The following is a 72,089-nucleotide window of genomic DNA, read 5'->3' on the forward strand; positions in this document are numbered from 1 at the left end:
AGCATACACGAGATTTTCGCACCGGGCTTACCGGCAACTGCACCACCTCCTTGAGGGTTCGGGTAGTAAATGATGGAACCGGGCATGGTACTCAGTCCAGGCTGTGCTCCTGCGAGAAGTACACGCGTTTATCTGGTTACACTTCCTCGTACATTCTTGAAGCCACTCAGCAGTGTCGTGAACTAAAAAGAATGACTGAAATCCTGTAACACCGACCGCAATATGAAACGCGGAAATCACCATCTAAAATACTTGACATACTATATGAAAACCAATATTAAATACCTTTTAATCATCCTATACAAATATTCTGCACATTTAAATAGTTCTATACTAATAGAAAATATACTTAAAACGTAAACCCTTTCAAAAAATTGCAGCACATAGTTCATTTAAATTTGACATGTTGGACCTGACATATTCTGTGTTTTACCAATTTTGATCCTTAATTTGCGTGTTTTGGTTATCCATGTACACAAAATTTCCAACTGGTATTTTGAGTGATACATAAAGGTCATCTATTCAAAAATTGTTTTAACGGCCTGCCTGGTGTGGCACGGTGTGTTATTCCATTTCGCAATTATTTACTTTGGCTTTTTTTTGTGAGCATAGTAAAAAAAACTGTACCGATCGATGCCGCTACAGCTGTAGGGTGGTATCCCAATCGACACAGTTCTTTGTATTTCGCAAAAAAACTGAAAAAATAAAGAAAAAAGAAGAAGGGAATGAAGCGTGGAAGAAAGAATGAAAGAGAGAAAGAAAGAAGGAAAGAAAGAAACGAAGAAAGAAAGGAGGAAAGAAGGAAAGAAAGAAAAAGGAAGAAAGAAGGAAAGGAAGAAGAAAAGAAGAAGGAAAAAAGGAAAGAAAGAAGGAAAGAAAGAAGGAAAGAAGAAGGAAGGATAGAAAGAAAGAAAGAAAGAAAGAAAGAAAGAAAGAAAGAAAAGAAAGAAGGAAAGAGAGAAGGACGGAAAGAAGGAAGGAAGGTAGGAAGGAAAGGAGGAAAGAAGGAAAGGAAAAAATGGCTCCAATCCACGCTGTGAAGGTGGTTGTAAAGCAAAGCTGTAAACGACACCCACGACAACTGCCCATGCGACGTCACTTGGATTCACACATGATGCTCTACAAAGAGGAGAACAAGAGATTCTGACAGCCGTTACCTAATATTCGCGGGGCCGGCGTAGCGAACGCTGCAGCATCGGCAACGCAGGGCTATAGCGGCGGATGCCGCCGCTGTAGCCCGGCCATGCGTCGGCGGAAACAAAATGGCGAGGAGCGTCTTTCGAAGGGTGAAGCAGTGGAAGCTAGCTATTCTGATGTGCTAGCTCGGGGCTGCACCACCACGCAACCGAACACCGAAACAATTCGGCAGGTGAGCTTAGTGATTCTCATTTATACAAATTTAAACTGGCTAGTTTAGCAAGTTGGAGAATTTATAAAAGGCTGAGAGAACTTTTATAATCGGTTTTTATCATACGCTCCTTTCGCTTTATGTAATACCTCTTAAAACATAACCGAATTGGTATGCGCCAGTTTAAAAAACGGAGTCCCATTGATGCAAACAGTGCGCAAAGGGTAGCGTTTCTCAAACGGCTAGATGCCTGTACGTGGTCTCTACATTTAGTGTTCCCGCCCTGGAAACCAATACTTAACGTATATTTGCCGTACTACCAGTTAATTCCATCGACTTCTGGTTACCCAGGGAGTGCTATCGAAGAAGTTAATCAAACCGCCTGAATGAATTGCGCAATGGACGCGAAGCTGCGCCGAAACAGCCCCAAAACAATCGTCGCTAAAGCAGACGGCAAAGCCGACGGAAGGGTCTCGTCGACGAGCCCACCGGGGGGAGCACGGGGAACGCTGGGTAATACCGCCCATTCGGCGCGCCATCTACATTGTCCTTCGTGAGTGAGAAGCGCTCTCGCCCTTCTCAGCCACGTTCGGAGTTTCTTGTCCCGCCCGCCACGAAGGAACCGTTGGCTGGTACGGTGGAAAGCTTTGCCTTCAAAAGAAAGAGAGGTAGAGACAGAAAGAGTGAGAAGAAAGGAAAGAAAGGTAGACAGGAGAGAGAAAGAGCAAGACAGAACGAAGAAGAAAAGAAGGAGAAGAAAGAAAGAAAGAAAGAAAGAAAAGAAGGGAAGTAAGGATGAAAAGATAGAAATTAAGAAGGAAAGAAGAAAGAAATAAAGAAGGTAAGGAACAAGACAGTAAGAATTCAAGGAAGAAGCACAGAGAAACACAGAAACAAAAGAAGAAAAAGAAAGAAAAGGAAGGAAGGAAGGAAGGAAGGAAGGAATAAAGAGAGAAGCGAAGAAAGAAAAGAAATATAAATAAATAAATAATGAAGGAAAGAAAGAAAGAAAGAAAGGAAGGAAGGAAGGAAGGAAGGTAGGAAGGAAAGAAGGAAGGAAGGACGAAAGAGAGGAGGAAAGATAGAAATAAAGCAGGAAAGAAAAACAAAGAAGGTAAGGAACAAGAGAGTAAGAATTCAAGGAAGAAACACAAACAAAGAAAGAAAGGAAACAAAGGAAGAAAGGAGGGAAGGAAGGAAGGAATAAACAGAGAAGCGTAGAAAGGAAGAAACATAAATAAATAAATAGAGAAAGAAAGATAGAAGGAAAGAAAGAAAGACAGAAAGAAATAAAGAAATAAAGGAAGGAAGGAGAACAAAAGAAAGAAGGAAAGGTAGAAATAAACAAGGAAAGAAAAAAAGAAGGTAAGGAACAAGAGAGTAAGATTTCAAGGAAGAAACACACAAACAAAGGAAGAAAAAGAAAGGAATGGATGGAAGGAAGGAAGGAAGCAAGGAAGGAAGAACTGAAGGAAGGAAGGAAGGAAGGAAGGAAGGAAGAAAGAAAGAAGGAAAGATAGAAATCAAGAAGGAAAGAGAGAAAGACAGAAGGCAAGAAATAAGAGAGTAAGAATTGAAGGAAGGAACACAGAAACAAAGGAAGAAAAAGAAAGGACACGAAGGAAGGAAGGAAGGAATAAAGAGACAAGCGAAGAAAGGAAGAAACGTAACAAAATAAATAAAAAAGAAACAAAGAAGGAAAGAAACAAGTAAGTAAGAATCCAAGGAATAAACACAGAAACAAAGGAAGAAAAGGAAAGGAAGGAAGGAATAAGGAGAGAAGCGAAGAAAGTAAGAAACAAAAAAGGAAGGAAGGAAGGACGGAAGGAGGGAGGAAGGGAGGGAAGGAAGGAAGAAAGAATGAAAGAAAGAAGGAAAGATAGAAATAAAGAAGGAAAGAAGGTAAGGAAGAAGACAGTAAGGTTTCAAGGAAGAAACACAGAAACAAAGGTAGAAAAAGATAGGAATGGAAGGAAGGAGGGAAGGAACGAAGAAAGAACGAAAGAAAGAACGAAAGAAAGAAGGAAAGATAGAAATAAAGACAGAAAGAAAGCAGGAAAGAAGGTAAAGAACAAAACAGTAAGAATTCAAGGAAGAAACACAGAAACAAAGGTAGGAAACGAAAGGAAAGGAAGGAAGGAAGGAAGGAAGGAAGGAAGGAAGGAAGGAATAAAGAGAGAAGCGAACAAAGAAAGAAACATAAATAACTAAATAAAAAAGAAAGAAAAAAGAAAGAAAGAAAGAAAGGAAAAAAGAAAGAAAGAAAGAAAGAAAGAAAGAAAGGAAGGAAGGAAGGAAGGAAGGAAGGAAGGAAAGAAGGAAGGAAGGAGGAAAGAACAAAAGGAAGAAGGAAAGATAGAAATAAAGGAGGAAAGAAAGAAGGAAATAAGGAAAGAAGGAAACAAGAGAGTAAAAATCCAAGGAAGAAACACAGAAAGAAAGGTAGAAAAAGAAAGGAAAGGAAGGAAGGAAGGAAGGAAGGATGGAAGGAAGGACGAAAGAAAGAAGGAAAGATAGAAATAAAGAAGGAAAGAAAGAAGGAAAGAAAGTAAGGAACAAGAGAGTAAGAATTCAAGGAAGAAAGACAGAAACAAATGTAAAAAAAGAAAGGAAAGCAACCAAGGTAGGAAGGAAGGAAAGAATAACGAGAGAAGCGAAGGAAGGAAGAAAAAAAATGAAAAACGGAACAAAGAATGAAAGAAACAAGAGAGTAAGAATTCAAGGAAGAAAAAGAAAGGAAAGGAAGGAAGGAATGAAAGAAGGATTAAAGAGACAAGCGAAGAAAGAAAGATGGAACGAAGAAAGAAAGGAAGGAAGAAGGTAAGGAGAGAAAGTAGTAAAGAAAGGAAAAACGAAGAGAAGAATGAAACACAAAAAAGAAAGAGAAAGAAACGAAGGAGAGAATATAAGGAAGAAAGAAAGCAAAAAGGGGAAGAGTAATAAAGTAAGAAAGAAATAACGCGGGAAAGAACGACGACTTAGGTCTGCTTAGTGGGCATGCTATCGTTATGCGAGTCATGATTGGAATGCATAATTCCTACGCACAAACATTTGTTGTTTTTTGTTTTTTCTTTAAGCTTTACACGCGTTGAGCACCGCTTCAAAATTACGTAAGAAATGAGAAGCCGGCGCGCCGGGTGGCGTATTTCCAAACGCTTCGCTGCACAGAGCACCCACGTGACATGTCGGTTCTCGCGATGTAAAACGGTAATTCAACGTGATCATTGGCTGCGCCCAAGCTTATAAAGCGACCTAAAACATACCAAATCACCATTATTAACAAAAACAAAGCGTAGATTGGAGATTTAAAAACAATTATATTTAGGAAAATATACGAAATTAAAAAAAAATAACCCACGAGATAGAGCTGCTGGGGCTCGAACCGAAGGCGTCAGCGCCAGCACTCAGTGCTCTGCGTCAAGGCTACCGAGCCAGAACGGTGGGTTTGTTTTAGCAGGAGCCTAAAAGAAAAGCGCGCGCAGTGACATCACACATGTCACGTGCGTGCTCTGTGCAGCGAAGCGTTTGGAAACACGCCGCCGGGTGTTACCTGATTGATCCTACATACCGAAACTATGACCCCACACTGATCCCTTTATAGGATCGCGTTTTCTAAATAACTTATTAGTGCGTTAGACGTCCATACTTCAAGGCTTTGAATACAATCCAAAGTTCGTAGCAGAGTGATCTCTTCAAAGTATGCTTTGGCGTCATTGCAGTTTGTGAAGAATTGCTTGGCTTTGAACATCGGTATATCCTTCATTTGAAACAGCCGCCTCCGACTGGAAAATTCCGCTAATCTGCTCAGATATTACTAGGAGCACATAGGTGTGGTTACTGCAAGCTTTCGAGGCAGTAATTTCGATTCAGTTGTGCGGCATGCGACTGACGATGGGATTCGAACACGACTTTTGACTGTTATTGATAAGGTTCTAGTCGTCGCGAAGCGCGAACGTGCAACGGACCGGTCACAGCCTACCACGTTCTGAAAGGCCGACGGAGAATTTTTGAAACTGCGCGCGATCAGCGAGGGTTCCTTGCTACATGATGATTTGCTGAATGTATTATGCAGCTCAACGGGCCATCCACCATCGCAGAACGCAATGTCCCCTGTTTTTTAAAGACGACAGTCTTTCTCGGGCTACCTGAACGAAGACATTTTGGCCTGTCTGTCTGTCTGTCTGTCTGTCTGTCTGTTCGTCCGTCCGTTCGTCCGTCCGTCCGTCCGTCCGTCCATCCGTCTGTCTGTCTGTCTGTCTGTCTGTCTGTCTGTCTGTCTGTCTGTCTGTCTGTCTGTCTGTCTGTCTGCCTGTCCGTCCGTCCGTCCGTCCGTCCGTCCGTCCGTCCGTCCGTCCGTCTGTCTGTCTGTCTGTCTGTCTGTCTGTCTGTCTGTCTGTCTGTCTGTCTGTCTGTCTGTCTGTCCGTCCGTCCGTCCGTCCGTCCGTCTGTCTGTCTGTCTGTCTGTCTGTCTGTCTGTGACTATTCAGCCACTCGGCCAGAAAGAAACTGAATCGGCGCTATATTCTCGTGCACCTACAGCCGAATCTAAATGTCAAAGTCAGGTTGCGATCTCCATACGTGTGAGCATTTTTGAACAACAACAAAACATTACGCAAATGTGAGGCAGGAAATCAATACATCAATGATTATTTCAGTGTCCCTTTATTAAGTATTCATGGATGCTTGGTTGTTACGATATCAAATGAAATACTACATCACCTGCAGAAAATAGTCGTCTACTGTTGCCCGAGCTACTACAGCTCATGGCAAAATTTCAATAAATCAAACGGCAACAGTGACGAAAGGTTCCAGTAGATAGGTTTCACGTTCCGCTAGAAGTGCACCATGAGCAGGCCAACGGGTTCTATAAATATTGTAGTAAATGTGCCTCGAATCAGGTGCGTCTCCGCCGTATGGCCGCGCTGGCATCGACGCACCCTGCCTGGAGCAGAGAACATGGTAAACTTAAATTGATTTGAGCGAACCTGCAGAGTATTATCTTGGGAGGAACGACACGGGAAAGGAACAGCATGAAAGGTGAGCGGGAAAATGAAGGGAGGCGTGTAAATCCCTGGGGCGCCAGTCGACTATCGTGTTTCGTCGACATTTGCAACGAAAGGAGTGGATACGTGACCATTTATGTGTACGTACCCACTTTGGTGATGCATTCTTTACCGGAGGCAATGGGTCAACAAACAAAAATAAATAAATAAATAAATAAATAAATAAATAAAATAAAAAGCATGCATGGCTTTGTGCGCGGAGGGAAGTCTGAGAACCAGGAAACGACTTCTTGAGCCGCACTATCCACGATGCATTCCTTGCGTACCTACGACACACGGATGGCAACAACTCTCCGTGTTGGTAGGATGCGGAAACCTAGGGTCAGTTTTTAAAGACAAGAGTTATTGTCGTCACTGATGCCGTTCTACGACAATTAACTCCGCAGTAATGTCAACTTTCAATGACGATGATGAATGATCGTGGGTAAAGTGAAAAGAAAGGAACGCCTTCCGTGGCTGGAATCGGACCAAGGTCCCTCGCGTTATGCAGCCCGCGTCTATCCGATTGCTCCATTTCGACCTAGTCTGAGAGATCTGGACAATTTAGACGACAACCAAAGAATCCGTCCCGAGAAGAATGACGTTGCTCTGCGTGACGGAAGGCTGGTAGCCTTAAGACATTAAAGGAGCCATAAAGACAAAATACAAGTTGAGTTTATTAGAAAGACTACTTAGTCCCGATAACAATGATACCAATATCATCGCAATCTTTGAACAAATAACGGAGATATTAAAGAAAACGTGCATGTGAAGCAGTCGCAACCCCCTAGCCAATTTCCCGCAAATTTTCTATGACGTCACGGAACCTTCTTTGTGCGATTGGCGGCCGCCTAACTCACCTTTCACGACTGGACGTTGGTAATGGGCCCTCTAGTTCCATTTGACCGCATCACGTGAATGCTAACGTGCAGTTAACGCACTGAAAATTATGTTTTATTTTTGGCTCGTATGACGTCCTTCTTGCTCATAACACGTCACTGTGGCGCAAAATTTGAACGTTTTTAAGTACTTCTTGCTTTTTTTTATTAAAAAACATATTTTGGGGCTTTAATAGAGCTGAGTGAGATACTGAATCCTCGTTCTTTCAAATTACAGAAAGTTGTATTTTCTCTTCATGGCGCCTTTAACCGTAACTTCTCATATTGCGGTTTATGACGGTAGGCCTAATGTCCCATCTTCGGTTAGTCCTAACATCGCATCCACTCAAAACATTGCTCACTGAGCAGCAGACACCGGATTCGGCGTCAGCCAAAACCGTAGCTCATGCTCGCAGTTTGGGATTGGCCAACCAAAGAATCCATCACGAGGAAGCTTCGCGTTCAAACATCGTCGTCGTCAAACGGAGGGGTGCAATATTTGTTTCTGTTTTGCTCATACGTTGGATAACAGGCGTAGACACCCGCGCGCTTTTTCTAAGACCTGTTTATGTTTACCTCAAGTTCGCGCGTCGGAGGGTGGAAGTGCTATTTGCAGTAACTTAGTGAAGACTCCATAGAGTTTTTAATCAGTTGTTATAGTGCAAACTAGCAGAATGAATAAGCTTTCTTGAATAGGTTAGGCCGGTGGTTGTCAACCGTGAGTATGTCATGACATTTCTCGGCCTGGCAAGAGTGATGGGGAAAGCCATGATAAGCGATGATAATTTGTATTAAAGTGTCCAACAATTTGAACTCTCGGCTGAACGCGACAACATCCTTGCTCAATGCATGACTTTTGTGTCTGGATTTTGTACTGGTGTGCTTCTTGTCGTAAGAGTCACCAAGCATAAATGCAGCTTTTTGTGTGTCTTCCTTTTCTGCATAGCTTGCGTTTGGTGCAAAAAGCCATCCTTGACACATGTGCTACGCGGAGATGTAAACGTACAAGTCCGGCCCCCAACACCCAGATGTAAGAACATTCTTACACCGTGCCTCAAGACATCCGTCATTTCCGCCAAGGATTGGGAAAAAGCAGAAACGATGGGTGGGGAGGCGGGGAGAGTTTTGGAGGGATACTTGTGGACCCCTGATATTCCCTCGTGGATCCCGTGCGGTCTGTCTGTTCCAGGCCGCCATGATCGACACGAGGCTCTTGTAGCGTACTTACCGGGAGGGGCCGCAGCTCCATAGTAGTCTCCGTAGTCGTACATCGAGGCTTGACCGCTCTGAGCTACAGATGAGAATCCTGCGTCAACAACGTGTTTTCGGTGTGCTTACATTTTGTCGTCCGTTCCCTAAGACAATAAACAGAGTAGGGAACGATCACAACTTACTACGTTGAAAAAGAACAATGATGAAATTCTATGATTTGTCTACTAATGCGTAAGTATGCTACCGTCGTTTGTCTTCATTCTGAGTTTGTAACAGGCAGATTTGGCTCTGAGTGGCCAAATACGTTTGCTTCCTATTCTGTGTTTTTTAGTTTTCCTTTTTGTATTTAACAATAATGCACGTTTAATAAATGCTTTAGCTTTTTCGCCATTTACTGATGATAAAGTACACAGTAGTCTATCGCGTGTGATTCTTTTGCTGTCTTTTAGTTTTCGTTCGTTCTTTGCGAGTGATGCCCGTTTATTCTGTTATAGGGATGACACTTTTACCGCCACAAACTGCTAATTGGGCAGTTTTGCGCGGATTCCAGACATGGTATGTGGTTCGTGCTTTCTCCCAATTTTAAAGCGAAAAATTTAGATATCCGTGTTCCAAAGTGGCACGTTGTGAGGCACGGAAAATTGGTGGTACGAAAACATTTGAAATGTAGTCGGAGTGAACGCGGGGCGGTTAACGCAAGACGGGGATCGCGCGCAAAGAAAGGAAAACTGGCCGTATGAGGGTAGAGCCACCGCCGTGCGTGCAAGGCGATCTGCCGGCACACAGAAAGCAATGTTACAATGGGCCCAGGGGGCTTCACCTGACGCGCTTTGGCTCTCCTCTCTCCCTCTTCCGAACGCACTCCAAGGAAAGCCATCGTCAGCATCATCATCATCATCATCATCACCAGCCTATCTACGCCCACTCCAGGGTAAAGGCCTCTCTCATTAATCTCCAATTATCCCGGTCCTGTACTAAATGCGACTAATTTATCCCCGCAAACTTTTTGATCTCATCTGCCCATATAACTTTCTGCCGGCCCCTGCAACGCTTGCCTTCTCGGGGGATCCACTCTGTTACCCTTCATGACCAACGGTTATCTTGCCGTCGCGTTACATACCCTGCCACGTCCAATTCTTCCTAATTTCTACTATGTCCTTAACACGCATTTGTTCCCTCACCCACTCCACTCTGTTCTTGTCCATTATTGTTGCCCCTATCATCGTCCGTTCCGTTTCTCGCTGAGTCGTCCTCAATTCAAGTTGAACCCTCTGAGTGAGCCTCTAAGTTTCTGCCTCCTAGGCGAGTACCCGTAAGATGCAGCTGTCATACACTGTCTTCTTTAGGGACCATGGTAAGCTGCCATTCATTATCTGAGAATGCCTGCCAAATGCACTCCACCCTATTCTTATCCTTCGAATTATCTCTGCCTTATGGTTCGGATGCGGGGTCACATCTTGGCCTAAGTAGATATATTCGCTTACCACTTCCACTGCCTCGCCCCCCCCCCCTACCTCAAACCGCTGTGCTGTCACAAGGTTATTGATCATTACTTTGGTTTTCTGCATAATTTTCAAGCCCACCGTTCTACTTTTGTCCAGTGCGGTAAGCATGCTTTGGAATTCGTCCCCCGAGTTACTTAGCAAGAAAACGTCATCAACAAAGGACGTTGCCTTGCTAAGTAACTCGCATCAACGACATCCCTAAGCATTCACTCTCTACACGAGACAAAACGACTGCTCGGATTTTGTGTGTTACCACCATATTAGTGACTTATTTCTATGTAAAATATCGTTATTTTAAAGAAATACAAATCACGGTTTTCTTATAATTTTGTCTGTTACCACGAAATTAACGACGTATTTATATGCAAAATATTTTAGAGAAATACCAATGACGGTTTTCTTATAAATTCTGCTTAATTGGAGACCCTAAAGTAAAAAAAAAACTGCTCGTTTAAAGGTGCTCGCAATACAAACTTACCGCGCCTGCGTGGCATGTAGGCCATGTTTGAATCTTGGTAGTCTTCACCATGTAAAGAAAGCACGTAACATGAGTACATCACGGTAAGCACTACTTTCTCCACACGTACGGTAGGAAATCCAGAATGCGAAAGTGCGGAAAGACAATTTACAGTAAAAATTGTGATTGATTCCTCTCTCATAGAAATGAATAAAACACGAAAGTGAAATATACAGGGAAATCGGCAGCTGAGCATGATTTGTGGGTCGGTGGCTGTCTTGTGGGTGTGCATGGCGAGCGACGTCCTGCTGGCGGGTCGCTTCGGCAAAGGTGTAGGGGCATCCTTTCCGTGGCGGATATGACGTCAGTGAAATGCTGGGGTGCCACAAAAACGCTAAGAATCTGTCGTATCGTGTCTGCGTCGAAGTACGTTTTGTTTCTTCTTTTCGTCGGCTACAAATTTCGCGGCGGCATATTATCCGCTCAGTCATACATCCTTTGACTACGGCATGAGCAACGTCAGGTGCGATCACGCACTGCCTGCTGTTTCACCGAACACGGCTACCACAGAACAGGGAGGATTTCGGCTTCCTTGTAGCTCGTAAACGTGGTAAGGCATATTGAAGAAAGCAAATCCCGAAAACCGCTTAAGAATCCAATTGTCATGCCAAGCCCAAGCCAAAACTGGGGTTCTTTTTATGAACCCCACGACGACATGGCTTACGAGGCGCAGTTTCCTCTCCAGTATACTTACTAAGAAACTCTATAGGCGTTGCAACGCCACATTTTGCGTTTAATATCGTAAAAAGCAGCCCAACGGTCGTCCCTAACTAAAGGCACGAGGGCGCTGTCAGTTATTTACGTATATTTTGCCGCAAATGTACCTCTACTTTTCCATGCGCTAAACAACGGGGAGATGTAGGACAAGAGCCAGGGTTCACGGGTTTCGAACGCTTATGACTATATAAACCGCTTGGCTTTTGAAACCTCTGGGGTACGCCGCGAACAACAGCGTTACCCCGGGACGTCGCCTTGGGGCTCTAAACAATTGGGTCGAGCGAGCGAGCTAGGACGGCAAGGCGAGCGCCTAAAGTGCTCTGCAATTAATATTCTGATGCCATCGGATGCCACTCCAGACACTGCGTATCGAAAACGGGCGATACTCCAGAGCATGCGAAATAGTCCTAAGACGCAACAGCAAGGACGAGGCAAGCGACAAGCTCACCTGTGTTGCGAACGACGCGTCACGACGAAGCTCACTCGGAGCAGCTGAGACTGGCGTCCTCGCAGGATGACACGGATTTGGGAAGGGTAGCGACGCAGGGTCCGGAGGGGCAGGTGGCGAGACACTGCAAAGGCTCGGGTTCCCGAACTTCCGGATGTTGGCTCACCGCTGAAGGCGTCGGGCCGGGCTGGGTGGGCGCGAGATGCTCGGGGGTGCGGACGCTGGTTCTTGTTGTGGTTGGTGGTGCGCCTGTAGATATGGCACATACCCGATCACAGGATCGGCCAATCAACAAAGGAAGGTTAAAATAAACGAAATTTTTATTTAATTACGAGGTGCTTAGAAAATATTATTTAAACCGGTTGGAAAGAGTTTTGGTTCCGTAAACGACGGAAAAAAATCCAAAAATCAAGGCGAGAGTGACCAATCGCATTATAAAGTGAATCTATTGGAATTTTCAATAAAGCGCAAGAGGGCAAAGCATACATCCCGGCGGCAGAACCCCACTTCGGAAGCCAGGAATGACAAGAGCCGGCACTGTTAGGGATATCCCCAAACTCCAAAGCGGCACCTCCAGGGACTGACGTGTGAGGGGGGCGAAAATGTGTCATGTTAAGAGGTAGTGTTCTACAGACTCGTCTTTGTTGCTATAGCTGCACACAGCTATTGGCGCCAGGTGAGACATGTGTAAGTACCTCTTTAACTGGAGTACTGGACAACGTAGGGCTGTAATAATCGCCTCTAAGTTGCGCGATGGGCACCATTCAGGTTTACATGAAAATTTCAGATAGTTACCGATCTTCTTCTTCGTCTTCTTCTTCTTCTTCACTTAGTTTATCTTTTTAGGCCCTTGCAGTGTCAACTGACGCCATCACACAAAAATTCCTCTAGCACACACACAAGACCAAAACTGTTTGCTCTCAGGGGAATTGTCCTTTAAATGTGGCTATTGCAATAAACATCACCCTTGTTGCCTTTTTCATGCTTTTTTGTATTTTTTGTGGCTGGACGCTGCAAAAAATAGAAAAAAATTCAGCCAACACAAAATTACGACGTTGAAGCTACAAAAAGAGGCCCTAGGTTGATTCCCAAGCTTGTAAATCGATAAATATGTGCATAACAAAGACCATTTTCCCCTTCTGGCTCATGTGGTCATAAATTTTAAGAAAACGTGCAAAAGAAATGTTCTGCTCAACATACTGATTCTATTTGCAAGGTGTGCTGATTAACTGCGTCATCATAAAGCAGGTAATACTTGCGCTATCACCTCTATTTTTTTTCTCGGATGATGGGAGGCCTGAAATTTAGAACACAGAACGCATTTTTTTTTTGCTTCAAACAAAGTCAGCGCTGAATGGGTACTGGCTCGTGGTTGACCAAGGTATGTAAATATTGGAAAAAGAGATAACCAGATTCACTTTGCAGGGGCGATATAAAACGGACGCGAACATTATTTCAAGAACTGAGCTTTCCGTTAGCGCAAATTAAGTCGTGATGTAAAAAGCAATTTTTTTTTTCTTGTGCTTCCGAGGCTGCTGTCACCGCCGAATGAAAGAAGCGCAGCAGTATTCATCTCGATGCCGAGGCGGTTAAACAGGACAGTGAGATCATTTTTTTCTCTTCGCAGCAGTGCAGCGAAGTTCGAAAAGTAATTTTCTATGGATTCTGGTCGATTGGAACTCCGGCGAGCGTCTGCCGGTGACCATCCAGACCTGCTTAAATGCAAGTTTAGTTTAGGAAGCCGGCCTCTCAGGACTGTGAAGAACATTTCGCACTGGTGGGAAAAACAGGGGGTTGCAGTCGTGTTAAATATGCAGTGCCCTTACTCCGGTCTATTCTGGATAGCGTTAGATGGGCCACTGAGCAGGAAATGTCGTCGTAAGCGGGCTCCAGTTATGCATGTGAAATTTTGGCATAGATGCACTGCCGGGCCACGTAATGCGAACCACCTAAATCATCAGTAGTCTCATTAAGCACGATGTTCGCTTGTCCACTGACGGAAACAACAAGCACAGAGATTATGTAATCGAAAAAAAAAACAAGTACAAAGAGACAGAGAGTTTGTTGTGAAAGTTACCTTTGGTCATTGGCAAAGCCGTCGTGATAAGTTCGGCATCAAGTATGGGCTTGTAGCCTGCCAGTATAAAGGGGAATTTGCAATACATGGGCCAAGAGAAGCTCTGGTTTCATGCGGCGAAACATCTGAAGAAATAAAAACTTGGGCAAGAAACTGCATGATAGTCGTCCGAGACGCTTCGAAAGTATAATATCCACCTGGACAAACACTTGTTTACGCCCTGCTTTGTGATGGCTCTATAGAGGAAGACGAGGAGGAGGATGAGGAGAAGAAGACGAAGAAGAAGAAGGAGAAGATGAAGAAGATGGAGAAGAAGAAGAAGAAGAAGAAGAAGAAGAAGAAGAAGAAGAAGATGGAGAAGAAGACGAAGAAGAAGAAGAAGAAGAAGAAGAAGATGAAGAAGATGGAGAAGAAGAAGAAGAAGAAGAAGAAGAAGAAGAAGAAGAAGAAGAAGAAGAAGAAGAAGAAGATAAAGAAGAAGAAGAAGAAGAAGAAGAAGAAGACTAAAAGTTTTTTGAACGTACCCACAAGGTGGTGGATTGGCTGGTGAGCACCAATTCGGGATACTGATATTGGTTGGTTAGTCATTTCCGTCAGAGCCCGGCATATACCAAGCAGAAGGAAGAAGCTGCGCAGCTATACAAGATAGACCTATGTCATTTTAGATGCCATGGTCAGAAAAGGAAATAGAGAACCGAAATTATACTTGTTTGTAATGAACAAGTATATTCAGGAAGAAAAAATTGAATTTGACCACTTAGCTAACTAGCAGAGAAACCGGCCGGTGCAACAACATAAGAATGAAGGGTAGAGACAACATTCCTGTGCCAATCTCCTAAGCCGGAATGCCTAGTGATTAAACAGCGGATGTGCAGAGCGGAAGGTGGAGCCGCTCAAAGGTCGACTGTAGGTATGTGCGTCGCAATTGGGAGAAGCTGCGGCAATTAAAACGAAAGTGTTTTATGTTTTCCGGTTCATCGCAGAAAGTGCATCGAGAGGATGGTTCCGGGCCAGATATAGGACGATAAAAGTTTAATGGTGAAGTTTCGAAGCGAATTTTTGTGATTGCTACCTCGCATACCTTCGATTCACAAAACATCGACTTCAATAAATGACAAAGGTGGATATAATTCCTAGAAGGGAGAAGGGTGTCTTGCCGATGATTTGTTAGTACTTGGAAAGGCCTGAATCTCGACCATAATAAGAAGCTGTCATTTGCCCATCGCACGACCACGGGGTCGCGAAAAGATAGGCTAGTAGTTGATCAGCCATTTCGATGAATGAAATCTTTGAATATCCTGGATGCTACACTACCTTAAGCTCACGAAGCTGATGGGGAACAAATGGGCAGATTGTGCGAGTATTTGAAGAATCTTTTTTTTTGGATGTCAAAGCGGTACACACAGATATGTATTTAGAGAGAATAACATCCTCCGAAAATTTACGTTGACGTGTTTAAAGGGGAGAAATGATGGCCAATGACTACGCCTGCAGAATAGGAGTTTAATCAGGTAACCTAATTGACAAGGGCCAATCTAGGGACTCAGAAAATATTCCGATCCCAGCTTTCTCACAACTCTGCGAGGCATCTGTAGCGATTTCAGTGACGATATGAGAATGAAGGGTGCACAAAAGATTGCATTATCAAAATTTATTTCCACAAATTACACACTAATACAAAAAGGTGACAGAGCCAAACAAGTCCTGCATGAAGTGGCTGAAGCCCCGCCTGTGCAAGATCAAACTGGGGGCTCTGGAACCGGGGCTACTGATTTCCTCGATGAAGATCAGGCTTTAGAAGTAAAATGACCTGCGCATTATGCACTGGAGACTAAAGTAATTTTAAAAAGGTTATTGGGATCAATATTTGAAATGTGTACTCCAGTGGAGGTCGACACTACCTCAAGATATAAAATAGAGTTTGCGACATGATTTGGTAATAATAAGCATAAATGCAAGGCAATGCTCTCAACAAGAAATAGGAGATGTAATTTCTGCTCCGCACAACTAGAAAATAAGACACAGTCAAGATCTAATAGCGGACGAACATAACACTGATAAATCATGAACACTGTGCCTCTAGGCAACCCGAATTGTCGGTTGCATAGCCTGCGCAGGACGCCTGCTGTTGTTGCTCCTTTTGTAGCAGCATGTTGAATATAAGGGCGCCATGTCATAAATTATACGGAGTCGATTATGATGATGATGATGATGATGACGACGACGATGATGACGACGACGACGATAGTTATGCCCCTAACGTTTTACACACCTGATCCCAAGAAAGGTTGGCCAGGTCTAATCAATTGATTGTTTGTCTATAATACTTCAAAATACTTAGCCCGTGAAACGAGAACCAGCTATCATTAAAACTCCAATTACCCATTTACTATGCATACTTTAACCATTTAAGCGACCTGCAGCAGAAAGGTATGCCTAAAACAATTACATATATCTCTTTTTGCGGACCCCAAATTCTTTTCTCCATAGTTCAAATAATCTGAAGGTAGGGTAAACAGCATGCGTTCAATTGGCTCCTTCAAAAGCAGCTGCCTGGCTGCCGAGAAGTGGCGACGGGTGACCAAAAAATGCTCGATTGATTCCTGGGCCAGGCACCGCAGCCGTAGTTCCGCGTTGCAAGGCCCTCGACTTCGTCCTTTTTTTCGCCTTAGTTTAGCGGCTCGTTTCAACAGAGGGATCGAGATTGCTCAGGGCTTGTGAATTATTATTTACTTGTATAATGATTGAGTATATAGAGGAGAAAAAGAAAAAAGTACCCAGAATCAGTCCATCTTTTTCGTCACCCACATCTTCTGTCTCTCCTTCTTCAAAGTTATGGCGCATACCCAGAGGAAGATTGGCCATGGTTCTGAACGGCCCATTTAGTCAAGTTTCGCAGTTAAGAATACGAATAATAACGACAGAAGGAGAATTATTCAGATACAGTTCTTATAGCGAGGGAAGACATAAATGAAATCAAGTATGAACTGAGGAGAAAAAGAAAGCGGATCAACACGACTGCCAGTTTGTACTTTGAGAAAACCACTCGGAGTATGCACGTGTCTCTGTTCAACATTTTCTCTTTTTATGTCTCTCCTTTGTGAAAGACCCCAAGTCGAAATGTGTTGCACACGGACTCTCTGACTGAGCTGAGCTCTGCATGTGCTGTCGACAAACATCACTGCGGAGTTTTGTAAGTACCATGGGGATAAACTACAGACTGTAGACGTGCTCACCTCTTTAAATCACTTTCCCCATCCCGGCAAAGACCTACACTAACCCTCCTCCAGAAGAAACATTTTGTCAGCCTAAACTGACGTCATCCCAGTATGAATTTTACTTTTGGGGACAAGAAAAACGATCTGGTTTCCGAATATAAATCCCAGGTATTTCGCTTCCTCTAACGCTGAACCCTGTGCACCGCACGGTGTTTATCTAAAATAATATCGAAGAAACAGTTCCATCAAAAAGCAGACCCTAAACGCACGCGCAATACGCGCGTGGCAATATCCCCACGAGGTCTACTATCATCATCGTGTCTGCACTCAGGGAAGTGAGGGAAGAGGACAGCAGCGGCCCGCAGAAAGGAGGCAATGGATTCGCAGGACGAGGTCGCGGGTCCGAAGCAGTCATGGGTGACGCTGGCCATTAACGACATCTACGCCATTGGAGCCGTCGTGCTCGGGTACTCTCTGCGCGAAGCCAAGACCGCCCACAAGCTTACAGTGCTGGTTAACGAGGATGTCGGTGCCGTCACCCGTCACCTGCTGTGCCAGGTCTTCGACGTCATCCTGCCTCTCACACAGCTGAGGTGAGCCTACCCCACGAGGCGACCGGGACGACGTACATTCACCCGTCCCTATTTCTCTGCGTCGCGCAGTATCTGTGTCTGTGCAAGCGCGTACTCCTTAGATAGCGATAATGGCATGACCTACCACCGAATCTTCGTGAATACGTTTTAAATGAATTCGTCGACGAGATTACCATGGAAGCGACGACACGATGGGGAGCGTTTGCCGGTATCACAGAAAGCTTCATAGAATGATGCCGTACTCTCAAGCCTTTCCACTAGAATGCGCTTTTTAAAGCGAAAGCTTTCTTATTGCAGTCGATGGCGATCTGTCAAAAAACTAAGACATTTCCCGATAGACCGGTTGGTGGACTGAAAAGCTCTGATAAGATCTTTGGGCACACGGCACGTGCGTTAAACCATCCTTCAACTGTGTCAATACCGTTACTCTAAAATACCGCTACCCTAACAAGCACTGCAACAGTATATCTTTATATCATAAACCACGCAGCGGTATGCATTTGGATCGTTAGTATATGCGTTATGAAATGCGCGAGAAATAGGCGCACATGTTCGTTCTTCGTTTGCGACTTCGGTCTCTGAAGGTTCGGCAATCGATTAGACGCACTTTCAGCCAAGGTGGACGCACTTTTAGCTTTTACGCTTTTCTCAACTTTCTTTAGGCGTCCTATTCTCGGCACAGTAAGTTCGCCGTAAACTGGGAATTTGCCGCAAGCCTTCTTTGATTGGCTTTCAGTTTCAGTCCCGTGCTTACGGTTGAAGAAGCAATTGTGTGTGCTTTTGTAATTTTGACGTTTCATGACTTTTACTGGCAGCATTTCTAAAGTTTGCCTTATTCCTCTCCACGTAATGCCCGAAAGTCTTCGCTGGGAATAAAAAATTAGACCAGGCTTGCATGTCACGCCCTTTCTGTGATTGGCTGAGAAGAAGGGACGTAATATAAACAGCTGGCGGGGGCGATTTCGGCACACACTGGCAACTTCAGTCTACATAAAGTGGCGTGATGTTACGTAACAGTTTGAAAGTGGCGGCTGCTGTCACCGTGAAATAGAGCAAAAAATTTCACCTATCTTCAGCCTCGTGAAATCCCCGTGTATTTGCTACAGGCAAATGTAAACAGTTTTAAATGTAACGTAAACAGTTGTCTTTCGAAAGAGATAATAGTTTTGACTTTTTCCAAGTTCGCAATAATGGCACATAAAAATAACATCCCTCATTGTGTTTTTATGTTTGGCAATAAAATACCAATTATTTGTTTGGCATGACAGTAACCTAAGAGCGCAGTACAAGCCTTTACATTACAAAGACCCCAACGAACTGCATTTGTCCACACTTCTCCTGGTAAGCTGATGGGTCACATGATTGAATTAAAAAGAAAAATAACAAAGAAAACTGACACTTTTATCCATTACTGCGCCGACTGAGTTCGAGCTTGACGAGTGAGTAAATCGGTGGCATCGGTGCGCTGCACCGTTATCAAGCGTAAGTAGCGTTTCGTTGACCTTACCGCGTCATTCAACGGGTGGTCCCGGCCATCTTATGCTTTGATCACGGCATAAACTTCTAACATAGCAGCGCACAACAGCGCGGCGGTGGTGATGGCCGTAAAGGCGATGACGCAACCCAGCTTGCATTGAAGCACAACGCTCAACTATACTACTAAAACGAATAAAAAAAATAGATGCGTTAAAAACTACTGTGTGAGGTTCTTTAGCTCAATGCCCGCCTTTCGATCACTTTTTGATCGACGTTACTTGATCACCTTGTGGTGTTGACGCCAAGTTTAACCTGAAGAAATGTATTTTTCTTGCAAGCCTCAGCTGCCATCCTAATTTTTATATTATATGCCACGTGTTTTTGCATCTTTCAAGATAGCTGGGTTGTGGTCTTTACGAGCTAAGCATCAAACTAGTCTGCATTTCGTCGTATTTATGCGTGGGTTCATCACTGACTCCTTGCGTTTTGCTTACGCAAAAAAATTATGATGAATTCACCGTGAATTCGTGCAGGTGAGAATAAGGCACTAGGAAAGGGCGGTAAATTTTCTTTCGGACAACTCGAAGTGCAGCCTATACATCTCATCATTTGCGACCGATCTCGCAGATATACTGAGATTTTTTCGCTCGCATTCATGTGTCATCTGTCGCAGTCAAAAATACATTCTTTCTTCAAATATTTCGTTCTGAACTGTGTTTTCCAGCCAATAATACTCTCCTAGAATGTCGTCCGGCGGTACTACAAGCGCTGCACTAAAGCGACGTCCATCGGCGTTTACCAGCAGACAATGGCGCGTCTATCATCGTTTCGGTCTCGCTAATGTAGCGTAAAGTAACGTAAACTAACATCACATACCTTGCGAAGGGAACGAGAAACTTTAGCCTGAAAACTCGTCTGAAATTACGAGTTAAATGAAGGACCTAAATAAGAAAATTAAAGCCGTGCCACTCAATGAGAAAGCTGTCGGAAGTGCGGAGCAGTGATGCGCCATAATATACTGTAGCGCCGTTATCTGCTCACTGCTACCACCCAACGAATTTCAAATTTCCCGCCTTCGCAGTGTTCGCGCGCCCTTTGGCTGAAACCCCGAAAGCAAGAGTTTTGTTTTTTTTCTGCTTGATTCTGCCTCCCCTTCCGCCCCCCCCCACCCCCCACCTCATGTGCCAGCGTTGCAATGACACTTATTTTCGCCTATTATCGTAAAAACAACCCAACGAGAGTTCCTAATTAAACGAACACGGGCGCTGCCACATAATTATGTATATTTTGTCCTAAATGTACCTACAGTTTTCTTTGCGCTAAACAACGGGGAGATGTATAAGAAGCGTCAGCGGTTCACGAGTTTCGAACGCTCATGACTATATAAACCGCTTGGCTTTCGAAGCCTGTGTGTTCTGCCGCAGTGACAGCCGGTACGACTGAACGCCGTGATGCTCTACCTTATTCCAGCTACGACGATAAGGGGAGCCCATGAAGTGCTTCAACGTGATAAAAAAATTACACCATCTTCCCGTAGGGGAGCCCTGAGTAGTATGCAAAGCAGCCATGGGGTCGATTCAAGTGCCCATTAGTTTGCAGTTCGTCGTTTCCGTTAGGTTGATGTACGTAGCTACCATTACATTTACAGTTTGGTTTCCATGGTAACTACCACACTTTTCACTTACCGGAACTACGAAATGGGAAATTGCGTTGAGCCCATGGCTGTTTCGCATACTACTCAGGGTTCCCCTACGGGAAGATGGTGTGATTTTATTAGATGCGACGGTGCTATGTCCCTCCCTTGTCGTTGTTGCGCCGTCCACACCCCCACTGCGCATGCTCGGCTTGTTGAACGCCCGGTGGTGTCTTACCCTTTAATGGCTCCTGGAGCGACAGTGTTACTGGTGCCTTCCTGGGCCGGCCCGGGGTGAGCCGAGCATGCGCAGTGGAGGTGTGGACGACGCCACAACATGGGACGGACATAGCCCCGACCATGAGATGCCGGAGCGACAGTGTTTCCGGTGTCTTCCTGGGCCGGCACGAGACGAGCACGCTTCCCCTTAAAGGGCTCCTGGAGTGGCAGTGTTGCCGGTGTCTTCCTGGGCCGGCGGATGGATGGACGAAGGACGGCAGACGACGGAGCCGAGAGCACGAGATGCTTTGCATCTAAAAAATAGCCGGAGGCGGTCCAAAACTCTCGCCCGTGGGACCAAGAGGGTGAGGAGGAAGCTCGACACCCCAAGGACATACGCTGCGTCCTGTTCCAGGCTAGTGTTAAAAATACGAATGTCGTCGGACAGCGCTCTGGCCATGCCCATAGCGCCGAGCTGGAGTGCGGTGGGACAGCAATCTAGACACTCTGAAAAATATTTTGTTTTATCCTTTCTGAAACTCATGTTTTCGTGACTCGTTGCGTGGCACAGCGGTGCGGACACCCTTGGGGGCCCAGAACGTGTCGGAGACGAGGCCGCCTGCTCAAGCACAAAACTCCACGTTTGGCGCCTTCCGCACCTGAACAAGGGCGTCTTCCTGGATGCGGACACCCTGGTTCTGTCTAACTGCGACGACCTGTTCGATCGCCAGGAGCTGGCGGCCGCTCCGCTCCGTGGGTGGCCCGACCTGTTTGACACGGGTGTCTTTGTCTTCGAACCTTCCGAGAAGACACACGCCCAAGTGAGCCCTGTGCTTAGTTTCACTCCGGCGCCCCTCATCGCCTGTGTGGCGTCGGTGCCTTAAACCCCATAGACATGTAGCACGGTGTTTAATGTTGCGTTAGCAGTAGGTGGGTCTTGGCGGAACGAAATACGCTTCATTCTTATCTCTCAAAGACTTCTCTTATGATTCGTCTATCGTGGCTTCTTGCGCCGTGCCATGAATTTATTATGGGATAATATATTTCACTCTTGGTTTTGCAACTTCTGCTTTTGCTTTTTTGCTTTTTGTAACTTTTGTGACTTTTGTAACATTTGTAACTTTTGCTTTTGTAACTTCTGCCCTAGGTGATAGAGGCGGCTCGGAACAACGCCGGCTTTCACGGTCTCGACCGGGACGTGCTGAACGAGGTTTTCGGGTCAAAATGGAAGAACGACCTGTCTCTTCAGCTGCCATTCCTCTACAACCTTCAGGCAAGGTCTCGCTGTAGTTTAATTTTGCATTCATACTAGAGCCAATAATCCCACTGCATTCATTTTAATATCTCTTGATAACATTTCAAATACTTGAAAAAGCCCTACAGTGCATCTTTTCTCACGGGTGCAAAACAACTAGGGTGAAAAAGAACCAAATACCGAGTCTTAATAAAATGAAATTTTTACATTTAAAAAATGCAGCGAAATGGGATTATTCATGTCCCTGCGTTTTTTATGGTGTGCGTTAGGATCCAAGAAGAAAACAGTTACAAATATGGCATTCCAACATCATTGGTCTACGTAACAATTTGAAGTGTTGGTACAACTTGTGTCATCGTTCAGTACAAACATCGCACCGTAAATTGTGCAAGGTTCAGTTCGGTAAAGAAGACTGAAAGTTTTCAGCGAGAAGCAGTGAGCTGCAATTTCGGGACATGCTTTTTCCAGAAGCATTTTCGGATCTGCATGGTTCACTGTATCTGGAGTATGTGGACTGTCAAACACTTGCAAAAATTCTGGCAGGAATTACCCCCGCAGTGATTACAAATGACCGCATTCGCTAAGGTGGGATATTCGTTACGGAAATCTTCATGCGGCTCATTTGAGAGTAATCGCTCTTGCATCCTGCCTGATAGTTACGTGCATCGGGAAGCCTTCAGGAAGGGAGGCCTCAAGACACTATCAGTTCACTACAAGCATTACTGCTCATGTTCCCCAGGCGGATATTTGGCTGGGGGCATACACGGTTGTGCAGAATAGTGGATTAGGATGAGGGTGGAACGCTGGTGATGATGGTGATGGGCGTTGCAGTGGCGAGGATGATGATGAACCTACGGTCTGCTCACATACAATCTTGGGCATATGCAGCAATGGCATTTTTTGCAATATCGGTCTTCCACCTCTATGCATACCATACCAAAATATTTCATTGAAATCAAATAGGCGCATTTCCACTCTCTGGTGACACGCAGAGCTCTGCGGGACGGCCTTTCTACGACGAGGCTTACCGCCAGTACGGTGCGTCGGAGACCAAGATCGTCCACTTCTGGGGATTCCACAAGCCATGGACGCAGCCCTACAACCGCACGAGGCGGGAAGTTCACCCTGCGCCCGGATGCCCTCACCACCCGGAGCATCTCCAGAAGTGGTACTACTATTTCGTCTTTTGTCTTGCCCTTGTCTTAACGAGCAGCCATCACTCTCACAATTGCGCTTCCGTGTACTGACATTGGAGCCGATTTGACGGAAATGTTTTCGCTGCTTTCAACCGAGATCGCACTTCTACGCGTTTAGCGCAAGGGTAGGACTTGCCACGGTGTATACTACTATTCTACGGCATAGACAAGTCCATCGACGCAGGGCTAAGTGCTTAAATTTGTTGCACGCCTCGTTTACATTGAGCGATTTGTAAGACTGTAAAACACTTATGGCTACGCAGAATAGGCAATCTTGCCATTCTTACTACATGCCAATGTCTCCCTCGTATTATTATTTTGTTTCTTTTTTGCTAACTAGCTGTTTCCGTGGCATCTTTTCCCATTCCCCGAAACCAGCAAAAAATCCTGTAGGTGACTGTAAACACCGGCAAAGCTGTCAGTTGTCCACTAAAAAGGTGCATCTCCATTTCCTTCCCTCCATCTTTCCTTCGAAGGGTGCCAAGTGTTTGTAGCACTGTCCCATATACGTATGGGGACAGACAGAAAACTGCGACTGCGCGCAATGTCGCTTCAGACTTTCTGATGTTTGATGTCACAGTCAACACATTTAATGACCCGCTAGATGATGATGAAAGCGAAAAAAGTAAAATTAACTAAAATTATAGCGAAAGTCATGGAAAATTCCCCTTCATATATTCGTCTTGAAACGATGACAAAGTTGATAAACGCGGGCTCCTCCATGTCTTTCTGTCTCGTTTGTTGTTGCTGTTTTTTCGCCAATTTATGAATTAAGGAGGTAATATCCTAGAAAGGATAGTGGTAAACTTTCCCAGGAGACGAAAGATTTGATTAGAAAACCGCAAAACATTACAGTCTCCACCCCAGCTGACAGAATATAACTATCGGTGCTTTCGAAGTTAATAAGCGTAAGGCAGTTGGCATACGGAAGTAGAATATGGAGGAGACGTTTGAGCGGGCTGTTAAGAACGGGGGTAGCCTGAAAGTAGTGAAGACGTGTCTAGGCATGCGTAAAAATCCGATGTATGCACTTAAAAAAACAAGGCAATGTTATCACAAATAGGGATCAAATATTCACAGTAGCGGAGGGGTTGTATAGGGATATGTGCAGTAGCCGAGATATCCAGGATAATCCCGAACGAGGAAGTAGTTCCAAGGAGGTAGACATACCGCCAGTAACGACACAAGTAGTAAAGAAGGCTTTGAAAGAACTGCAAGGGGGCAAAGCACGTGGTGAGGATCAGATAACAGCAGACCTCTTGAAGGATGGCGGGAAAATTGCACTGGAAAAACTAGCAAACCTGTGTACGATTGCGAGTGTACCGGAATTTTCGATGAATGCGAACATCATCCTAATACACAGGAAAGGTGGCATGAAGGACTTGAAAAACTACCGGCTGATCAGCTTATTGTCAGTCGTCACCAAAGTACTTACCAAGGTAATCGCTAACAAAATTTTCCACCTTAGATTTCTTTCAACCTAATGAACAAGCAGGGATACGTAAAGGCTATTCTACAACGGACCATATTTACACGATAAATCAGGGGATAGATAAATGCCCGGAGTATACTCAGCTCCTATATATACCCTTCATAGAATATGAGAAAGCAGTTGACTCGGTCGGAACCTCCGGTCCAGCAGGCATGTGGAATCAGGGTGTAGACGCGCATTACTTCAGAATACTAGGGGATATCTATAATGGGTCCACAGCTATCATCATCCACTATGAGGAGAGCAGCAAAATACCTATAAGGAAGGGCGTCAAATAAGAAGATACAATCTGCCCAATGTTATTCACAGCATGTTTACAAGATGTATTCAGAGCATTAAATTGGGAACATGTGGGCGTAAGGGTTAATGAAGAATACCTTACTAACCTCAGATTTCCAGATGAAGTTGCCTCGCTAAGTTACTCGGGAGACGAATTGCAAAGCATGCTTACCGCAATGGACAATGTAGAACCGTGGGCCTGAAAATTAATATGCAGAAAACTTAAGTAATGCTCAATAGCCTCGGGACAGCACAGCGGTTTGGTATAGGTGGCGAAGCAATGGAAGTTGCAAGCGAATATATCTACTTAGGCGAAGTAGTGACCCCGGATCCCAGCCATGAGACAGAGATAATTAGAAGGATAAGAATGGGGTGGAGTGCATACGGCAGACATTCTCAGATAATGAATAGCAGCCTACCATTGTCCCTGAAGAAGAAAGTGTATGGCAGCTGCATCTTACCGGTGCTCACGTACGGGGCGGAAACTTGGAGGCTCACTTAAGGGGATTAACTTAAATTGAAGACGACTCAGCGAGCAATGGAACGGACGATGATAGGTGTAATGTTAAGTGACAAGAAGAGAGCGATGTCGGTCAGGGAATAGACGGGTGTTAAGGATACATTACTACAAATTAAGAAGAAATGGGCGTTTGCAGGGCATGTGATACGAAGGCAAGATAACCGTTGGTCGTTGAGGGTAACCGAACGGATCTCTCGAGAAGGTACGGGTGGCAGGTGGCGGCAGAAAGTGGGTGGGCAGATGATTTCAAGAAGTCTGGAAGGATAACTTTGTCCCAGGTTGCACGGGGCCGGGATAATAATTATAGATGTAGGTGAGAGGCCCTTTGAACTGCAGTGGGGTTAGACAGGCTAATGATGATGATGATGATGTTGTTGTTTTTGTTGTTGATGATGATGGTGATTCAACTAGCCCGCCATTACATCTTAATGTAGTTTGTTCTTTGAGTCACATCCGCCTTCTGTTGTCGTTTCCTTACATGCCGGCTGGCTGGCGGACAAGAAATAATTTTCCTATCTTGAAGCATGGTTCCAGTGTTCTGGGGGATGTTCTGATTCAATAATTTCACCTTTTCTTCCCACTTCCGGTTGCAGGTGGCAAGTGTTTTCGCGGCATGTTCTGCCCGAGCTGGCTCGCTACCCGGGCGGAGATGGCCAGAAGCTAGAGGTGTGTACCCAACTCGGTACTTCTCACTGTACTCTGTGGAAGAACGAAATTTGCCCATTACGCAGACCCACAGTGCATAATGATCGACAACAATGATCGGTTAGATGACTCTGCGTTACCTGTACATAAAGTGCGGCATTTGCTGGCGGCTGTGAAAAAAAAAACAACCGCTGCGATGTGGGTTTGGTTTCTAAAGCTGCCTTTTTCGCGGTGAATTTTATGAATGCCAGACCGAGCATCGCCTCAGAGGCGTACTTACACGAAATTTCAAAGTTGGGATAACTTTGTAAAAGGCCTCCTGTGTATAAGGCGATATCTCCAAGCTAGTTTCATTAGTAACCGTTCAGTATAACATATTTTAAACACATTTTAATCTTTGCGCGCACGAGAAAGCTCTCAGTGGGTCAGCATGGCGCCATCTGCTTCTGGCCCCAAACAAACTGCCGACGTCAGAGCTTTTTTCAAAGCTCTTTGATGTAGGAAGTTGCGAAACTCCGCCTCAGAAAACGGCCCTCACCTGGACCCCCGCCCCCCTCCTGCTTTGGGTCGTGCGTACAGTGGCGCCACTGCGGCCTCCGCAAGCACTACCCAAAAAACAAACTAATTATTGAAACTGATAATTTAACGTTAAATTTTATTTTAAAGGAGCATAATTCTTTATTTTTGTACTTTCCTAAGTTATTCATTGCTTCCTTAACTGCGGTTTTTTGCGGAATTGTTTCTACATCTGCGCAACTGCCTCGACCGATTGGCACTTGTGTGGCACTCCGGCACAACATAGGTTCGACTTGAAGTACTAAGTTCACAGTTGTCGCTCGGCCTTCATCACACTGTATGCGAAAACTAATCCAGTATCTGATCAAGCAGCTCTAAATATTCCTTTCAAGCTTGCGTCAAGCCTTCGAAGCGAATTTTTAACTCTTTTTTTGCCGCCGGAAGACCGCATATGACGCGGAGCAGACGACAATGCGCAGGCGATAACGCATCTTATTGAACACGGACGCATTGTTTTACTACTCTTGGTTCGAATGCATATAAAACACTTCTGTGGTTGAACACCCAGGGCTTCTGCACAAAAAATTTACTTAAGTACCCAAATACCATTTTTCGCCCAGCCCGTAGATTGGCGAACCACGCGTGGCAGTAGATCGCCGAGGCCACGAATCACGTTGTATATGTAGGAAGCAGGCGTGAAGCGGATGCGGCTTCCCACATTTATTTACGTCGCATAGGCCCGGCCGGAACGAGCGGCCGCCCGTGTGCTGAGTCCCGTTCCATCCGTGTGTCGCGTGGAACTGCTCACGTGGCCAGGCCACGCTGATGGTGATTGTGGCGCTCACCATGACGATGGCGATGGTGTCGCTACAGGGCTCCACCCCTAGCGTGTAGCACGTATGAGAAATAGAGGACGGTTGTTCGGCGGAACAAAAAAAAACTATGTACAGGTATGTACAACACCGGTGATCAGTAAGATTTGTCCGTGGTCAATGTCCTTACACTGTCATGTCGGTCCAGGTAGGGCGTCCGGTGTGCGCATTTCCCTCAGGGGGTCTTGCCTGGGAGGGGCGCTGAGGCCGCCGGCAGCCAGGGACGTCCGGCGGTGCGTAAACTGTCAGGAGCGGCCACAGGCACAAGAGATGTCCCATACAGCTTGAGTGTTCTGTCTTCTCCATGAAGCAAGCCAAGGAGCCGGGAAAACACTGTGTACGACTGTTGGATGGCTCCGTCACGTAGGTAGCTTTTTCATTGCACGGAGCACGGTAACGTGTGCGGCGGAAGCGGCGCAGTTCGTGTCGCTGTCGAGCACGTGCAGGGTGGTGCTGAGACTGCGTTTGGGGAACATGTCGATGGCACCAGTCTCGCGCGAGTCGCTTGTGGGACCGACGGTGGCTGGGAATCGGAAGTGTAGTCAAGTGTGCGCATACTGGCAAGGTCGGCGTGTGCGGATCGTTGTTGGGCGTCGTTCGAGTGCCGACGAACCAAGGCGTACGCACGGGGAGGGTGTTGGGCGTCACCTACGACGTCGCCTGCGGTTGCGAAGCTGGACATCGTCCTTGATCCGAGTGTCAAGACCACAGGAACTGGCACGGGATTGCGTCATCAGGGTTCGAGGCGCAGGACTTTCGCAGCGTTGAGTAGGCGATATCGCAGAGGACGTGTCTTGCCTGGAAGGCCGCTCTTGCGATAGTGTCCCGACGTCTGTAGGTGGTGCTGTTAGGAATGCCTCTGTCTCGACGGCGCCTGAGGCAGTGGTGCCTATGACGGCCAGCGAATGTGTCTCTGGAGGTGAAACCCCATTGGAGTATACACAGGCTGTAGATGACGGTTGTGTAGGCGACTGAGGCGGAAGGGAGGTCGCCGCCACGGTAGTGGGTGGCTCACCGGTGCCTGCGCGTAGGGTGGTAGCAGCGAGCGAGGCGGGCGGTGGTAGGCGGGCGCCCGTGATGTCGTTGGCCGCCAGTGCTCTCGTGGAAGTTGCGGCTGCCGTGCTAGAAATGGAGAGCAGGGTGTCGGCGTTGGTGAGAGGACGTCGCCATGCTGGGTGGCATGTAGGGTACCGTGTGCGGCGCCGTAGCGTGTGCAAGCTGTGCGGGTACCTCGTGTGCTGCAGGCGGCGGCGGGTCGTCTCGATAGCCATAGTGCTCGAGCACGGCAGCCCGAAAGTTGGCTGTACGTCTGGTCGTTGTAGATATGGCTGCCGCGCTGGAGGTGGAGTCCAGAGGGGCGACACTAGTGGCAGAGGACGAGGGCCATGGCGCGGGGGGTACAGTGAGCGGCTGTGAAGCGTCCGCGGAGCGTCCTTGTACTTCTCCTGATGCAGGCCGAAACAGGTCGTCCGTGAGGTCATAGTGCGCGAGCACGGCAGCGCGAAGGTCGTCGTAGGGGGTTCCGCTGGGCGGTGGTATGGTGATGGCGCAGCGGAGATCGAGCGGAAGCGTTTCCCAAAGGATGGAGTGCTTGGACGGCTGTATGGTAACGTAGTTCAGCGAGAACGTTGCCTCAAGCTTGATAAACCAACCTCGAAGGTTGCGTGGCCCGAACTCCGGTATGGGCGGGTCCCCCTCCCGTCGCCATGTCGGTGTACCGCTGGCCGGGTGACAGGCGCGGAAAGTCCGGGTCACCACTTTGTAGGAAGCAGGCGTGAAGCGGATGCGGCTTCCCACATTTATTTAGGTCGCGTAGGCCCGGCCAGAACGAGCGGCCGCCCAGCCTCTGAGCCCCGTTGCATCCGTGTGTCGCGTGTAGCTGCTCAAGTGGCCAGGCCCTACTGATGGCGATTGTGGCGCTCATGATGACCATGGCGATGGTGTCGCTACATATAGTTTATTTTGCCACCAACAGATGGCGCCACTGTGCGAGAAAATTTGAAACAGTGGGACCGATCAGGGGACCACTTTTTGATGCATAGGGCCTATGGGAAGTTCCGCAACGCCCATATCAAGTAACTCTGGGCTTTCGTGACATGGCCAACGCGTTGGCTGCGGTTGGTGCGCTCTGTTTCACCGTTAGGGTTTGGGAACAGGCGTCATGCTGCCCGGCGCATGGAGATGGTGGAGATTACGGCCGGTCTGGGCACTCACGCGGGCGCCTAACCGGCAGTGGTACGACAAGAACGGTGACGTCAGGAGCACCCTCCTGTCACGGTGGCCGCCTCGGTGTTCTTTTAGTAGAAACCGAGCCTGACACGAATAAACGACTCTGTAAATAACTATGTACGCTGCTCTCAACCGTGTGATGCGTCATTCTATGATTTGTGGGCTGGTAGGCGCTCACAACAACAAAAAAAAACTTAAAATTTTTATGTCTGTACTCCTTTACCGTAGCTTCCAGGAGCATCTGCAAGCTGTTCAGACAACTCCAACAGCATTGTCGCACATCTAACGACATTATTCTTCCCATCTGCTGGTCTTGTGGACCCGAAAACTGGACACATGACACATGGACACGTGGTTTTGACGCATGTCCACCTGAGCGTCTTGACCCTAACAGTCGGTCACCAGGTGGCTGCATACTTAAGCGTAGGTTGTTTGGCTTCATTGTCGCCCACTTCATTTCCCCCACCCCTGCCTTGATGGCGACAGCGGAGTAACTCCTACGGTACACAAAACAGAATAACCACCTCAACTCTCACTGCAACCCAGTTGCCATCAACACCCCACGCGCTCCAAAACTCAGTCGAAATTTTCTCAGGCAATGTTTTGCCAACGCCCCTTATACCCGAAGGTATTTTCCGTGGATGGTACGCTGTTATTTCGATGACCTTACTGCTCATCATCTACACCGACGATCTCCGTAACAAAATGACCCTAGTCCATACATCGAATCAGGCGTAATGAACTCACACGCTGCCTCTTTCTGCCCACTGTTCTATTCGCAGTGGTTTTGCACGAGTAGTAGGGAGCCGTGAGTAGCCTAGCTCTCTTCGCTTACGTAAACTAACCCTACCTAACAGGCTTTCCTCAAATGGGCCCAGCACGCTCGCTCCTGACACATCAATCAACCCCAACATGCATCAGATTCCAAACACAGCTTACCCTCCAAGCCCCTTTTTCCTACTTGAGCTAGAGCCCATGTCCGTCAAAAGCCCCTCTTTTTGTCCCTCCCTCCTTCCCTGTCCATGTCCAATGAGTGCATGCGTGGGCGTTTTTTAAACCTTCATCGGGGGACTGCGTCATAGGAATTGATAAAAAAAGAATGTGTAGCAACGTAAGGGGCTTTTGATTTATGTAAAATTCTTAGAGTTACAGCTTATCCTTCAGTAGTTTCATGTTGGGATCAAACTTTTACAAGCTGCAATTCGCGCCGGTAATCTATCGCCATAGTTCCCCTTGATGTGAATATGAATATAGGCATGCAGATCTTCCCGTCGGCAGGCATATATTACGCCTACTTTTCACGACTTCTCCTTGAACGTAGCAGGGGTCGTCCAAAGCAGATGTTCCACCGACAGACGAGCACCGCCGCGACGGCGGCGAGAGTGACGAGGAAGAATACGAAGGCCTCGGCACGTTCCTCAACATCCAGCGGCTGCTCGACGCGGCCGTAAAGGCGGCGACGCCGCAGGCCGATGAAGAGGACGACGACTTCCCCGATCCCGCCTCTTCGCTGGACTCGTCCTTTAGCGACGACAATCACGACGAATAAAGGAAAAGCAACATGCGCCTTCGAAACAAAGCTCCTTCGGTTGTCGGGTTTTTCGTTTAGGAAAAGCATTATTCCTTACGGAAAGCAGACTCGGCTGCACAACGGTAAATAAATGGAACCTGATTTTTTGTCGCCATGTTAATCACAGCAATACGGGGTGCAGGGCTACCTCTTTTGCCTCATTTCGCCATTTTTCTTGACGTTAAGGAGGACACAACACCGATGAAAAGTCCTTGACTTTCAGGGGAACACAATACCGATGAAAATATCGATGAACTGTATGCAGATGTCCTATATAAATTACTCATTTATTTTCTCAATAATGGCTAGGACAGGTGATGTACGTGCTGGTCCAACACTGAGTTGAACATTGATGGGTTTTAGCCTCGTTTTTTAGTAATCTCGACCTAATAATCACTCGCAAGGTAGAAGGAAACAAACAGTTCACTGAGGTGATAGAGAACTGGCTCTGAAGAGCGACATTTCGTTGTCGTAAAGGTACAACTAGCACACGTTCCGCATGTTGCAGAACGTTTTACAGCGGAGCTATTATAGGTTGCGTCACCGTTTTGGGGGGTGGGGGGTGGGGGGGGTCAGTAAAGGAGGTGAGCCGCTCCCCTCATCCTCACTTCGGCGCTTCCTCTTCTTTTGGCCACCTGTCACCATCCGATGTTTCGTATTTCGGTAATAGATGGCGTATATTTCTCCTGCAAGAAGGTCTTCCTAGCAAGGCATTTGTGCTTAGATGTGGAGCCGGCCTTAAGGAGACCGGCGGAGGCTTACTCTCTCTACGCTGGCTTTCCCACATTGGGTATCCCAGAGAAACCTCCTCACACCCTCACTTGGGCACACTCTTTCCCGTCAGCCGCCTGATTGCGTCCTGCGCCTGACATTTTGATATAAGGGGGCGTATATTGCCCTGAAAGATGTCTTCGCAGGCGTGCATTTGAGCTTGGAAGTGAAGCAGACTTTAATAAGGTTGGTGTAAACTTGGTTCGTGTAAGCTGGCTTTATCACATTGGTGTGTCACAGTGAAGCCTACTCACAGTCCCACCAAACAATTCCCCGGAGAGACGGCGGGAACCAGGAAGGCTAAGAATAACCAGCTATGTATATCCTGGCAAAGCCGAGCTAAGCCACTTCTAATTTGAGATGCAACGCATCTCTTTAACTCGCCTTGTCCCGTGTCGTTGTCGCGGCGTAGTCGTCATCCCTCCCCCATTGTCCTCGCCGCGGCAGCTGCGCGCTCCGCCGCTCTCACCGCAGCGCCATCTGTGCGTCAGCGCGGTCAGCGCGCAGCTTGCGCTTTGCTGCGCTTGCTGCCGTCGCCGTGCCAGCTGCGCGTTAGCGCGCAGCTTGCGCTCGGTTAAAAATTTACACCATCTTCCCGCGAGGTGAACCATGGGGTAGATGCGACGCATCGGGGGTGAACATGCTGCGTAAATAGGATACACAACAACAGCAATCCACACGCTGACATCGCTAACATAACGGAAACGCAACGGCAAACCCCGATGCGTCGCATCTATCCCATGGTTCCCCTCGCGGGAAGAGGGTGTAAATTTTTTTTTGTTCTAGGTGGTAATAGGCTGGGCCCCACACCTGAACCAATTTAGCAGTTACTGCCACCTTTTCAAATCAAAGCTTTAGTGTCCTCACCGATGCCGTTGTGCGCCAATAAGCCATGCGGGAAAGTTGAATTTCTCCGGCGATGAGCATGAATCTTCGTGGGGGAAGGAAAGAAAAAAAAACGCTTCCTGTGGCCGGAATCAAACATGGGTTCCTCGCGTTATGAAGCTGGCGTCTCTCCTATTGTCCGATTTCGACATGTTCGGTCGAAGTTCTCAACAACCCTCCCCTTCTCCCTGCCTGTTCTCTTCACCCGGCTCTGTTTTCCGTCCATCAAAAGGCAACACTTCGGCAGTCCACTTTGAAGTGAGGGAGAAAACGCGTATCTCCAAATAATTCCAAATGATCAAGCCTATAGCGAGAAACTCGGGCCCACAATTTCCCACCCAAAACGAGGTTGCGAAGGAGGAATCGGCCTTCTGAGAAACCGCCTGAGCAGGCTTCGGGAGACCGTATTAATAAAACTAACTCGTGTTACTTTTGGCTTTAGACACTTACACTGAAACAAAATGCTGAAAAATGAAGAAAACGTATGTCGAAAATGAGCCCTGCGCAGAGGTTGTCGGCCCGTAATGTAACTTATATTTGATGCAGCAAAAAGTGACGCACGAATTTGAATTATCTTATTAGATGCGACGCTGCGAGCATCTCTTGTCGGTGGCCCTGCCCTTCCTGCGTGCGTCCGTTGTTGTTGTCCGCAAGGCTGCGTTTATCCTCCACTCTCCCCCTATCCTCTCCGATAGCGAACACTGTCTCGAGAGGGGCTGTGGTGTAAGTAAACAATTAGCGGTGTAGTGGCATCATATGTAATTAGGTCATCAGGTAATCAAAATATTCAATCCCAGCAGAACAATTTCTTTTTGCTTGGTTTTTAAACTTTCGAAAGCGCTACCTGAGCCCACATACAAAAAATAATGCTGGTTGGGCAAGTATTTCTAGATTTACAGCCGTGTCTTCAAACTAGGAGTTTGGTCGCTGGTGTCACCCATACGTCAGACTGGTCTTTACTGCAACACATTCATCTTTCTAGCGTTCAGCTGATATCGCTCGAAAGAGGCATCCTTGAATAACTATTTCCCAGAAAATTAGCTGTTTTGTTTTTGTTCTCAAATTATTAGAATAGCTTTGGTGAATGTCCTAAATATAGGGCACCAGCGCCGAAACAGTGAATATACCAAAAGTGAACCACAAGTCACAAACAGGCAGTTGAGTTTATTCGCCATCATTCATTTTAAAAGCAGCTGCAAATGACTCGATAGGGTTCATATCTTTTTTAGCACGGTTTTCCGAACGCGAAGTGTACTAGTACCTTACTTATCACACAGGCTTGTAGTCACACTTTTATTATCCGGGTGCGAAAATGAAAAAAAAAAAAAAAAACGACGGACAAATATTTACGCATTATTTATTCGCCATAGAGAAGTATTTCGCCAACGCCACGAAGGCAGTGTAATAAAGGTGAAAAAAGGCAGCCACAGCCAATCAGTCTTGGTGTTTTTACATTGCCGTGGTGAACGACGCGCCGTTAATCCAGGTCACAGTCTCCAGAAAAGATGTCCACTATTCTCCACTGGAAAGGCACACGAGGATTGTACGAAGAATTCGGAAGTGGATGCTGCGGCAGAGAGACTCAATTCATGTAAAAGTCTGTCTTGACACGGGCGATTCTGTCGAAGAGTCCCGGTATGCATTTCTTCGTGGCATCCACCATGTGGACGTTGAACAAGAGGATCGAGAAGTTTTTTCGCGGAGGAAGGTTCTTCACGAAGGCGACCTGCAATGTCGGTTTGGGGAGTGCGGGTGTTTAATTATAGTACTAAAATTGCATATAAATGGTCACCAAAGTCAAAATATAAATTACTCTAGATCAATTGATTAGCGCACCTAGAACCAAATATACGACTCCTAAGTGTATATGGGTATCACCGGCACTGGAATTTGCACAGAAATTGGTTAAAATCTATGGCGTGCGCAACGTTTTTCCTTACTGCCGCTAGGCGGCTCTACTCGTTCACACTTGGGACAGCGGAACCGCCTTTCGAGAAAGCGTGCGGGCTACGCCCAAGCGGTTGATTTGACACCAACATACGAGGAGCCTCAAAAGGACAATGTGTTTCTTTCAACAAAGCATCAATGCTCATCACTGGTCCCCTTCACGAACATTGACGATTGCTTAGTGGTACGGAGCTGCAAATGACGGGGCAGTTCCGAAAAGCGCGGCTGATGTGGACGAAACTGACCAAACCGCACGGTGCGTAGTAGCGATTTATTCGGTTGCTTCTATACCGTTATAAATCACCGCTGCTTCGCTTGCTTCCCGTTTACGGTGACGCAAGCGGCGGCTCGAGAGAGAGAAGCTTTATTTGTGCTGCGCTTCTTATCGGTTAATCATGATGGTCGGGCCCTCTAGTCCGGGGCTTTCATTGGCCGACTTGTTGCGGTCGTTGCGTTCCCGTCTCGCCTTGCAGACGAGGCAACGAGAGCAATCCGTCGGCCAACGGAAGCCCATGACTAGAGAGCCCGACCATCGTGATTATTCATCGAGTCCCCTTAAATTTGGCGCCACTTCAATGCACAATTGTATTGCTGAGAAGACATTTTTCAGAAGTCATGTGGGAACTCTGGTACCGCCTTGTAACGGCCCCAGGGCCTCTTATTGGTAAGACCCTTGTAACACCCTAGGAATATCTATAATCCCCTATACACCGAGCCCTTCTAAACAGGGCCTCACGAGTGCGCTACTGGGGAGACATCTTTGGAGACAGTATGAAAAGTTTGATGTCAAAGTATGAAGCCCCTAGCGTCCGCTATTAAATACTTCCATAAGAATTAATGCGTCCTACGAAGTGGTACTTACTGATAACTTCTAAAGTGGGCTTTACTACTTTACCCTAGTGCATTGCGGCGAAAACATCTGATCACTCGCAATTTCGGTTGCCGTAAGCTCAAATATGAGTGCGTTAGGGACATTTATAATAATAGTTCCACACGCAGCGAAAGTGACACGTCAAGCGTTACAACTGGGCCGTTTAATAGATGTATCCACATCGAAATCCTTAAGCGTTTAAAATGTTGAGTTATAATGCTTTCTGTTCCTCGCTTTCTGAACTTTTGCATTAAGTGTCTCGTCCTGTGCACGTCGCTTTTGAAAGTATTTAGGCCTGGATCCGGAGCGTGGTAAAATTTTAAAAGCGGCATCGACGAAGTCTCCTCGGCAATAGGCGCCTTACCGTCGTGAAAGTACGTTGCGGCGCGCAATTTTAAACGCGAAGATGGAAGAAGCAGCCTGTACGCAATGGCAATTTTACGTATTAAGAGTATTAAGACTAAAGACTACAACGTGTCTTTACAGACGGATAGATAAGTGCGCGGCGCTAACCCGTACTACTAGCGTTTTGCTTGGGAGCAATGTGTACCAAGGCCCCTTTTCGCATAAAAGATACTGGCATACGCAAGCTTCCCTGCCGACTCTAGTAATTAAGCAGTTTGGTCGCATGTATAAAGTGAATCATCGTTATATAAAAGGTCTTGATGCACGAAGAATTTTGGATTTTGTTATGGCGACAGTATTCATATTCATAGACATCATCGTTTCTGATGTGTCATTTGCGAATACGGCACACCCTCGTTGTAATGAAAGCGCGTTATTCCAAATCTGTTTCTTGAAAGTGTTTCATGGTCCGCACAGCAGTGTACACCTCTTTTCAACGAAATTCCGCTGATAACCAGGCACGCTTCTTATCCTGACGACTTCGTTATACTACGGAACCTGTGAGCTCAAATCGACGTCAAGAGAGCAACGCCAATAAAAAAAAAAAAAAAACACGCCGGAGTTAACCACGACATGCAGGGCAAAAACGTTTTCTCCACATTAATGATGCAGCAATAACTTACTGACGTTCCCAAATTAAAAACAAACCTTTCTAAGGCATCTACTGGATTTAATTGTTGTTCCGCTTTACTGAAGGTGGAAAATGATGTTAATGCCGCTGCGAGAAAGATGTTCCTTCACAGCAATGTCAAATGTTTTGCGAGACCCTTTATGTATTTCTGCCGTTTAATGTTCTATTGGCTCAGTTTTGCATACTTCTTGTAAGTAAAGGTGGTTTGGTGTCTTTTGGATTGGGTTATGGGCGGGGCGGGGCATATCAACACGTTTAATTAAATTTCTGCATCACACCGGCAGTACGTGGCTGGTACCTTCTTCGGAACGGTAAATCGCTTGCGGGAGTCGGACGAATTCGGGGCATTGGATTCACAAAGTCATACGAAGAGAACATCCGTGAACGCAACTCACCTTCTCCGCTATAGTGTTTGCTGTATCCGCCAGGAAGGCGAACGTATCTTCTGCAATGAAACCCACTTGATAGCTCGAGCCGAAAACCATCCACGTCGTCTTATTACTCGGGCAGATCTGGAACAGGGCGCGGAGGGCAACTTTGCAGGACATCTGCTCGATTCCGCGACCGCGCAGAGTTTGAAATGGGTCGACACCTCCTATGTGGAAGGATAGCGACGCTTGAAGGACTACCTTAAAGCCATTCTGATTGCAATTATCGGAACGTATCAGTACATTGTCAGAGGTCCCTCCGCTGCATATGTTATTCCCTCACTTTCATGAACTTGCCGCCGAAAACACCCCATGACTGGCAGGCCCGGATCGTTTCGTCTCCACGCGTTCACATCTCTCCCAAAGCGGACCGCGTTAGCACGTGCTAGAACCACCGGCCAAGTACAAATCCAACGTCCGCGCTACGAACCCAAAGGAAAGGCTGTGCGCCCAGTGTGAGATGATCGCTGAATCGGATGGACGCCGCGAGCGACCCAGTTTCGATTGCGACAACAGGAAGCACTTTTTTTCGTTTCAATTGGCTGCACATATTATTGTTCCCCACCACTGATAATACGCGTCCCTGGGTCCTTCAGGGTGGCCTAGTGGCTAGGTTGCCGGCTTCACTGCGTAAAGGCCCCGGGTTAGATTCCCGGGATCTCCTTAACCACACTGTATTCTTGAGGCTTCGGAATTTGTAAGGGCGAAGTACCGTAGGGGCTCCGGCTGTCAGCATCTCCTGTCGTCGTTGCGGTAAATTGTTTTCAGACGATGATAAAAAAAAAGGGTATAAAAAATAAAACCGCTTGAAAATATTCTAACATGATTTCACTTAATTTAAAGTACAATAATACCCAGATTTTAATCGCAATATTAACAGAAATTTCTTAATTCCGTCTCGAAATTGCTTTTGACGACAGGGTTTCTCCTGTAAAGCATGCTTCTTAACATGCGGTGGCGTGTGACATGAAGACAACTTACGGCAAGTCTGTCTCTCATTTAATTGCTTAAATCCGGATAAACGCAAGCGAGGGCACCAACCCTTCAGCAAGCGCGCAATTTCTCCTTCCACTGGCACTTTTCCGTCGCCAAAATAGCGCGTATTAGCTTCAGAAATACTCTTTTCTGCAGTGGACGTTTGCCCATTAGCACCGATTTTCTTGTGGGAAACACCGGCGCACACTGCGTACTTCGCGCCCCTCCCGGTGATTCACGTTAGTGGAGATTCCCCGAGATTTTTGGTGCGACAGACAGGATTTCTTTCGCTTAAAACAGCTCTGCAATTATTATTTCTATTTTGCAGTAGTTGACAACTTTATGTGTGGGTGATATTACATGTGGTTCTGCTTGCGTTGCAGTCTGGTGTATTATTGTCACGAAACAAAAAAAAAAGCTCAGACGCGTTGTTTTATGATTTGCGCAAAATTAATACAGCAAATTTTTATTTCAGACAGACACCGGTTTTCACATAGTTAACCTTGTTGTACAACGGCTAAGCGCTTGGGAATATCTCGTAGAGAACAGGATAAGAGTAACGTGACAGACAATGTGATCTTTTCAAGCAATCGGACTACGCAATGGTGGAAGAATAACACAAGGCATCTGCAGAGCAGGAGTATCATCCTTAAGAGGCACTGTGGTGTTTCATTCCACTCCTTACTGGCATGAGGAGTCAGTCGATAATACCATCCCCTCTTTTTCCAGAAGAATAGAAAAAAAAACTACTACGGGCACTTAAGTCTGCTTACGTGCTTTGAAGGTGAACGCCTGGCTATTGATATTAACTGCTGCACCGTATTAACAGAGGACCCGTTGTAGGTCGAACTTTTTTGTCCGTCTGCTGAAGGTATTCCGTCACGTATGGTTAGGAGCGGGTTCCCGGACTCGCCAGTGGCCTCGAACATGGCCTCCGAGATAACCGCGCGCGCGTATCACTCCCGCCGTCCCAACCGCCGCGCGCCCCAGCCAAATTTTGTAAGCGTGCTGGTTCCCCAAGTGCGCACCTATGCATTGAATGCATCGTTCAGCCCTTTGGGCCGCTGTTTAGGCGGCATTTCGCGGCATATCAACGCTTCAGCTTGTCTGGTCGTGGCACGAGTGTGTTTGCGAGTTTAGCTGCCGCATTTCTGCTCAGCTCATGCCGGAGATTGTGACAGAGAACACCTGTAATGAATGTATCCTTCATTGGAACAGGCGAGAACAAGACACCTACTAAGCATAGGCCTCTTGCAGGTCGACCCGCGCGATCTCCATTGGTGCATATAGGGATCCCACCACCGTTTCCTTGCACTCTTCTGCGAAGCGGAAGAAAACATTAACTCTAATATGCATCTTATGCCATGAGACATGAAATCGCATTTAGAAAAAAGCATCTTATCCTTGTTGGCTGAATCTAGCGCGAACGTACAAAACCGCCCAGTATCCCACGTACGGCACCAAATAGAGAAATGAAAATTGGTGGAGTTTATATTTAGTTGATCGTACAAAGCGTACATCAAGATATTTATTCGAACGCAATTCAGAAAAAAAAACCATGGTACAGAAAGTAGAAAATCAGAAATATAGAAGTGATATTAACAAATTCAAAAATACAAATCCTATACAGCTCCTCCACAAAACCACAAAACGCAGACCAAAATAAAGGAGCAGCGAAAATAACGACAAAAACGTGACCAAAAAATCACGTGAATAGGCAAGCCTTGTAACGCCCTGCATTTGTACAAAATGCATAAGTGTCGGAGTGGGCAGTGCACGATCACCCGTCCGAGAACTGTACATCTGATGAGCTGAAATGTCCCAACTGTGAACAACCGCACGCAGCATGTTCCCGAAAGTGTGAAAAGCACAAAGCAGAAAAACAAATAATCAATCTCAATGTAACACAAAACATCTCCTACCACGAAGCGCGGAGAAAACATGCCATGTTTTCTCCTAGGTATACCAACGCGGCTCGCCGGGGGGCGGATCCGCGTCTGGTGTCGGTGGCGACCCAGTACAGCAGTGCTGACTTGGCCCCGTCCTCGCCCCCCGCTGTGCTTTCCCCTGCAGCCCAAAACGTCGTCACACTGCCTGTGACTGCAGTAGCAGTGATGACAAGGACTCCTGGAGATGGTGCGGCCACTCCGGTGTCTGATGCACCCACCCTTAGTGTTCCTGAGAGCTTGGGGGACATGGACTCGGGGGTTGGGGGGGGGGGTGGCTCCACCCTCCATGTTTGCCGTGCCGCGTTCTGCGCCTCCAGACCGCGCGGCCAACAAAGACACCAAAATCTCTCGGAGCATGCCCAAAAGAGCCTGACCCATCAGCTGCTCATGGGGCGCCCGTTGAGGAAATGGACGTAACGCCATCCCCGGTTGCACCAGAGCTGTAGAGGGAACCGCGCTCCTCAGTTGAGCGTAGAACACAAATAACAAAAGTAACAGGTCCACAACGCAATAAATAACAAAACTGAAGTAAACAAACAAGCACAACAACCCCAAAAACAAAATTTATGTCGCAAAACATTTTACAGTGGAGTTGTAGGCGCTTGTTGAAAAATCTTGACGACATTTACGAAATATTGTCAGAACACAAGCCAGATGTAATGTGTCTCCAGGAAACACATCTCAACACAAAACACACAAATTTTCTGACACAGTACACGGTTTTTAGAAAGGATAGAGATGGCTGCACTCACTCCTCCGGAGGTGTTGCCTTAGTCGTTCAAAAGTCGATTGCTTGTCATTAAATAAGCCTGCAAACCAGCGTGCTTACACCTCCTTTTTATAAGCTGTAAAAACAACGCAGTCATAAGGCACCCATCCAACATCTTAATTCATGACACATCTACTGTATATTTGTTCGTTAGGCGGCCGTCCCTTCCGCAGCCGTATGCAATAACAGTAAATACTGTAGCCTCAAACTGTAGCCCCATGGAAGCTATCGCCTGTAGCATGCGACATGTCTTTTGCAAGCATAAACAAAAACAAAGCACCTAGTGCCTTAATTCAACAGCACTTTTTAAGTCTTCAGTGTAAATATCAATGTGCAGAGTCCTATACAGAAACGTCCAAAACAAATTCTGCAGTGTTATGTGCCGTACTTGGACCGAATCTCTGTGCTTCAAAAATCCTAAACCCTTGCAGTAGCATTTTTACAGGTGAAGCCCGAGTCATTGAACTGGGTATAGAACACATAATGCATAACAAAATAGTTTGCTCGGTCATATACACTGATTCTCTCAGTGTGGTGACAGCCCTGTCCTTAGCGAAGCCGCATAAGAACACAGTCTTCAATTCGCTCACAAACGCTATCATGGCAGCATATTCAATGGGGCTCAAAATTGCTGTTTGCTTGGTTAATGGTCATTGAACAATAGCAGGAAAGGAGGCTGCTGATAGGGAGGCAGCTGTCGCTGCTCTTCATAGAAATGTGGAATGTGGACACAATGTCAGTGCCTTACTGTGACCTGAAATCGCTCATTAAAAGAAAACTCCGGGAACGCTTGCAGAAACACTGGGACACGCAAACAGAAAACAAACTTCATGCAATTAAATCGCAAATAGGTAGAGGCATAACTGAAAAACTACACAGGTCTGTAGAAGTTGCTATGTGTCGTTCAACTTCAACGTGCGCCGAAACCCTGTGTGTACGGGATTTCGGCGCACGTTGAAGATCCCCAGGTGGTCAAAATTAATCCTGAGCCCTCCACTACGGCGCGCCTCATCGCCTGCGTTGCGTCGGCGTGTGAAACCCTACAACCAACCAAATCAATCGACTTTATAGGGTTAGTTTCCTGAGGGGTGCGGACCCAGTAAAGCCGACTGTGTGAAGGCTCCGTGCCTCCAAAGTGGCGGAGAGTGATGTTAAATAAAAATGATTTGATTTGGTTTCATAACTCCTCCACGCAAAACAAAAGCGCGTAAACCGGCATGTACCTGAGTGACAGCGGGTGTTATGTGTGTTATTCTGCAGTTAGTCTGCTGTATCGTTTATGTGCAAAAAATACGTTTTTCTAGACTCCATGATCTTATTGTAAAAAACAAAATTTTAAGCGCTAGTTTCAACCCCAAGAATACGCATTGCATGATATGTATATTAGCTTGCACACTTAAAAAAACTGTGTAAAGCGAATTCCAGTTATAAATTCGGTTGAATTTGAATGCTTACTTTGTGCCGAGCCTGCTTTGTCTGTATTAATCAGTTATTGATGAGCCATTCCACCATTCCACCAACTGCAACAGAACTGAAGGATTAAACTCTAACTACCACTTCCAGAATCCACAATAGATATGCAGCCGGTCGATATGCAACAAGGTGTATTTATTGTCTGGTGTTGACCGCGATTTCTCGTTCGCTTTTTTGACGTCAATGAAGATAGTCCGCTGATTGCAAGCTGATAGGGGTTGCGTCACACTTCCGGGAACACCCTAGAGACGAAGGTTGCACTGGCGGGACCATTCTGCCCATGCGAACTGTGCGGTCTATTCTCCCTCGAATCGCCGCTTTATACGGTACTAAGGCGCTAACCCACTTTCTGGTTGACGCGCCCGCGATAATATTAAAAAAAGTGTGGTTGATTCCTCCGTCATAGGAATCGGCCAAACACGAAAGTTAAATGTGCAGCGAAATCTGCAGCGAAATAAGCATGATTTGCAGGCGGCGCCTGTCTTGTGGGTGTGCTTGGCGAGCGACGTCTTGCTGGCGGGTCGCTTCGAAAAGGTGTACTGGCGTCATTTCCGTGACGGATATGACGTCAGTGAAATCTTGGTGTATCCCGGAATAAAACACTTTCGTGTGGAAATATAAAACCCTAAAACGAGCAACCCTAAGTATAACCTCGTTTTTAGTACTAAAGGTTGCTTTCACACAAGAAGACCCTGTGTGCAGGGGTCTTGCTTTGTTGGCCGCTTGCTTTGTTGCACTGGCGTCACTTCCGGGAGGGATGACGTCATGGAAACATTTATGGATCATTTATGGATATTTATGGATATTTTTGGACCTTTATGGATATGACGTCATGGAAACCGGAATAACACACTTTCGTGTTATAAATTCTGCGGTGGTACAGCTACAAATAAGGACGTTGGCACTCTTTAACAATGAGCTCAATTCCCTTGCAATAGTTCAATCGCTGCTATTTCAGTTGCTTCTTGGAGGATTAAGGTGTGCAACTATGTGGCGAGAAAGGAAGTGTTGGTCGACAAGGAACAGTCTTTTACCATGCACAAAAACAGCGCTTTCTCCCGATTCATTGTCTAAAATCCCAGATCGGGTTCATGCTGTAGCGTTAGAATTTTTCCTTGGCAAAAACGTTATACAACCAGCATGACGCGGGAATCCCAAACCAACTGACAGATTAAAGGTATACATAATATCGCGGATCATGGGTGGGACAGGATGTCCGAAAAGTGCGAAACACGAATGGCTGGCGACACCCACAGCATTTGCCACATGCATGTGTCATCATCATCAGTACGAGTAGGGAACGGCGTAATAGAGGGATGACAATCATTAATGACCATTACCCCAGTACCACTGCTGTTCGTGTTTGAGGTTGCAATACAGGGATTACACAATAGCGATGGTGTGTTTTTCCCGGCAAGCATATTTCTGCCTCATCCGGTGCTGAAAATTATTCAAATATAGCAATACGTCGAATATAACCGCTTAGCAAATGTTTTGAAGAAGGCACCAAAAGCCCGCCAGTGAAGTTTGCGTCCCAATGGTTTGTTTCAACGGAAAAAGATGGCGCAACGATGCCGGCATTTGAATAGCGCAGTGGTACAATTTCGAAGGAGCTGCGCCAGGAGGCGCCACGTTCTTCGAATAACTTCACCTACTACGGCCACGGCCGGGCTGGAGGAGCGGCGGGCGCGCAGTTTCATACGGCCTGCACTTCGGGTATAGTTCCCACCTTTCACCGCCGCTAGTTCGTGGCGCTTCGGACCAACCCTCGCCAGTTGACCCACAGCACGGGCGGGTTAGAGGAGCGGTGCGCGCGGATTTGCCGCTGCCCTAGCCCTGCCGTGGCTACAGGTGATACCTGCCAGTGTTAATTTACATGGGCGTTCTTAAAATAGTTGATTCCTTACCCCCTTCTGAATTTTCGGTCTATTAGGGTCAAACAGCCTAACATTATCATTCGGAAGCGCCGAATCAAACATTTGAAAGAAACATTTCAACGCGGGGCGCATGACGAAAAATATGCGAGATCTTCATATCTTATCAGCGACTGTATTATATGAAAATGGTGAGACAGGCAAATAAATAAACACGGCACTTTCCGTGACTGAAATATCATTTCTTATTTTTTTATTTTTCCTTTCGGATGATGTCTTGGTTTGCACACGCACAGGGCACGACCAGTGACGCGAATGATTTCCCGTCGAGGGAAATAGGGTTATCGCTTAGCTAAACGTGATTCTGCTATTCACGCTCCGGTCGGGCTGAGCGACCCGCCGGCAGCGAAGCGCACTGTCAAAACCACACAGCTGCTCGGCCAGAGGCGATGCGTCGACTAACAGAAAGGCGGGTTGGAAGGGCAGAGGGTTGGTTCGAAGCGCCCCCACTGTAAAGAATCTGCTGTATTGGTTCCTTCTTGGGTGCGCAGGCCGTATGAAAGTGCGCGCTCGCCGCTGCTCCAGTCCGGCCGTGCTACGGCAGGGTGTCTTTCACCTCACGCCTACAGGTGGCGACACAGTGCACTTCGTTGGAAAAAATCATGGCTATGGAAAAAATTCTTTCGCGTGCAGCGTACGCCGCCTATCTACCCGTCCAGGCTGTAGAGCACATCTGAAGTTGTGAAGAAAAACACCACGATGCCCAGGTTTAGTAATTCAAGAGGAATTGCGGTGAACCTTGTGGTTACGCGTTATGCCGCAGTGATGGAAATAAAACAGGAACAGTATCAAGAATACCTAATTGAAATAGCTATTTATATCTACATAATGAAGTAAATGAGGTTGTACCTCTAAAAATTTCTCAGCGCCAAATAGCGAAAAAAGCACGAACTATGTCCTAAAAAAGAAGTTGCATCACTTTCGGTTTGATATTTCGCGACTTCGACCGTCGGCAAAAGGTTTAGAACCTGTTTATTACTGTGAAGGCAGACGACAACAGCAGCTGTGTTGGTGCACAAATATTGCGTTATGTATGGGGACTTACTGCATCAATTGAATAGAGACACATACGCGTATACATTTTGAATTCTAACTCAAAATTACTTGTCCGGTAATTTTTTCCAGATTTATAAAGCAAGATTTACATTTGTTTTTTTAAGCACACTCCTAAACGGGGAAGGATCGGATGTTTTGCAAATTTGCATCTTTAAACCGCGTGATAGTGACCCGGACACGTGAAAAAAATACGCTACATCCCAAAGCGCGTGATAGTGACCCGGAAACGTGAAAAAAATAAGCTACCCCACAAGGCTCCAGTGTACCATATGTGTGTTTCTTTAATGTTTATTTTTCACAAACCAATACCTTGTGCTTCCAGATGATCAAGCGGAAGAGTTCAGCCTAACCTGGGTGATTAACCAAGACAGACAGACAGAGAGAGAGAGAGAGAGACAGAGAGAGAGATGGCTGTTTATGGGAACTGCTGAGGTCACCCCTAGTAGGGACAAGTCTTGCTACACCAGATGGGGATGACTACAACGATGAGTGGTGAATATTAGACATGAAACAACAGCAGGAAGAAGACAAACAAGAAACGTTAAAAACGAGAAACAAGAAAATGCTGCTAGTAGAGCCAGAACATAAAAAATACCATTCGAAAGGCAACCGTTAATGTAAACGCTGAAGCAAGATGCAAAGTAAGCGGCGCAAAATAACTAACACCACCAACTCAAGAAAAATAGGTAGATGATCACCACAGCGCGAAAGAGTACATATCATGAGACACTTGCGCTATGTATGATCTAGAGATATTTGTCCAGTTCAGAGTCTCGTAGGAACATGAGCAGAACTTTTGTACCCAAGGTACTGTCACCCCTATTGGCCCAGGGTATAAGGAATTCACAACGCTCAAGCCGGCCTCCATGATGTACACGAGACAGGGAGCTCGCTCCAGTTTTTTCGCGTAGCAGCACTTTTTCGTTGAATTTTCGGCTGTCATTTTGGCCATATGGGAAAAATGGAATCTTGGAAGGAATTTAAGGAGTCGTGGAGTAAAAATGAAAAATAATGTCAGCAAATTGACTTTCATCTTTTGTTACTTTGTTTTCTTTTATAAAGTTTTGTTAACACTTCGTCGAATGTATGTTCAAGAATCCGCAGACGTGCTCCCGCAAGCCACCATCATCCAAGATCGCTTCCAATTCTCTTCCTAAATTACGAGGGAACCTAGAGGAAAGAATACTCATGATGAGAAAGAGTTATGAAAGCGTGAAGCATCGGCTGCTGGAGGGCTAAAGCCTGTTCACGTGCATTCCTGCGCAATATACAAATAGGTATTTCGGGCGTGCCTTAGAGCACGTGCTGCCAAGAGATGGCTCCAGAAGTACCAACATTTCTTCGTTCTTTTTCATACAGGCAGTTTTTACTTAAAGCTTTAGCATGCAAAGTAAGCAGGCTGTTTGGTACAAAACGTGATATACATAGCCAAGTGCTCGTGAGCGGCAGATGTAGTGAAACTTAGTTCCCGCTGAGAGTCTGATTTTCTGAACGGCGTCTGCGTCCGGAAGGCTACGTAAAGTAGACCTGAGTGGCGCTGGATAATGAACAAAACAGAAGAGCAATCCACGTAACGATCTATAAACTGGAAAATGAGAATCCAGGGAAATTTACAGGAATTCTCGGGAAGCCTGCGGAGAAAAAGTCTAGAAATTGGGACTTTCTTTACCTAACAATGGGAAATTGTCTGCCCAGCACGGAACATCACTGTCCGGGCGGGCAGTGGTCTTCTACGCTCGTTTTCTTGCATCAGGCTCGGCACGGAAGCTACGACATATTTTGGAGACGAGTATGGAATCAAAAGGAGTTTACACCAGCCATGTGAATTCCGATCTTCACACGGTAATCCCGCCATTCCTTGCTCAAGTGCGCACTACATTCAAGTCCGTGACATCCACGAGCGTTTTCTCGCAAAAGACCCGTACTGGAAATGCTTTGCGCTCCATAACGTACGTAATGTCACGTAACGTACAGAAAAGAAACTTTTATGAATTAGATCACTAGCCTCAGCTGAAATTAAACTGAAATTAAAAAAAAAGACTGCATCCAACCAGGTCCCGAACCTGGGTGCTTTGCATCACAAGCAACTACCAGTTATGTAAAGACGTTTTGCCGTTAATATACGTGGCGTTTCTTTTTTGCTAAAGAGTTTTGACAAGTAGGGTGTTTGTTTCCAGCTTTAGTAGTTAGTAAAAGTTTTGGCCGTATAAACCCACCTCTCGTTTAAGTATTTTTCACCTTTTAGCCGGAAGGCTCAATCGACACAGACAGACAGACAGACCGACGGACGGACCAACAGATTTTTATGTCTAATATATTAGTAACCAACTTGCCTTGCTATTCGCGATAGTTGCATTTTAAAATACTATTTTCATATATACTCTTCTAAATGCTCCCACGCGCATTTATTTCTATTATTAAGGTGCCTATTAACAAAAATTCTTTTTATAGCAACTATTATTGATTCTAAGAAACAGCTTCTCCCACGTTGGTAATTATTGATATTGGGGCGGTGTAGCAGGGATACATTGGCGAAGGCCTATTTCAGTGCCATTGTCTAATTCTTACACACTATTTCTTACAGCCAGACTTTCGCTTTGAATCTCATTTTAATCCTTGTTGATTCACTATACACCTGTGAAGGATGTTTGAACGGTTTATGCTGTCTTAAAAAATTTGAAGGATGAGTCAGTGCCGCACCCAAGTGCTAGTGTAATGGAAATATTTGTTCCAGTGGTTTCCAAGTTCATTGAGTGTGCCCCTCAGCATTGCACGCTGTAACGAAGTAAGTTGGGGAGGTTAGTCGTTGCAGCGTACAATTATGAAGAACACACCCAATACACACTCAACGCTGTAACGACTAACCAGCTCAACCTACCTTGTTACGAGGAATACAAAAAACTGTGCATCATGAGCTGACCCGCAGTAAGCATGCACTTCATTCACTGAGGGCTGATAAGTTACCGTCAAAAAAGCTCCTCTAGAAATTCAATGCAGTCAGGATATAAAATGAGGAAAATGGACAACTTCACGCTGAGCTTAAAATAACATCATGAAATCTAACACCGCCCGGGGGAAGTGTCTCGTGTGGTCACAGTACGTGCAATAAACGCCCGGGAAACTCTTAAGGGCGGCAGTACTGGAAGAGGTCGGCAGCGTTTTCGCATCGCAACTAAAGCGTACACCCCTTCCCCCTTCGATTACATAACTCGCGCAGGCCCCAGGGTCCCCTCGTAAGGAACATAATGCGTGTACGTGGGCGGCTCTCCAGAAGGTAATGCGGAGAAATCGACGTGCTCTACCGGAATCATCGGCCGTAATTCGGTGGTGCCTTATCTCTGGAGCTGCACCTTGATGGCCGACTCACCAAACGCCTTCCACGAGGAGTTGAACCACTCGGGGCTCATCGAGGCCCCCACGCTGTGGCATGCACTCTTGACACGCGCCGGCCGAAGAGTACTTTATCGTTAGCGGTAGACCGTTATGTAGGCTTTGAGTGTCTCTAGAGTGTGCGTGTTATTAAGCTTAACGGATGCCTCAAGACAAAACGGTGTAGTGCCATGGCGCTGTCGTTCTGCTAAACCTATTTTAACGTAATCGGAAGCGTGAGAACATAACTTGCGCGTAGGCACATCGAATGGTATCTCGTAGAAAGAAATGTGAAAGCCTGTGTTGTATCTTATATCTAATTCATTATATTATCATTATATCTTATTATCATAATACCACTATATTACCATAACGTCATTATATCTAATTTTGGAGATTCGGAGAAATCAACAGAAAGCATAAGCACGGTCATTTCACACTAAGGCTATTGTAGACGTGATGGAGAACACGGGCAGCCTGGTTGCTAAGAGGAAAAGAGGGAGTTGGAAGCACAAGAGAAAAATCCGGTGGTGACGAGAAAAGTTCGGCACGAAGAAGCAGGGCGATAATAATGTTAGCACAGATCCTGATTTTTCTGTTTTTCTTTGATACTCGAGTCCACTGTTGCGTCGGTAGAATCACGGCACTCGTTATATACAATGTGGTGTGGAGGACTGTACGAGAAGAGACAAATACACTAGCCAAGTGATGGCAAAATATAAACGCACCGTGAATTCTATCTCATCAAATCAAGACTAATCTACGACTTTTAAGCTTCACTGATGCTGTGAGTGGGAGTGAAGCATCTTTAACCAGCTGCCAAAGCTAATGTTTCCTGTCCACTAGCATTCCTTTATTGGCCTTCCACAACCACGGGTATTCGACGTTGGATGTTGTTTCTGTCATTTCTTGTAAATTGAAATAAAACCGAAAGCGAACAAGCGGATTTAATCGCGACGCTAAAATACATGTACAATCGAGACCAAATGAAAAGTGACAAAAAATAGTGCGTCCTCCCGCAGCTCTCTATTCGTCTGGCTCATTAGCATTTCGTTTATGAAAGTGAAAATTCGGTATAGGTCGTAGTAGTTCTATAATAGAATACTTCCGATTCGTAATGTTGCAAGGCCTATCGCGGGTATTGGCGGCCCTTAATAATTGTTCCGCACGAAGAGGCACTCAAGTGTGCAATCGTGAATCGCCGGCCGCATTCAGGGTTCGTTATCTTAGCCGCTCAAGCAAATAAATATCTGTTGGCAATACCATAAAGTAAAACGGCGAAAAACGACTAGGAATGTGAGTGGCTACAGCACAAACATAACACCATCTCTCTAAACATACGGTTTCGAAAGTTAATTTGTTAGCAATTTTTATTACCTAAATACTGTTCTGAAGTAACAAAAAGAATGTACAATGACAAAATAACATTTAATTTGTCAATTTGTCAGTATTTTACTACCATGTGGTGATTTCCATATTGATTCAGTGCTGTTGGGTAACTGGATTGTTTAGGCGTGGCGTATTACATTCCAAGGGGATTACACGAAAAGCATTTCTTCTTGTTTTTTGGACGGCTTATTTTGAAATAGTGTTGCTTGAGATACGTACGCCCCGTTCGTTCAGGTAAAGCGGCGAATACCGGCGATACTAGCGATAACAGTTAAGTAATTATCTAAATACTATGGAAAAATGCCTAATATAAACTCACGAAAAAACGTGTTTAGTTTGATGAACTCTTTTCACTGCCCCAATCTTCACTGGCCATCCTTCACCACAGAGTGTGTAGGCGCTGTTTTTTGTTCATGCTATCGCATGTAAAAGTAGTGCAAGGTAGGAAAGATGCAAGGAAGGAAGGAAGGAAGGATGGATGGATGGAAGGAAGGAAGGAAGGATGGAAGGAAGGAAGGAAGGAAGGAAGGAAGGATAAGATAGTGCACGAAATGCTGGATGTTAACCACGGTAGGGTTGGTTGCCTCGCCTACACATTGGAAGTGCGAAAGGAGGGAGTTAAGGAGGAAGAAAGAGTGTATAACAGAGGGTAGAGTAGTTTGAGAAGCGAGAAAATAAAAACATGAAGGGCAATACACGAACAAAACCACAAACAAAAGCGCAAACAAAAGAAGGGGGTAATACAAAAAAAAAAAAACGGCCGATAATAGCAAGTTTTAGCTGACCGTTTTTCACGGTCCACTCCGCTCCGATAGCAAGCGCGAGTGCCATTGCGCATGCGTGGCGCGCTTGGCCACGAACGGCATTGGCTCGGGTTGCGCTGAGCCTGCCGCCAATACCGAAGCTGACCATCGAAAACGGTTAGCTAAAACTCTATAACAACGTCTAAGACAGAACAGGTAAGCTATCCAAACGTAGTTTAAAGATCGTGCGCGGTGTCCCTACAATCGTTCAGACCAGCTTCCGGCTGTAAAAAACCGAAGTAATGATTTTGTGGCCTTTTGGCACTTCGGTGGACAACGCCTCTGACATAAAACAGTCTCCGCCGTGAAAGGCTGGTTGTCCAACCTCCGGGCTGCGTTTGAGAGGTGCTACGATTTCAAACACACACACACACAAAAACACAGTTTTGGGAACATACTTCAGATGAGAACAATGCAGTGTGATGAAAATTTATGTGACATTCTTCTACCAAATTTACACTAGAGTCAAATTCCTGGCCAACTTTGGCAAACAACTCGAAGAGGCTTGGCCCCAATCTTGATTCATGACACGTGCGGCGATCAGCCACATGCTTTTAACCGAATGTGACAGAGATGTGCCCAGCATCGAGTACAACCTAGTTTGAATGGCGTTTCTACCCATACCACGATTGATTTAATTTGCGCAGCTGGCCTGCGCATCGGCAGGTAGCGAGAAAGGAGCGAAGGTTTTGACCATGCTCACATATGCAGATAATAAAACCAAGCACGCACACTCTGGGCTATTACACGTCTGAACCGTATTTTGCGACCCATGTAAGCAGCCAGTGGTCCCAGGGGTCAAGGCGTTTCCTCCACCTGGAGACAGAGAGAGAGAAAACATTTTAACCAGCTCAACAGTATGAGTAGAACCCTAATCCGGAAATTCTTACGTTTCCCTAGCCGTCTTGGCCCATGTCCACAGGACAGTCTGGTCCTCCGGTTGACATGGAGCACCGCGAGCGACAAACTGGATACGCGGCCCGTGTGCGTACGTTTGTAATCGGTGGTTCCCAGAATACGAGATCAAGCATCGACGTATTTCACACAGTAACCTAGGTGCTAGTCGGCTTCCGTAATCTTTGGCCTTCTCTTGAGCGGATGAGTGCACCTTGGCGGCTGCCTGTTTGCGCTCTTTCATAGCAGTGCGACTGGTTGCTGTTCGTCCATTTCACGTTCTGCGAATAATGGAGTGCGAGTGACAGCGCTCGCGGCCTACGCCGTCCCTGATAAGAGTGTTACGCGCCGGCAGGAGAAAGATGAGATGAACGGTGCGATGGGGTGAAGCGATTTATTTATATCATGTACATAGCAGCAATTACAAAGCTCGCGCAAGGTGCACTCCAGGAACTTCGTGCATGTTTTGACGATTCAGTCGGTTTCTGGTCACTGTGAGTGTGCGGGCAAAGAATGGGCTGATGCTGAGGCAAAAGAATTAGAAGTGGCTTAGCTCGGCTATGCCAGGATATACGTAGCGTGAGCCAAGGTTCAGCTGGTTATTCTTAGGTCTCCTAGGTGTCTCGAATTAGCTGATTATCATGCTTACTACTGCTAAAACGGTTTACAATCTAATCCAATCCAATTTAATTCAATCCAATTTAATCCAATCCAATTTAATCGAATCCAATGCAGTCGTGGCGGCGGCGGCGGCGGCTCCGGCGCGCCAGCTGTGCGCCGTGAGACGTCACTGCTCCTCGCGCATGCGAAGCACGGCTCTCCAGGAGCCACGCGGAACTGCTCAACTTCGACCAGTGTAGTTCAGGTTACAAAAGGCTTCTGGAGGCGCAGTAGTGGTGAGCCTTCCCTTCGCAAGAGCAGACACGACCGCTCTGCTCTTCTGACCGCTCTTCTCCGCGACGCCACGACGAATTGCTGGGCCCACCGTCACCACCGCCCGAGAACCCTCCATCAACTGGACCCTGATTTCAGGTTCGGGATGCCCCCAGGGATTCAGCGAAGCTACTCCTCGTGGCTGTGCACGAGGTCGTGGGTTCAATTCCCGGCCGCGGCGGCCGTTTTTCTGATGGAGGAGAAAAGCAAGAAACGTCCGTGTGTACGAGACTTGGGCGCAAGTTAAGGATCCCAAGGGGGGCAGAAGTGTATCGCTTTTCGACGAGATTCGCAGCGAAGATAGCAGATATACGACCAATTTCTTTTTTCTCTGTATCATTGCCCCTTTGTTACGCAGTGTCGGAAGCTTAATTCGGTGATTTAAATTTCTTTCTGAGGCAACAGCCTTAAGTGCCACATTTTGCGAAAAAGCGCTGTTGTTGTTGCAGCTGTTATGGCCAAAATGGCTGCCGCTGTAGAGAGTAAGTTAAGAAGGAGAGGAGATAGCCTTTATTACATTAGGAAGACGCTAGGGGGAAGTGGGAGTAGAGGGTGGGATAGTAAGTTAAGAACACATGTGTGAACTGAATGGTTTTGAAGCGGGTCTGCAGAGTGGCAGCCCTGTGCTATACCAACTCTGTTGTCTCCGCATATTTCCAGAGTAGAAGGAAAGTAGTTGGCGGGGTTGTTCCTTTTCCCGCGACACGTACAAACTTCGGAGATTGCCCAGGAATCGGGAGCTTCGAGCAGCAAAGTGTCGGCTTCGCGAAATTTCGCAAAACTATGAATATAAAAGTAAAAGTTTTAGAACAGTGCGTTAAGCGTGGCACCTGTACATCACATTCAGTGAATGGAAGGAAAGATGCTGGCCGAAGAAATTTACGTCAGAAGACAAAGAAACGAAAGCGAAGACAGAGACGGCCATTAGATGTGGCTGTAAAGGCGTGGTTAATAAATATCGCCATGCCTTCATTTCGCCGATGAAGCACGCAAGTGGACATAGGTGGCCTGACGAATTTTTTCTGACACTTGTGTCAGGGGAGTCACGTTATCGGATGTGTATGATTTCACACGAGCATCGCAATAATGATAACTTTCATCCGACGCGCAAGAAGATGAAGAACATGGAGCACGGTCAGCACATCATACCCCAGGTTGATTCTTTAAAATACCTTGGTGTAGTATACACAAGCCAACTAGACTGGAGTCCACACATAGAGCGTATAGCTACTAAAGGAGCACGTGCTGTTGGCATATTGAGGCGCCTCAGTCATAGAAAGAGGGGAATGCGCCGTGAATCTCTTCTGATGATATACCATATGTACGTGCGGCCTATTTTAGAGTTCGGGTGTGTTCTATTCTCGGGTGCTGCTACGTATAAGCTCCATCGCCTAGTTCTTCTGGAACGCCAGGCTCTGCGCTGCTGTTTAGGGCTACCTAAACATGCAGCTAATGCGTTACTTTATTTGGAAGCCGGAGTTCCCCCTCTGAATCACCGATTTCGAATACTTACGGTGGAGACTTTCTTGAGAGCCTATGGCGGGGGGGTTACCAGGGCACAATTTATCTTTGTAGCTGAGCCAGCTGTGTTTCTGGCGGCCCAGTGGCCCAGGTCCTATCGACCGCAAGTTACTCTAGCACAAAGCTTGGTGTCTCCATTAGGGGTTGCGCTCAATAACATACTTCCATCTCATGATAGGGGTCATACGATAACGGTCAACTTCCGGAACATCTTTCCCCAAAATGCTAAAATGTTACCTGCCAGACTGCTCAATGGTATCCTAGAAGATCATTTGGCCTCAATTCAGCAAGATACTATCATTTATACAGATGCTTCTCAACGAGATGAAAAATCCGGAATAGGTATAGTTTCCCCTTCCCTAAATTGGTACTTTTCGGTTCGTCTGGTCGATTTTACCCCAATATTCTATGCGGAATTCTTGGCAATAGTGTTGGCACTACGAAAGCTTCACATATCGGTATCGTCTCCACTCATAATTACAGATTCCCTATCCGTAGGCTTAGCCCTTTCTTCTCCGAAAGACACACCTCTTCTACGGACGTTTCGGTCACTTCTGCCACCTCATATTACTGAAGTCGACCTTCTTTGGGTCCCTGGGCATGCGGGAATCACCTTTAATGAAACCGCAGATTCTCTGGCAAGGGTAGCACTCTCCGGGCCTGTTGTCGATGTCATTGAGACTACGCCTCTATTAGCCGCCGCAAGGTTCCGTAGATTGTTGAAACTGCAAAGGCAGCACGAATCAGTCCTATTGTCGTTGCGAGATTTCTGTCATCTCAAATTCTCCTGGAAACCGAATTGGTGCCCCTCACGCGACCTGGAGGTGATAGTAACGAGCCTTCGATGTCGTGTGCCCCAGTTGAACAGATACCTCCACAGGTCTCGTCTGGCGCAGTCTGCCATGTGCAGTTACTGTAATGAAGAAGAGTCTGTGGACCACTTCCTTTTGTCCTGTCGACGATTTTCAAGCCTCAGACGTCAGCTCCTTGAGGTGCCGCTTCATCGCCTGGGGTTGGCATTATCAGTGCCGGTTCTTTTATCATTTGGGGCTTCAGAAACTGGATATGGCCGCCGGGATGTTTGCTCTGCTCTTCTGCGCTTCATAGAAAATTCCAAAAGATTCACAACCTAATTCGTATCTCATTCTGGAACCTCACCAGAGCCCTCCAAACGTTTCCATTGCCTTTTTTTTTTTTTTTTTTTTTTTTTTAAATAATTATTATTTTCCTTCTCCTCCTCCTCCTCCTCCTCCTCCTTCTTCTTCTTCTTCTTCTTCTTCTTCTTCTTCTTCTTCTTCTTCTTCTTCTTCTTCTTCTTCTTCTTCTTCTTCTTCTTCGTCTTTCTTTCTTTCTTTCTCTATTTATTTTGTTTCAATTTTGACTAATTTCCAATCTCGATTCCTCAAAAACAAGAAGAAAAAGCTTCCAAAATTTTCTAACTTTCCTTGAATCATCCACCTAGGCAGCAATCTCATTCGAATTAGCAACTGATGTTTGGCCGATCCCCTGATTGGGTATGCGCCATTTTGTGAAGGAACAACAACAACAACAACAACGGTCAGGAGGCTGCCAACGGCATCCGCGGGCTCTTCGAGTCTTGCGTCAGCTCGCAGCAGTGCCGTCGCAGCAACCCTCTCACGCGCTGCGTCGACTCCGTGTGCGTGTGCCCAACGCCGCACAAGCTGACCGCAGACGCCCGCTGCGCCTCGCCCGCCTCTACAGCCAGCACGGCGTGGACGATCAGGGTTCTTCTGGCCTCGGCACCGACTGCGGCGCTGCTCCTCACGCTGCTCGCACTTGCCGCGCTCTACGGATGCCACAGGTAAGGACCATACTTCTCACCCTCGTCACCACCGCATATTCCAACTCGCCAGAATGGGCACCGTACGTTCTTAGAAGGACTGAGTCTATTGAGATCATAACTTGTGAACATACTGCAGATAGGGACTTGAGTCGCTGTGGGCAGCCACTTAACTATTAGCACACTCAAAGAGGTAATGCTGATGTGTGTGTTTTTTTAAATTCTACAACTACCACCAGTTCTACGTTTAAAGAATCTCAGTTATGCTGCAAATTCTCGTGATATAAAACCAGAGAAATATCGGTGACTTCTCGACACGTTTTTACGTTCCTTCTTGCTTTCTCTCAAACGCCGCAAGACAACACAGCGATCGTTTGGAAAGATGCTCAGAACACAAGCAAAGTTTTACACCTGCTAGTTTTTGTAAGTGGTTACTTCCCTACACCCAGTAGAGACATAACAACAAAGAATGCCATTGTACCAAAGTGAAAAGAAACAAACATTTAAGAGGCGACTTCCCTATTAGTTTTGGACCTTCAACGCTGAGCATAATTTGACTCGGCTGCATATAGCACACACCGTGAGTGCTCTTTTCTGTACGAACGGAAGTTGTTTGCCGATGTGAGCCGTCGCGCGGCACTGCACTGTGTAACGCAGTAGCGAAAACGTGTTTGTTCAGATTCAGGGGAATCGAAATTTCGAACGTGTTTAGTATAGCCTCCAACAAGTTTTTAGCGTGCTATGAGCCATAAAAATCTCAGCACTCGCCGAATATTTCCAAAGGATAAACTTAAAATTTTAGAGGAAAAACATAAAATAATACGTAATGGTGTAGTCGGCGCAGTGCGAAATGTATAACCAATGGGTGCAACCATAATCAGGCGGAACTACAATTTCAGGAGCTCCTTATCCACGATGGTTGCAGCGGAATATCTAGGCACACGGCTTCCAGAAGCTACCTTAGTGCCAGTGCACAACTATTTCCAAGCATATTCTTACTGCCACAATACGCGTGCGGCAGTGCGCTGGGCAACGCGGGATGCGCAGTTCAGCCTAAGAGGAATGGAAATTCGAACACTTAGGCAAGCTTTATTTATTTCGTTTGTTAGGATACCTCATGACTGCGGCCCTTGGTGCAGGAATATTTCATCCTTTGGTTGCCTGCCGTTTTTCACCAGGTTACACGGTGTTCGTCAGTGTGGGCAGTGCGCCCAATTGCAAGCCATGTTCGCGCAAGCTACCCTTGTATACTATCGATCAGAACTACTGCATTGTGTACAGTACCGCCGTGTCATGATGCTGATGTATGCGTGCACCCTTGAAATGGCGCTACATAAGTTAATCCACTTGAGTAATTGGTGAGCACAAGCAAAGTGCGTTTTTTCCAGAAATTTGACATAATTCGTTTCCTAGGTCATTCGGAATTGTTAAAAAAAAACTGCCTGGCACATTGCAGGCAATCCTAACTGTAAAGCAATAAAAAACGAGACGGGAAGAAGTACTGCCTACATTGACTACTGATGTTTTAGAAAACAACATTCGTTTCTTCGCCGCAAAGAAATTAAACGATGTATCCGTGGCACAATATTTCATTTTCTCTTTATTTCCGCGCGTTGTGGTAAACTGTGCTTAGCACAGCTTAAGCTGCTTCGGTCTCCCCTTAACTCCGTTTGCTGGTAAATCTCATCAGATACAGATGTTGGGCTTAACTTCATGGCTCCGTTACTGCTGTTTGTGCACCATCTGCGGGCATGACTTTGGTCGTCACTGGGAGCTCTTGACTTACAGGTGGCGCCAACGGCGGCGTGAGAACGAACCCTCGCCACCAGCAACCAACTCCACGGAAGAGCAAGGGTCCGCGGCGCAGGACCAGCCACCGCCGCAACAGCAGGGATCCTCATTGGTGCACCCCAACACCAGGGTGAACCGGCGATTCTTGCGCAGCTTCAACGCCTTACAGGAGTATAACCGTGCCAGACGCATGGGCCTCCCACTGCCATCCGATGACCACCGCCTCGAAGACTCCCTGCCTGACTTCGACGCCGTCTCCGACCTGCGAGTAGCCGGTCCCGTCGCACGAGTAGACCGCTTTTATTCGGAGCCAAGTCACGCGCGTGGTGAATCCACGTTGCGCTGTTGGCGGTCCTCTGCGCGGCACGCGGATGGAGAAGCAACTATTTGAATTCACTTCCTGTTTATCCTTCGCGCTCTCGTTCTATATTTAGCTCATCTTGCGACATGCACTTTCAGTTGATAGTCAGCGCAGTGCTTCCTTCTTTTGTCTCCCGTTTGGCATCCCTGTTTTTCAGTGATCGTGATCATGCACCTGATAGTCCAAATCACCGCCATAAGTCAACTGGTGACCGTGTACTGAAATCCGGAACAAGGGTTTACACCTCTAGTAACCGGATAATTGAGTTATGTGATAAGCCACAGACTTTACTAGGCGGTGAAATATAAACGAACAAGGAAACAGCAAAATCAAATGCGGAACGCGTATGAAAACTGCAAACAAACCCAGACATACCAGTAATAAATGTGTCCCCTATGGCATCAAATGGGAAGCGTTCCAGAGTAAGCAGTATTTATTTTTTCGCTGTTACCAGGTCGTAGTTGAACAAACACCAAACCGTAGAAGTTCCATCATCAAATGATCTATCCGCAGCTGCCTTTTCCTATGGGGTTGGTGTAGGGGGAAAGATCACGGAGCCTTGCATAAAATCTGAAATGTTTGCTTATTCTTGGCAAGTGAGCACGTGAATTTGTGTTATAGCATGCCATTTGGTGCACTTCGCAGGCATCCGTAATTAGTTGTGCCTTTTGTTGTATTTTATCATGCACGGCTAGCTGGTCTTGTTCAATCGCCTCCGTCCACAACCTGCAAATGAAAGGACGTAACCGTATTCCCTTATATCCCTCACTACTTAGCGGGGCCCCGAGTAGAGAGGCCATCTTTAAGCGGTGTCTCTATGCAATATTTTTGATATTTTAAGTTCGCGAAAGACGATTCTAGAAGTCAGATTCCTAGTTTTTGCATGCGTTGTGGTGCTCAATATATATGTACAGTTTCAACCTGCGCACTAGGGCTTGGTACCCGGCCTTCATCTCATGAAAAGTCAATAATTGCTTTGGGTGAGCGCTGACGCCTATCTTAGGTCCTTTTGCCTGCCCCTAAATGAAGCGGGAAGATGGGACTGGAGCTTTGGATATAAAGCATTCGGCTCGTCATTCGTCATTACGTTTCATGCTGTGGTTCACCAAGGCGCGGCAAGAGCGCGTTTGCCACATTTTGAGTTGAAGACTGCAACAAGGCCGCGAGCCCGTCAACTCAATTGTTACTTGAAAGTTCTACAAACGCCGTAAGCGCGCTCGTTACGTTTGCATGTCCCACTCGGGTGATCAGTTCTTATTGTGGCCATGCAGACCTCCACTGCGCCTTTAGTTGTTTTGCGCGTTAATAAAAATAAGAACTGTGTAATAGGTTACAGGGCATCGATTACTCATAAAATCGAATAGCTCGCTGCCGCGATCTATTAGGACTTCAGGCACTACTACTGTGCCGCAAGCAGCAATAGGAGACTGGTGGAACCGTGACACCCCTAAGGACGAGTACCGAACGTGAAGCTTGGAAAAAGCGTTGTTAACACAGAAGTGTTTTACTCCCGGATACATCAAGATTTCGCTGACGTCCGATCTGTGACGTAAGTGACGCCAGTACAACCAAGCAAGCGGCCTGTAAAGGGTGCACCCCTGAACAAAGGTTCTTCTTGCGGGGAAGCAACCTTTACAACTAAAGAGTAAGTTATACTTAACGTGGTTCGTTTACGGCTTTTATATTTTAACACGAAAGTGCTTTATGCCGCGATACCCCAAGATTTCACTAACGTCATATCCGTCACGGAAATGACACCACTGCACCTTTGCCGAAGCAACCCGCCAACAGGACGTCGCTCGCCAGGCACACCCACAAGACAGCCGCCGACCCGTAAATTATTATCAGCTGCAGATTTTGCTGCACATTTCACTTTCGCGTTTTACTACTTCCTATAACAGAGGAATCAACCACAGTTTTTTTTAAATATTCTCTGTGTCTTCGGAGTGCGTTTGACGTTCAGTACGTACGTATTCTCACGCTACTGGCGACATCATTATTGATCTTAACAAACTAACGTAAATACTAAACGTTCACATAAAAAAAACAGTAGAAAGGAAAGTCATACGATTAATCTAGAAAAAAGTAAACCCGAATATTCCCACCTACCTTTTATTTTTTTCTGCGCTTCTTACGCTAGAAGCACGAGTGATACAGGCATGCGTCAATTTTTTTATCCACTATTGTCATTTCAATGTACGTTTTTTACACACAAACATGAGCTATAAGTCCCATACATTCCAACAACTTAGTAAACCATACATGTAACAATAATGAGTTCAAATATTTTATTTTTACGGTTCGTATCCATCAATAAAATATAATAACGCCTCCCACCACTAACGCTGAGTCGTTATATGCTTCCGAATCAAGAATTTAAAACATCTCCCAGCATGTGTAAATTACCAAATTTAATATTTGATCTCACACACCAGCGTGCACTTACAGTTTGTGTGCGTAATTGTCTATGCAGCGTAGAATGTTTAAATTGTCATCGGATTTATCATGAAAATTACTACGTACTAGTAAACGGCGTTTATGAAATCTAGTGCAAGTTACTTTTATGCACAGGGCGATGGGGCTGTTACTCAGTTTTTTACTTATTGCTTGACTGTTGGCGGGGTGAGCGTTGCTTGTATCTGTAAGTAGTGCCCACGGGATATTGTCGCCGTGGAGACTGGATATTGATAATAAATAAATAAATAAATAAATAAATAAATAAATAAATAAATAAATAAATAAATAAATAAATAAATAAATAAATAAATAAATAAATAAATAAATAAATAAATAAATAAATAAATAAATAAATAAATATTCAAATGAGGACTCCGCAGAGTTGTGAGTGCGTAGGTGTGTATGTTTGTGTGATGCGTGTATGTGTGCACCTGAGTCCATGCGTGTGTGTGGAAGGGACAGAGGCATATGGAAGCAGCACTGAGTTTCCTGTAACTTGGCCGCGTCCCTCAGGTCCGAGAAAGTCACCTCCATTTTGTCGTATTTTATACTGAATGCATTATTCAAACACCTTCAACAAGCACGCGAGAGCGCAATATAGAGTGCCTAATGAACATTCAGTCAATGCTCTTGTATTTCGCAGCGATATGAAAATGATGGTAATCATCATCATCAACCACAACCACATACTCAGGCCCACTGCAGGACGAAGGCCTCTCCAACTGACTTTCAGCAGACTACGAGAAAGCGTTTGACTTATTACAAGCCTTCGCAGGTTGATTGCATTAAAAGACCAAGGAATGAAAGACCTACACAAGACTTCTAAGACGACAGATATATAAGGAGTGTTTGGGCAGGATAGCGCTAGCGCCAAGCAATAAATTTCCGGTCAAAAAGGGAGTAAGACAGGAGACACCATCGCGCCGAAACTGTGCACAGCATGTCAGGAGGGACTATTGAGAATGTTTGTCTGGGAAAACAGGATTAAGGATAAACAGAAAATACTTGAGTTATTTGAGGCTTCCAGACAGCATAGTATTGCTGAGTGGGACGGCAGAACATCTGCAAAAAATGCTTGAGGAAGTACAATGAGAAAGAATGGCCATGGGGTTAAAAAAATAAATATGAGTAAATCTAAACGAATGAGGAATAAGCATGCCGAAAGCGCCATCTTCAGCTTAGGAAGCGAAGGGCTAGAAGAAGTAGCAGAATATAACTACCTCGAACAGATGTTTAGCGCTGACCCGAACCACGGGAGAGAAATCAGGCGTAGAATAGGTATGGGCTCGAGTGCGCTCAGTAGGCACTACCAAAAATAAATGGTGAGGTGCCTCTGGCGCTAAAAAATATACAACCGCTGCATTCTTCCAGTCATGGCATATGGAGCTGGAATTTGGCGCCTTACTAAACTAGACAGCAAACGTAGATCGGCTCAACGGGCAATGAGCAGATAAGAATAGGGTAATACTTACAGACAGAAAATGATCTTCCTGGATCAGGGAACAAATTCCAGTAGATGATATCATAGTTAAAGAAAAACAAATGGACTTGGGCTGCCTATGTAGTGAGAGGAAACGACAACCAGTGGACGGTAAGGGCACCAGAGTGGATACCAACAGATGGGTACAGAAGAAGGGTAAGGCCAACAACACGAAGGAGGGATGAAATACAGAAATTCGGTGGCCAACACTAAACGCCAGCAGCGCAGTACAGCAGCTGATGCATGACGGTGAATCGAGTGAGAAAAGACGTGAGATACAATACGAATAGAGCGTAAATGAAATACTTCGGGCAATGACCTCATTTGGGTGAAATGTTTTATTTGCTTAGCGATAAATTAGAAGGCAGTGATATGTCAGTGGTTTAGAAATTTTGAGCATGAAATGTAATTTTTCTATAACACACTAGCTGGCTGACCATGGAGAGTGAACCCAAAGTTCACAATAATAAAAAGAAAAATTGTGCAGTAGATTAAGAATTTGAAAGGACGTACATTGATCTTTCTTTTTGATTAGATGTGTCACAATATCTTGTGCCAAATCGGTAAAGGTTAGACGAGAAGTTTGGTAATGTTGAAAGCAGGCCTCCAAAAAATAGCGCGAATAGTGCAAATACGCGAGCACTGGCTTTACTTTGAAGGATGTTCCAGTGGATCAGAGTTCTCGCTTTAACCTTTCGGAATAAGAATCTAACACATACCATTTATTTTACTTTTTAGGAAGAGCCAAAGAAGAAACCAACGAAAAGTAGTCAAACGCGTAATTGCTATCTATGCCTGAAGCAATACATTTTCCTTCATTTTCCTTCCCAGATGTTCTTCACCCGACACTCCTTATTTTTTGTGGAGTAGGTTGATAAGCCCCTTAAGTCCAGCTTGACGTACGGAAGCTGGAGAGCCTTAAGTAACCATTACAACTTGTCCCTTCTGATCCCCTCAGATCATCGGATGGCACGTCTACTTTCGACAAAGCAGGCATGGTTTTTTCCAAAAGCTCCTTAGCAAAAGCACAAGGCTTAGGGTTTCTGAAAATTTTCCGCGCTCAAAACTTTGCTCCTCTGGAATCGCGCACACAAGTGGGCTTATAAAGTTTCAGGGGATCCAAGGAAAAAGGAAAGAATTCACCCTTTCAAAGGATTGCAAGTTTTGTGCAGCGCATAAAACTTCAAAGCGAGGTATTTGTTCTTGGTGCCTGCGTCTTAAACTGCGTTAAGCACCCTTCCAGCGAACATACACCAAGGTATTAGCCGAAGTACAAGGCGCGCGCCAGCCTCTATGACAAAGCTGACATAACAGACAAAAAAGCTGATCGTTTGAGGGACATGCTAGACCTTGCGTAATACAACACGCGTGACGACTAAAAAAGTGCGCACCCGTTTTGAAACCACCGCGGTGATTCTGTAGATACCACTACTTTTGCGTAAAACAACAATTCGTGTTTTTTTTTTAATTGTGCGATGTGTAGAGGGTATTCGCGTATACAAAGCTGGAAGCGTTACCTACAGTAGCATAATCCCGCTACTCGCATTATGAAACCAAAACTATTCCTCTGGGCCCTTAAACTTGCTTACACGGCTTGAAGGCAGAAACTCTTCCATGCTGCAACATCAAATTTTCATCGCTTTTCTCTCTTTCTTTACACTAGTTCCAGGGGCGAATTACTTCGCCGCCTTCTTTTCTGCTGCAGAGTGTTTGCTGCTCTTTTCTCGCTTTCGTTTTTTTAATCTTGCGTCACAAATTACGCGAGCAAGCTGCCTGGGACTCGCTACAGCTTCGTTAGAGAGGTTTCTGCGCAGCAAGTGTGCACCTGTTATACACACGTACCATCACGTTCAGGTGTCACGCGGTATGCCCTATTCAAAAAATTGTACATTTACAATTTCATGGTTTGTGAATTTTCATCAGCAGGACAGGAGCTTCTGCAAGGTCCCCCTACCTGGCCGAACCTAAATTAGGTTTGGGAAAGAAATAGAGGAACAACAACTAAAGAACTTTTGTTCTACCGGTGGCGATGTGGGAAGATGCCGAAGTGTTTGCGCATTGGGCTGGAGTCACGTTTTTTTCTTCGGGTTCGTGACAACCCGTGAGGAAACACTGGGAGACACGTTGCAGGACGGAGAGCTGCTTCACCGACTACCGGATGAGACTGAACCGTTGTTTATTCTAATCCACAATTGGTTTGCATACACGACAAGGTGACAGCAGCACACATTACTCTGAACGCTTCCCGTCCACGTGCCGGCTATCGTCCCCAAACGCCCAGCCGACCTCTCTGGACGACGTCTGCGTATCGACTCCCGCTGCAGCACCTAAAGCCCGCAGCCTTTTCCGCACGCCACAAGAACAAACAAGACACAGCTCAACACAATAACGACTGACCGTGGTACTACGGGTGCCCGAAGCTGTTTCATAAGAATTTGGCTGTTTAGACCTTTACCCGGATAGCCAAGGTGAACACGTGAAGGTATGCCCTTGTCCGGCATAAAAGCGCCTCAATGATCTCACTCCCGTTTTTGCCAGTGCAACTTATAATCTCTCAAGCGCCCCCCCCCCCCCTCTCTCTCTCTGGTTTGCCTCGTCCTGGCATGCGAAACCTTGACACCTTCCACTTTCATCCTTTTTCTTTGCAGAACCTTACCCCTTCTTTGTTTCTTTTAGAGTTTCTAATAAGGCAAGACGCGTACCCAGTGACAACATCTAAAAAGGAAAACCACATACATAATGAAAACAAATCACACAAGTAACAACGGCATCACAAAACTCACAAAAGCACTGGTCGCCGAAAAACAAGGGAGCCATATATGCACAGCACAACAAAAACCTCAAAATAACAAAACATGCCAAACAAAGCAAGGGAACAACGCCGCTTCATTTCAGCAGCACAAGTCCCTGTGCATGCTGCCATGAGGCTCTAACGCTTTTATCTCCAAGTGCTCCGTTGTAACGCTTACTCGATCATTCGCCGCATTTGGTTCTTCATGCTGCTCATTTTCTTGCTCTTCTACGGCTGTTGCATCCGTCAATGTCTTCTCGGTAACAAGTCGCTGTTCCAGAAAGTTTCTTTGTCCCTATGTTTAACAAGAAGATCGTGGTCACTTACTGTCAGCAAGCACGGCGCCCCCCCCCCACCCCCCCCCCTTCTCTCATCTGTTTTTCAGTCACCACACAGAGCAATGAGACATGCTAGCCTTGTGAATCCAGCCTTACCGCCACGTACGCACGCACTGCTTCTACTCTATTTCCAAAGGCCCTCTTGACGACCACTGTCCCCCGCGGCTCGATGTGTCTCACGTTAATTAGTGACCTTCTTAGCACAGTTATGTGGATCCTGAGTCAGGCGAGGCCAAATGTGTGACCGCTCTGACAGCACGCATGCGTACCCATCCGGGGATGACTTTCCTCTTTGTGCATTAGCCTGGTCTGCCAACAACCTTGATAGGGTTTGTCAGAGTGACCGAGCTTTGTATCACTCGTCCAATGTCACAAATTCGAGCGTACGACGCCTAAACGTACCCTATATTTTTTCATCGTCCGGCCCGGTCGGTGAATATTGTGGGACTCTGTCTCTCAATGCATCGAACAGCTCGTTTTCTTTTTAGCTAACTACTCTACTTCGTAATATCTATTTGTTAACGCTCCTGATTGTATCAATTTGTCTAATTTTGAACTGTTGCTCGCATTTGTATCCATTCTAAGATACCTTTCGCTTACGTTCCTGTCCTCGTGCTTGTACAGTGTTTCAACTGTCAAAATATAAGTTTTTGTGTTGTTTTCGTTCAAGACTCTGACTAATTTTTACCGCTCTGGCCGGCGAAAGCCGCAAATCAAACGGCGACCCCCTTCGTCACCTGTGCCCTGTAGATTCGGTGGTTGTTTGCTCGCTTGAGTCGACTCCCCATATCTTCTCACAGCGCACTCAAAATAAGAAAACGGTGAGAATATCTGCCGCCCGCGCCAGGACGTCTGGTGGGCGCTGTAAGGAGGAGAAAGAGCCTGGAACATTTTGCATAGGTTGCTACTGCTTTTATAGGTTGGTGCTCTAGTTGACTTTCTCTGAGTAGATATACCTAGCTAGAGGTTAGAGTATTGTGACTAGATGACGTTACATTTGAAATAATGGATTCAGAGAAAATTGTAGCGCTGGGCTGCCAGCTGGGCCTGTCAGGGGCCGAACTACGAAAGTGGGTCGCGCAGAAAGAAAAAGACGAGAACGAGAAAGATCAGAGGGCTGAAAGAGCAAGAGAGAAAGAATTTCAGAGACAACTTCAGTTAGAGCGAATGAAAGCGGAACGAGAAGAGAAATCCCGCCGAGTAGAAGACGAAAGCGAGCGAGTGAAAGCGGAGCGCGAGGAGAAAGCATGCAAATCTGAAAACGAGATTCTGAAAAGGCGACTCGAGATAGAATGGTTGAAGGCGGAATCGTCATCAAATGCGGAAAACGCGAAAGATGAGAATAGTGGCCAAAGTACTAACCGTGAGAAGGAAAAAAAAGACCAGTATAGCTCCGGAAACGAAGAGGCGGGTGTCTCCGCAATCAGCAAGAAGGAAACACCTCCAGAGTGGTGCGAAAGCGCACCACTTCAGCTATCGAAGGACGATGATCCTATGGATCGGGACGCGGAGCTTGGGGATGGTGATAGTATCCCGGTTGTCAATACCGTCATGACGCCGGGGCCGAGCGGCCTGGACGAAGGTACACCCGAAATTGCGGGCAGAGTGTCTGAGGAAGCTGTTGTTTTTTCTGAAGACACGGATAGAAGCACGCTTATTGTGCAGGAAGGCTCAGTTCGAGACTGCGAACTCGCTGGGCATACTAGCGCCGTGTGCGTAACTGACAGCTCGAAGAGCAAAGAGACCGACACTGCGGTCAAGGTTGAGGTCCCCGTGCGAAGCGGGGCCGCACGGGGACGATCCGGCGACGATCCAGTGACAGTGGTGGAAGAGAAACTACCCGCCGCTTCGAAAGAAGAGCCGGTTATTGGGGAACCCCGATTCGATGCCTCAGATCGAGACGAAGCTATGCCTGTCGCAACACGAGCACCGGCAAACACGAATCCGGTATGTTTACGGCGATTAGAAACTGTGGCATTTACGACGGAGCCGCCTCGGAGGAAGAGGAAGTCCGAAGGGCACGAGAGGAACAAGCCATTGAAAACCAGGCTTACAAAACTCGGCAAGCAAAGGAGCTACGCGAAGAAGGAGTGCAGGTTTGGGCTCCAGAGTAACAAAACTGCCATTTCTGCCATTTCTCCCGTTGGGCAGGTGTAAAGAAGCCCCGGTCAGTTACTCCAGGAGGAAAGGCGAGGGAAGGCCAAGTCGCTAGACGCTCCGATGTTCGCAAGACGAAGGCCCAGACACTGAAGCAGTTTCACGGGCCCGGTATCACGTCGCACACGAAACAGTTCGTCGCTCCTCTCGACATTTGGAAGGTTACTCCTCCGAACAGAAGAATTACGCAAGCACAGTGACACAAGCGCCCGATACACACGGGCTAAACATAAAGAATGCGAATTCAATTATGCATGTGTTGTAAGTGTAGAATTTTATGACTGAGTTAAATGTTTACGTCGTGTACTGTATACTTGAAGATTGTATTCATTTATTGTTTCTCTGTAGTACTGTACGCGAAGCTTGTACTTATTTTGCCACTCTGTCTGTACAGTGTATACGCTGTGTATTCACATACTAGTTGTGTTTTACGTGAACTTTGTTTCCACTACTGCACAGTACATTTGCTGTGTATTATTGGCGTTACTAGTGGTGGTATTCGTGAACTTTGCGGTTGCATGTTATTGTTTGTGAACAGCGCAGTATTTATGGTTCTTATGAGTTTCATTGCACCAGTGCATTGTATGTATTTCTGGATATTAAATCCCATGCATTGTATGTGAGTCCGCGACACTTTGGCACTAGATCAGTCTGTATTTTACAGAAGTTCGCGCTTGTCTTGACTTTTGCCCAGAACTTTGTAATGTGCACTAGCTTGTTCTCACTTTTCAGTTACCTGATAACAGCTGTATTAGTTGAACTTGTGTATTTAGGATAAATCTGTGCCAAGCCCCTGTGATGTACGGAAACTATGTACGCGTCATTATGTATTATATAGAACAACTGGTCTGCACTTGATTTTGTGTTAGTACGCACTGTTTTGCTCGCTAAGTGTCAACGACGCGTATGCACGACTTTGTGAGTTTTGGGAATATTATTGCATAATATTTTGAAACTGGGGGGCTGTGTCACATACTCGAGCGTGCAACGCCTAAACGTACCGTATATATTTTTTTCTTTTGATTGTACAGCGCCTCATTCTTGTTACAGTCGTCCGACTCACTCAGTTCGGTTCTATTCGCCCCGAGAAAATGCTGGAACTCTCTCGAACGAAGAGGTAGTAACGCGATCGCTCGCCGGCTCGCCGGCAAGAAAATACCAGAATATAAGCTCCGCAGCTCAGCTTTCACCGAAGCTTCGAGTTCTTTTGAGGGGTGGCTTTGCCAGTGCTAAAGCGCGCCGATGATTTCACAAGGGAAAAGAGGGAAGTTCGGTCGACGGTGGCGGGCGCGTTGTATGTTGTGCCCTCTCTCTCCGCGCAGGCAAAGTTATTAAAAGTGAAGCCACGCCTAAGCAAACGAGCTACGCTTGGACGTCGTGATGTGACAACGGCACCTGCCAGTTTGTGCACCACACCATCGGCGACCCGCTCCCTGGAGGACTCCAACGTACTCCCGGGCCTCGAATCCCCGTGATCGTATCGGACAGCCTGGTCTACAACGAAGCCAGGCTTCCCAGGTAGCCGAATCTCCTCCGACAGCGGTGCATCGTCCGACCTGGTCGGTGAATATTGTGGGACTCGGTCTCTCATACGCATCGAACTGTCCATTTTCTTTTTAGCTAAATACTCTACTTCGTAGTATCTGTTTGTTAACGCTCCTGATTGCATCATTTTGGTTATTTTGAACTGTTGTTCGTATTTGTATCCATTCCAAGTTACCTCTCGCTTACGTTCCTGTCCTCGTGCTTGTACAGTGTTTCACCGGTCCAAATACAAGTCTTTGTGTTGTTTTCGTCCAAGGCTCTGACTCATTAATACCGCTCTGGTCGGCGAAAGCCGCACATCAGACGGCTACCCCGTTTGTCACCTGTTCCCCGTAGATTCGGTGGGGTTGTTTGCTCGCTTGAGTCGACTTCTCACAGCGCACCCAATTAAGGAAACGGTGACACCCAAACATTTTTAAGTCTGCCTCCTGGTGAGATGGCCGGGTCGGCTCTATCTGAAACATTGTTGGGTATTTCGTGCTTTAGCAGCCATCGGACCTCCGTGACTCGTGCAACCTGGTACACAGTACTTAAAATTGCCTGTTTCCCCACAACCCTGCCGTGCCCCGCCAGATCCCTGTCCTCTCATTCACCCATTGTTTTGAAAAGCCTTAGAGATCGCCGGCACATACCTTGTATGGGGCTCCAATCGACTTGTTTCTACTGCCTTCGCATACCTGTTGTAGCTCATCAAGACGTATGCACTGTTTGCTCTCCGGGAGTGCCACCCGTCTCCAGGCATCTTGGAGCAGCCCTGTCTTCACTTTGTTGGCCAGAAATAGCTCTGTCACATCATTCACCTTTTCAATGATAGAGAAAACTTTTCTTTTGAGTGCCCCTGCTGTTAACGTAATAGGAAACGTATCAATAAAGCCGCCGTCCAACTTGATGCCAGAACTTATTACGGCCCTTTTTTGCGGTTTCAAACATCTATCGCTACTCGGCGGGGCACAGACGCCAACCTTGCCTCGATTATTGAGGGTGAATAGGCCAGCTTGTTTTAATATCTCGGTCGGAGATTTGCTCATTTCATGTCGGTTTTATATAAACCAAACCGCTTTTCTTAGATAAATTCCAGCTTATCGATTCATCCTTTAGTAAAAGTAAATAATAATGACAGCAGTGTCCTCGATTTCTGTGTTAACCCTATTTGTACCCGCACAGGGGAAAAGCTACACGTGTGATCTTTGCAATTACGTAGCGGACGGCGCTAAGCAGTCATTCGAAGATCAGCATTAAAGAGGCACGGACAACGAGCAGGCTTGTACTTGCACTGAATCATACTTGCAACAGCAGCGGTTTATCCCAGGAACAGGATTGATGAGGACGGATTAGGTTTGCCGGAAAAGGACGGCAGAGATACGCCCTCCTGCTTTTCTGCCTCGCCATCTCCTGGCTTCGGCGAAATGAGGGGAAAGGCAGTAGCATACGCAATCCGGTGACGTTAATTAAGCCCCTTATCACAGGCTTTCCTGACTGGGGCAACGGCGATCGAACAGTAAGAGAAGCAGCAGCTCTGGCGCAGAAAGAACTGTCTTGAGACACTGCTACTCATCACCAATCGCGAAAGTGCGGCATTGGCAGTTAAAAACTTCGTCGCATGTCCTTCTTGGTCAGCCAACACCTAACACCTTGAAGATAGTGAAGTCGGCGCATTGCTTCACCCTTTCAGGTTTTGTAGAATACGATATAGGCTTCGTCGGTCCTATCTTTTGTTTCATCGTTGATCTTTTTAGCACAGTGCATTGCAGTCTGTCGATAGCTATGTGGTCTTATCAGCTCCTTGCTGCTTCGCTAATTTTGTTTTTCAGGATGGCGTAGAACGAGGAATCGTTAGCACATTGTTGTAAGAGCCCTTCTATTTCTAATATATGGCAAAAAAAGGCATGAAATTGACGCAGCAACTTTAATTGAAACGCTGTTAACCATACGACATAGAAGTTGCACAGAATTCAGGTGAAATGTATACGCAAACTTCATTTCTTTTCAGCGTTGACGGCGATCAGTCCTAAGAAAGTTACAGCAATTTTCTGCTGGGAATTATCGACACAGTTGGCTTTGCCGCAAGGCCTTTCTGCAGATGCGATAAAATATGCATGGCACCCTAGCCTTTGCACAAATAATTACAAAACTATCCTTATTTTGAACAATGCCTACAATTGACGTAAGAGAGCATGTTGCAGCCAAATAAAAGATGTCGGTCTCACAATAAAACTAGAATCACCGAGGCTCGAACCCTGGGCGTTAGCGTGAAAGCTCACACTCTCACATCTAGCTCACGCTCTAGCTAACGCTCTAGCTCACACTCTTGTGTGGTCTCCAGGGCATCAGGGTCTAAGAGGTAACGTGGCCGCGCACGCGCCCGCCCGAGCGTGTACCCACCGCGCGCACCACCCATGCTTTCCCGGCTCGGAGGTTGGGAAACCACGTCTGCGGTTGAGAGAAATTGTAAAACATTTTTTCGATCACCGCCGGGTTTCCTAGGCCTTGCAAAGGGTTGTAGCAAAGTCGATGAGCGATCACTGTGGCGCCTGCAGACGAAGACATTAATGTTCCCTGCAGCAGCAAAGCATTTTGGCCCTAAAGCAGATGGCCGCGTCTGCACTGTGGGGGGGTGTCCGATACCTTCCACATGGTGCGGGTGTGTCAGAGTAACCCTGCGTTGCCCTTAACCTTTGCCCTACCAGAAAGGCACGGGAGGCAGCCCTGCCCAATTGTTCGTGGCTGGAGTCGCTAATGGCAAGAGCATCGGAATTGACCAATGTGGTCATGGGATAATGATGATGGTTGTTTTTTTGGCGCAAGGCGGAATAAGGGCAAAGAGCGTCAAAGAAGTTATTTAATGGTTGATGCGACTAAATACTAAAACCGGTGGGTAGAAGTAAGAGTCACGCAATACAAAACACAA

The 72,089-nt window shown here is 46.3% G+C and overlaps 1 protein-coding gene and 1 long non-coding RNA gene across 2 annotated transcripts; one reads left to right on the forward strand and one right to left on the reverse strand.

The window, feature by feature from the left end:
* The first annotated feature begins 17,314 nt into the window (after nucleotides 1-17,314).
* LOC144148594 (glycogenin-2-like) lies at nucleotides 17,315-26,289 on the forward strand. The gene is made up of 5 exons (XM_077680108.1): nucleotides 17,315-17,555; nucleotides 21,455-21,704; nucleotides 22,031-22,161; nucleotides 23,131-23,306; nucleotides 26,219-26,289. Exons 1-5 carry the CDS (start codon nucleotides 17,338-17,340, stop codon nucleotides 26,287-26,289), a joined length of 846 nt encoding a protein of 281 aa, XP_077536234.1. The 5' UTR covers nucleotides 17,315-17,337.
* Nucleotides 26,290-34,486: 8,197 nt separating this feature from the next.
* LOC144148738 (uncharacterized) lies at nucleotides 34,487-39,684 on the reverse strand. Its single transcript, XR_013318045.1, has 3 exons — nucleotides 39,608-39,684; nucleotides 37,363-37,479; nucleotides 34,487-34,839 (listed from the first exon to the last, which is right to left on the reverse strand). It is a non-coding gene; the product is annotated as an uncharacterized LOC144148738 (long non-coding RNA).
* Between the last annotated feature and the right edge of the window lie 32,405 nt (nucleotides 39,685-72,089).

This window comes from Haemaphysalis longicornis, unplaced genomic scaffold (assembly GCF_048455015.1).
Source record: "Haemaphysalis longicornis isolate Haplotype H1 unplaced genomic scaffold, Haemaphysalis longicornis Haplotype H1 scaffold_8, whole genome shotgun sequence".
Lineage (NCBI taxonomy): Eukaryota > Metazoa > Arthropoda > Arachnida > Ixodida > Ixodidae > Haemaphysalis > Haemaphysalis longicornis.

Excerpts from the sequence above, each read along its gene's own strand:
- LOC144148594 (XM_077680108.1), top strand. The coding sequence starts at position 17,338 with ATGGATTCGCAGGACGAGGTCGCGGGTCCGAAGCAGTCATGGGTGACG. Across the intron at positions 17,556-21,454 it reads CTGCCTCTCACACAGCTGAG|CGGTGCGGACACCCTTGGGG; the intron begins GTGAGCCTACCC and ends TGCGTGGCACAG. Across the intron at positions 22,162-23,130 it reads CTCTACAACCTTCAGGCAAG|AGCTCTGCGGGACGGCCTTT; the intron begins GTCTCGCTGTAG and ends GGTGACACGCAG.